The 72,089-nt window shown below is 46.9% G+C and overlaps 1 protein-coding gene across 1 annotated transcript; it reads right to left on the bottom strand.

The window, feature by feature from the left end:
• Positions 1-29,713: 29,713 nt before the first annotated feature.
• LOC122370864 (piggyBac transposable element-derived protein 4-like) lies at positions 29,714-38,612 on the bottom strand. The gene is made up of 2 exons (XM_043346816.1): positions 38,150-38,612; positions 29,714-31,224 (listed from the first exon to the last, which is right to left on the bottom strand). The coding sequence occupies exons 1-2, from the start codon at positions 38,610-38,612 to the stop codon at positions 29,714-29,716; spliced, it is 1,974 nt and encodes a 657-aa protein (XP_043202751.1).
• Positions 38,613-72,089: the final 33,477 nt, after the last annotated feature.

The following is a 72,089-nucleotide window of genomic DNA, read 5'->3' as shown; positions in this document are numbered from 1 at the left end:
CATTTTTTTTTTAGAACCACAATACTTGTTTATTTCTTCATTTATAGATTAGCAAGATTTATTTTGCTTTTATTTTTGGATACTAGAATTAAATTAAATGTCTTCTGAGTTTGATGTTAGGCATTTGGATAGTACAAGCTGCATAGGTGTGTGTTCATATGCTTGCGTACTCCACCCGCATGGTGTGCGTACTCATACACACCCCATGTGGTAAGAGTACGCAATAGCAGCGGTTCAGAAAACGTTAGTTTTAGACCACTTCCATTTACGCTGAAGGATCGTTACCTCATGGGTTGATGACTAATTCAATGGGCTTTAATATTCCATATTTGCGATTTCCTTCTTTCAAATATTAACCCGCGCCCCACTGGGGTCTGCGTATAACACGCCCTACTGGGGGGGGGGCTATTCATAGCCCCCCTCCTAACTCCGAAACTACTGGGCCGATCGTCAAAATTCAAACGGCGTCTGATAGCCCCGGAAAAACTGTCGAGCGAAACCTAATTTCATTGACCTCGAGGTCACCGATGACGTCACAGGTCAGGTCAAATTAAAAATTATTAGCATTTTGGCTTGATCACGTTTTGGTCTCTGGCCGCCGTCTTACAAGTCAGATCAGGCTCATTTTTGGATCACACACTCGGGAACAGATGCTCTAGTTACCCTGAGGGTACCAAACTTGTACTTTGATTTTCAGGTCAAGGTCAGGTCATCACAGGTCACGAAAATATTATATCATGCGTCGGTCACGTGACACATGTTTTATGGTCCATTTAGGTCAGAGATTTCGAATTTGATGTCGTCTGTGTCATTCGAGGTCATTTTGAGTCGAATTTAGCTTATGTTAGGTCACTTTCAGGTCAAAAAAGGTCAAATTTTGAAGTTAGAATTTTTCAACAAAAAAGGTGTCTATTGGATGCAGTTTGAGCTCAGGAACACGATGGTGCTATTTATATTGGCGTACGATGTCAAATATGTGCTGAAAAATTGATTTGAAAAATTAATAATTGTGAATTTTTGCAATAATGCGTAGAACTTGGCCATTTTTGAAGATATTTAGCTAAAATTTGCTAGAGTTAGTCATAATAATGCGTTCTATCACATATATTCCGTTTTTTTTCGAAAAGTCAAACACTTTTTGAAAAAAATGTAAAATTATAAATTTTGGAGATAATTATATCAAATTTTCAAAATTTTCAAAATTTGGAAAATCCGAGATAGCAGTTTGATAGCGCAGTCTATTCTGAGTCCTCTCATGCAAAGAAATTGGATCTAGCTTAAAAACTGAGCTCTTGGGAGCGATTGCCGTGGTTCAATGTTTTGCGTCGAAATCGGCCGAAAATGACGTCACTCTGACGTCATTTCCGGCCGACCTATAGTAGGTACGAAGTTCAAATTTTGACACAAGGTGTCAAATTAATGCAGACTAAGGTACTGAAAGTTTGGCGTCGATACGTCAAGCAGTTTGGAAGTTATTGCAGAAAAACGGGAGGGGGGGGCTATAAATAGCCCCCCCCCCCCAGTGGGGCGCGGGTTAAACAAATGAGAGCAAGAAATTCGCTAAGTGCGTACTCTTATACGACTTCACCCTATGCTCTTTACGCAGCTGCACCACTTCAATGAGCTACCTGAAGAAGGACGACGTCTTGTGGGTGACAAGCCGAGTGGACTGGTCGACTACATAGCTGACAAGTTCCCCCTTCTGCTGATGCATGTGTGGGAGGCAGCAGAAATCCGTCGCTATAAGCCAGACATACAGGATTTCTATACTGGTGAGTTGTTGGTCGTAGCGTAGGCAGCGCGGCCACCGGACCGGGTCCGTTTCCCAATTACGGAACGCCTGGCGGCTTTCGTTATTATGAAGTGCTCCACAACAAGGATGTCTCACAACGGTTTAAAAATATAAGGGGTTGATAGGCGAGAATAAAGCAGGGTTTCTGGTCCCATGCCGCCCATGGGTGCCTTTAACCCTATTCCTGGCGGGCTCCGCCGGGACAAGAAACTGGCGGGGGGGGGGGGGCCGATTCGGCCCCCCCTTCAGATCTCAAAAACTACACATCGCAGCGACAAACGGTAAACGGCATCGGATACGCACGGTCAAGATCTACAATTTTTACAAAGGTCATTTTCAGGTCAGGTCAAAGATGACGTCACAGGGGTCGAAAAAGTCAAAATGGCGGCGCTAGATATTGAGAGAGTTTTTCTAGAATAACTTTCGAATTAGTCAAGATAGGAACAAACTAAGGGCATCATCGTGATCCTCTCGTCAATCCGCATCGAATGATATATATGTTGACCTCGAAAGGTCAAGGTCAAAGGTTGACCTCAGGTCACGTGACCTCGAGGTCATCATGTATATCATTCGATGCGTCTTGACGAGCTGAACACAATGAGACCATCCACGCGTCTGTATCTTGTTCCTGTACGGAGTTATTGGCCAAAAACCTTTGGTGACCTTTGATGACGTCACATGACCTCACAGCTGCCCAACAGCAAAACAGACCTCAAGGTAGTGAAGGTTGATCGTATATGAAGTCATGTATGGTATATGGGGCCATTCCGACCCGTTTTAGTGGTAAAAACAGGGAGTTGATTTTTCCCCCATTGACTTATAATGGGGAGGTCGCGAAACTGACCTGACCTTAGGTCACCGATATCAAGATTCCGAGATATACAAATTGCATATACTGGTACCCTAACTAAAGCCTGAAGAGAAGAAATTGATCGGTCAAAAACTCTAGCTCTGGCGTGATTGCAAACTTTTCTGAGGTAGGGTCACCAAACCGCCTCTGGTGACCTGACCTGAGGTCAGATCAACTCAAAATTTTCAGACATGTTGCGTAAAAGCCTTTTAGGAAAAGTCAGAAAATTTGAGCCTCCTAGCTTAACGCGTTTGGGAGAAATTACCAAAAAACCTCAGGGGGGGGGGCTCCTGAGGCCCCCCCCGCCAGGAATAGGGTTAAAGGGACTATCCCACCCTTAACATGGGGTTTGAGTTGAGATAGCCAAGTTTGCGGCGAGGTTCAGAAACCACTATCTATCTAGGTTGCAACCCCCCCCCCCCGGCCTCTTCGTGTTGAAGAAATTCGTTCCCTTCATTTGAAAATGGGCCTTGTACAAGACCCTATCTTCAACATGGAGCGACCGTTAGTATGACGTCACCTCGTTTAGTCATTCTGATTTAACCCTAGAACGCCTAGGGGGGGGGGTTGTATCAACCCCCCCCCCTGAGGTTTTTTCGAAGTGCACGCTAAACGGCTTGTCGTAGCGGGCTGAAATTTTCAATACCCTCTGGGGCAACCTTTGCGCATCTTTTGCCGAAAAAAATTGATCGGGTCATGTCAGGTCACGGAGTTATGACGTCATAAGAGGTACAGCCTCCGGCCGACAGTTACCAAACGTGTGCGCCGAATCCCTAGGTTTTCTGCCGGTGATACCCACATTGTTTGATGGATCATGATGAAACTTCCAATGCATGCTGGGGCAAGCATTGGCTATCGTGTGGTGCAAGAAAATTGACCGGGTCAGGTCAGGTCACGGAGCTATGACGTCACAAGAGGAACAGCGTCCGGTACTATTTTTGAAAAGCGCCCGAACCACTATTTTGCTAATTCTTGTCACCTCAATGGGAATATGCAGCAATATTAGCTTCTATAGGGAGCAAATGGACCTCCCAAATCCAAAAATACAATCAGATTTCAAAAATTTAAATTTTGATTTTTCGAATTTCTGCCGCCGACTGTGACCTTGCCGACTTCCGGCGCTCCCAACGCGCCATTTTTAGAGCTAGGGAAACGAAATACATACCAAACGATAGAGAATTGATCAAGGAACACGATAGTGAAGGTTTCAAGTCGATATCTCCCACCGTTTTGCCGCAATCGCCGCGGAAAGTTAAAAAAGGTCTATTTTTCCGAAAATTTGACCTTTGACCGGTCAAAAGTAGGTCAAATGTTGACCTAGGACCAAAAAATATACCACCAATCGCGAGATCTCGTTGAGAGCAATCCGTTGGTTTTTTCCGCTAAGCTCTACGACCTTCCGTTTCGAAACGCCAGGGGGGGGTCGTAACAACCCCCCCCCCTGGTCGTTCGTGTTATGAGAAATGGCCTGGTCGTGCGAGGGTTAAATGGGTTTGTTCGTTGAAAAATCGCTTAAAACTTGGTCTGAACTTTGTTGTGGTGCCTACAGAGTAAAAAGAATCAGCTTTATGATAGTAATGTGGCCTGGGGAAGGAGGTAATTTTGGGCTGTGACGTCACATATTTGAAAGTTTGTGTTTGGAATATGGGAAGCCTAAGATGTTTAATGAAAAATAAATGCCAGAACCGTGATCATCCTGCCAGAACCTGGTCATCCAATCTATAAACTCGGGCACAATTTAACTGGTTTTAACAACATTTTAGAAGGTGGGATAGTCCCTTTAAGACCAGTCTAAGCTCGAACCCGGCAGAGAGAAACATTTAAAAAGTTTTCTGTGGGCACAATTTTAACCAGAGTCCTTTCTAAATCACCCATTGTAAGACATATCTTTATTAACCCCCCAGGTACCAAGATTGCATTATTAACCCGCGAGTTGCTGGGGGGGCGTTAAACGCCCCCACTCTTTTCGCCGGGCCATAGCATAAAAACGGCGCGCCGCAGGCGCGCCAAATTTTGGGTACCTGTAGGGAATTGATCGAAGTTTATTGTGATAAAGGTTCAAAAAAATCGGTCGGAAAATTTTTGAGATATCGAGGTTTTAGTGACGTCATGATTTCTGAGTTTTCGACCAAAAACGGCATATGTTCAAAAAATCATATAAAATCACAGAATAGACATACAGACATGCCGTAAACGCCATTAGACTGCCAATACTATGATCAATCAAATGGCTATCTTCGATTATTGATTATCGCTCCGCATTTTCCATAATCTTGAACTAAATCTTGGCAATTTTTCGTGACTACTTCACGACCATGATACATGCATTTCTTAAATTGAACTTTTTGAGCCAAACGCGTACACATATGATAAAATGAATGTCACCATCGTGTTTTACGCCCCAAATTACCTATAAAACATGTGTCACAGGCTGCGAATATCAGTATTGATTTTCGGGGATATGTGCCTACCCGGTTGACCTGACCTTCACCCTGACCTATGCTTGACTGACCCCTACATGGAGCTGACACTCTTGTAGGCCTTATATGATGGATTGTGCACCGTTTGGACAGAGTTTATGACGAGAGGCGCCCATTGCGAAGTCCTGAAGTCCATGCTACTGAAAGCCCGATTTCAGGTGTTTGACCTGACCTTGACCCGACCTGTGACCTCAAAATTCAACTTTAAAGTACTCATCTGAAGCGTCTCGTCGCGCTCTTTCGTTTGCCGCCTCGTGCGTTTCGCTGCGCCTATTGGTTCTCGAGTTATCGGCTGGGGGCGTTTAACGCCCCCCCCCCCCAGCAAACGGTGGGTGGCGAAATACCCCAGCAACGGCCGGGTTAACCCGCGCCCTGCTGGGGGGGGTGTGTTTGAACACCCCCCCCTTGTGGTTTTTCGCGAATATCTCAAAAACGGCGGCGCGGAGCGCCGCCGTTTTTGGTACACCTTATTATGCATCAATTCTACACATGTTGTGAAAATTTCAGACCTAGGTCATTCAAGGTCAGGTCACCAGGTCACTTGAAGTGACCTCACCTCATAAAAAGTTTCAATGTCTGTCATAGCTACACCGAGTGACCGATCGCTTTTAAACTTTCAGCGATTGCTAAGAGCAATAGCATCTACAAAATTTATATCTCAGAATTTTGATAACGATGACCTAAGGTCAGGTCAATTTTGCGACCTCCCCATTATAAGTCAATGGGAGAAAATTGAAATGCGTCTCTTTTGGACGAAAGACATTATAAACACTCCCAAACACTGAATTACAAGTGGTTTAGACACACTGAACATGAAAATGGTGTCCGTGACCCCTGTTTATGCCCTGAGGTCATCTTAGGTCACGAATGGTATCTAACAGTTTTTCGCAAATAACTTTTGATAGAGGCATGCTAGAGCGATGAAAACACCTTAGATGTGTTCAGCTCGACGATACGGATCGACTGATATGCAACATGACCCTTTCCGGTCAGGTCATGACCTTGACCTGAGGTCAAATTTTCAAGTTGACCTTTCAAGGTCAAGTTATAGTTCATTCGATGCGTCTTGACGAGAGGAACACTATGCCGGTAAAAGTAAGCTCGTACAAGGCTTGGGTCAAAAGTTATTGCAGAAAAACTGTTTCCGAAAAAATCGGCTATTTTTGCAGTTTTTGCCCCCTGCAGGCAAAACCGTTGACGTTAGGTCAAATCTGAGAGAATTAGTCAGAAAGGGCGTTAATAGGGCTATCGAATGCGCTTTTCCGCGGCGCTGTAGCTCTATTGGTTCCCGAGTTATGCGTTGGCTTCTTGGAAATTTTCGACATTCGACCTGGAAATCGGCGAAATTTTGCCTTCAATGACCTCTGGTGACCTAACCTTTGACCTGACCAAAAAATTGACCGAAGTGATTTCGTCATTATTTTTGACGCTCTTTCGAACGCCGCCTTCTGCGTATCGCTACGTGGCCCAGGAGCCGAGTTAGAAGGGGGGGGGGGTGTTCAAACACCCCCCCCCCAGCAGGGCGTGGAAATCCAGGACCCCCAGCCGGGCGCGGGTTAATAAGGTTAGTTCACCTAAAGGTTTTTTGTAGCCCAGATGACGTCACACAATAGGGTAACGATATGGTAGCCCTTCGTGAAGACATAAATGACTTGCGTGAGACATAGCTATTTTTATGCCAAGTGTAAGGAGGACGCTTGAGCCTCGCCGCTACGCGCCCTAACCCAACAACAACAACAACGACATATAATAAGGTAAATACCTGCCACACCCTCGTATTTGGCCTTAACCCTTAACCGCACATGGGGGGATTGCCCCCCCCCCCAGGTAGTCCTTCTGCTCTGCACTCAACATTCTTAGAGCTAGAAGGCTGATTTTTAGTATAGCTGCTCCTCTATCTCTTATCAACGGCCACTGAAACTTTCAAGTTTCTGTGGTTTTTGGTTTCGGAGATATGACCTTGTTTTCAGGTCATGTCATGACCCAAATGGCCAATTCTCAACATCTTGCGTTGGCTATGGGCCTTGTGAGCTTTTGACACCTTGATTTCGGCCTTCTTTGCCAGTCTTTCCTCCCACTTATCATGGAACATGTTGTTCGACGATGTACAGATGTCAAGGTCAGGGTCAAGGTCAACCTAGGTCATCTAAGATAATTGCGTTTTAGGCAAGCTGAATTTACTTTTTGTGAAGTTTTTTACTGCATTTTTGGTAAAAGCTTCTCAGATCATGATTTCATGTAATATGGACACATAAACAATCGGTGCACACATCAGTATACACACACAAACACACACACACATACAAACACATATCATTGACCTTGACCTAACTTGACCTGAAATGACCTCAGCAGCAAAAACCTGGTCGGGTAGTGTGACAAAGAGGTTCTAGCTGGCTTGGCACCAGAAAACGGCATCGTCATCGGAATATGATAAGCAGCGCACTTGATATCCAACGGTGACCCGAAACAGCAACATGTTTTAGTTTGACCTGACCTGGAATGTCAATGACTTACCTGAGAAGGTAAAACTGGGTATCATTGGATTTGTCTCTTCCCAAAAAATCTTTTTGGTCCTTACCGCTAAGCTCTATCTCCAACAGGAACGAAATGGCATGGGGGAGGGTACCGGCTGAGCGACTCTATGAAGCTATTCGTAGGCCTATCTGGCAGGGACCCATGGACTGCTTGCCCCTCAGTTCTAACATTTTTTTTCATTTTTTAAAATTTATTTGGGCCCCCTCCAAAAAAATAGTCGATTAAATCCGATGACTTTTTGGATTTTGAGGGGGTTTACCTTGGGCCCCTGTAAGTTTGTCCCCCCCCCCCCTGGAGGAAATCCTGGCTACGCCCCTGGAAGGGACAGGTGACACAATCAGTCAATCAAGATTAAGATGCAGGACTAATACATAAATCTGAGGTAAACAATAGCATAAGTACTTCCTTTTGTGAAAAAAAAAACATGACATTAATATGAGTCAAACCAAACTGCCAAGACAAACAACTGGGTATGTTTTCATAGCTATCACAGAGACAACAGTCCAAGTAACATTAGGTATCTAGCTGAAAGTGAACTTTTTCAAGAGAAAACGCCGGGGCAGTTAATGCCAGCTGCTTACTGATAGGACAAGTATACTGTTCAATTGTTCAACATTCAGACATTCATTTTAACCCTCGCCCATGTAGGGGGGGGGGGGGTTGGTGCAACCCCCCCCCCTGAGGTTTTTCTTAGCTACACGCCGAACCGTTTCAGATAGCCTGCTCAAATTTTCAGTACCCTTTAAGGCATCCTTTGCGCAACTTTTGGTAAAAAAAAAATTGTCAAGGTCATGTCAGGTCACGGAGTTATGACGTCATAAAGGGAACAACCTCCGGCCAGATTTACGCTAAATTTGAGATTGCTTCACAATGGTATAAATGCCGACTGACCTGACACACTGATGGATTGTTTTAGAATCATAACTGGCTGATTTGACATTGGCACAATGTCCGTTGACCTTTTCAAGGTTACTAAAGGTCAAGGTCAGGTCAGTGACCTCGGTTGACCTGTAATGACTTCTTGCACTTGTATGCCTTTTCGGGGTATTTTGATGCCCTGAATTCGAATTTGCTATCCATTTCAGGCATCGTCAGTTGTTTCTTGTAGTTCATTTTGGGTCAGGGTCAGGTCAGTGACGTCACACGCCTGACGTGACCCAATGCACAAATGACCTTGCAGACTTCCGATGCTCCCAACGCATCATCTTTAGAGTTATGACATCGAAATACACACCAAACGATAGAGAATTAATCAAGGATCAAGGTTTCAAGTCGATATCTCTTACCGTTTTGACGCAATCGGCGCGGAAATCTGAAAAAGTTAGATTTTTCCGAAAAATTGACCTTTGACCGGTCATAAGTAGGTCAAATGTTGACCTAGGACCAAAAAATATATACCATCAATCGCGAGATCTCGTTGAGAGCAATCCGTTGGTCTTTTCCGCTAAGCTCTACGACGCTCAGTTTTCAAACGCCAGGGGGGTCGCACCAACCCCCCCCCCCCCCTGCATGGGCGAAGGTGGCAAAACACCGTTTACGGGCGAGGGTTAAGTTATCATTAGCATATGAATAATCAACTTGTGCTAACTGGCTGACACATACCTGCGTGAAGCAGCTCTGGGCTGCTTGAGTCCTTGACACTTGACAGCTGGGGCATTCCACGATAGATCGTACCACTTTTTTCCAATTTGACACCCTCATCTCTCGGAATTTGACGAGAATTGGTCTCAGGGGTAATGAGGGGCTCTGAATCCACCTGTAACAATTTCAGGCTTATCAGATAAGTATTTTTTGAGTTATGGTGTATAACATTTTTTGGATCTTGCTTTGCAGCGCGAAGTTTGGCGGGCTGTAACTCTAAGACGGATTATTCAAATGCCAAATGTTATATAACATTGAACTTGCAATGAAACAGAGATTAATATGTATTTTTGAAATTTCGAAAAAGACGCTATTTTTGATATATTACATATCAAGTTTTCTTTCATTTGTATTTTTTGGACTTTGGGACCAAATTTTTATGAATTTTTATTTCTTTAAAAAAATATTTGGCTCATTGTTAAGAAGTATGCAAAAAATTAGGAAGGTGTTCTTTCTATAAATGTATTTATTTTACGTCACGATAACGGTTTCGAATAGTGATTTCGGGAGGGGAGCTTACAAATGGCGTGGTAAAGCTGCCTAGTGACATCACGGGTTACTGAAATTTCAATTGAAGTCTTAGTCATCTGAAAAAATGAAAAGAGGGTTCATCCAACCCTCTTTCCTATAAGCGCGAGAGTGAAAAAGGCTGTTTGGTTCTGACATTGTTTTAGACGCCACTGACCTTAGCTGTCCGAGATGAAAGTTACAGGACGCATACATGGTGGCCTCCAGAGGTCTCACAACTTGTATATCTGGGAATTTTTCAAGGTTACACGAGGTCAGGTCGGTCACGTGACATCACTGCTATAAATCAATGGGGAAATATAAAAACTGTTATTTTGGCGCCGAGAATGATCTAAAACTATCCCACGTACATGGCATCGTGATTTCATGCACTCCTTGCAAAGTCCAATGCTTTACTTTTGCATTGTTAACCTTGCGTGACGTCATTTATGACGTCACTAGGGTCGTACGAGTTTTTCGTCAATAACTCCCGATCAAATGGAGCTAGAGAGTCGGGAAAGCCACCAATGGACTCGGGAAGACCTTCCGAATCGAATGATATGCCATATGATAACCTTTGCCCAGCTTCGTGACCTGAGGGGCTCTGACCTGACCTTGACCCGAGGTCAACTACTTAAGTTGACCTCACCCTAGCAAAAAGTATACCATTCGATGCACCTGAGCTAGGCGAACACAATGATGCCAAAATCGTGGCTCTGCGGCCATTTTTTGCGAAGTTATTTACTAAAAACCGAACCCGTAACTTCAGTCACGTGACCTGACCTCAGACGCTACCGGTTAACCTGAGACCTTGAAATCGGGTACCAACCGCTGCGACTTGTAACGGCACACACGCTCGTTTTTTCCGCGAGGCTCTAGCTCTATTAGAAGCGAAACGGCGTGCTGGGGTCGTATCAACCCCTCCGAAACCCATTTTGTTTGCGGGAAAATGAGGAACTTATAGAAAGAACACCTTTCTAATTTTTTGCATTTCGATTTGCAATGACATGAAGATTATTTTGGAAAAATAAAAATGTGAAAAAAAATTTGGTCCCAAAAATCATTAGACGCAAATGAAAAAAGATTAAGGTTTTTGCTCAACAATGAATTTTTTTCTTTGGAATTTTTAAATCGTAATATTAATTTTTGATTCATCGCAAGCTTAGTGTTGTTTACTTTTTGTTGGTTGCTTAACCCGTTCTTGAGTTATAGGCCATCAAACTCACCGTTACATACCGAAGTTAAAAAAATATAATGCAATATTAACTCAAAAAGTTTTGATCTGAGAAGTCTGATATTTTGCCAGGCGTCTTTGGGGCCTATGACTACCCCTAGGACCGATTTTCATTAAAATCTGACAGATGAGGGTGACGGGCCTGGTACGATCTATCGTGGAATGCCCCAGCTATGCCTGGAATCTAAAAAAGACAGCTTCTTGTTTGGATCTTGTTTACTTTGGCTTCAGTGCTGAAAAAAGAAATGAACATGAATTAATGCACAATTACAACTCATTCCTGAAAAATTCAGGAATTCACTTTCATATATGCTATTATGGGCAGATGCTGGGTAAGAATTGAATGAATAGGTAGGTACTTACATAGATTGCGACATAATTCGGAGAACAGAGAGACAAAATGAAAAAGCACTGCAATATTATTGTTTTAAAGGGAGATAATGACCTTTTTCCACAAAATCTGAGTTATGACCATTTTCTGACAAAACACAACAAGTTATAATGTAAATTAAAACCATTTTGCTCAATTCGGTACCTTGCCGCAAATATCTCAACTTGAAGTCACGTTAGCGGGGAGCGCTGAAAATGACCGTTGAGTAAGTACTTACTTCACTTTTTGGTACTTGCATGTAATTTTGTAAAATGAGCGTATTCCTTACATTTGATCTTCATCACATCTAGTTAGTTAATGGTCGTCTATAGTGCCTTCAAAAGATATTCATGGTTTGGGGGTGGTTTATGTCTAAATTTACGCAACTATTTTTCCTGTTCATCATCTGACGCCATATGCTGCGATTTTAGTAGCAACGACTCAATTTTGAATCGGTCCCGCCGACTGCACAATAAAAGAAGATAGATACAACACTTTTGCGGCATCACTGAAAAACTTTTGCAGTACTGTTATCAAAATTCTCATAACACCGTTCGACAAACCTGAAGTCTTTTTGAAATAAATATGCATGTATTTTTCGCTTCAGGCTCTGACGCCAAAATAATGAATTTCGTAGTCGCAATCGCAAGATTTGGCTGCGTTTCTGGCGCATGCCGTTCATTTGTGGCGCTTGGAAACAAAGAAGAGTAGGCACTATGTACCCCGGAATTAGAATCTTATTAATTCTAAACCGAATTAACTCTAATTCAAATTAGAATCCTTACAACCAAGCAACGACAAGGCGATAACATAAACAAAAACCCAAGCGTCGCTGTTGGAAACAAAAGCGCCATATACTGCGACTTTTTTATAGAGAAGGACAACGCATTTCGGTGGGTGTTACAAGTACTGCAAGTACTGCTTCTTTTTTGCAAAAATAAAAACCTTTTTCACATACGAAAATGTGCTAGGAAATTTTCATATTTTATAGAAACTACAGTAGAAATAGTATAGATGTCGAGTAATTTTTATTTAAGAAAAAAGAAAGCTCATTATCTCCCTTTGACCCTCGCCCGTATAAGGGGGGTAGAACGGACCCTCCCATGGTTTTTCGCAAATAACTCGCGTAAAAAGCGTCCGATTGCAACGAAACTTTCAGTTCCCTCGCGTTCATCAATTTTACACCTACCCTGAAAATTTCATGACCCTGACCCAAATCACCTTTGACCTGTGACCTACTTTTCGAGACCAGTTTGGCCGGAATCGCGATTCGGCGTATGTCGGCTCGCATTAGCCGCGCGTTTGCAGTCTTTTCGTGGTTTCAAGCGTTCAAACATGTGATATGATGTTGCCCCCATGCATTAGGGTGGGTTTCAAGGTCACCTGAAGGTCAGGTCAGGTCATTGACCTTTGATGACCACAGTTCACTTTTTCGAGTTTTACATGTTTCTAGGCCAGTTTTTGGAGCTGAATTCGAATTTAGCAACCATATGAACATTCACGAAGTAGTTTTGGTGCTTTCGTAACATGTTACGAAGCTGTCAGAGGCGGTTGCCACCTACTACGAATACCCTTACTGGTTGACCTGACCTGACCTGACCCGACCTAGCCTAAATGCATGAAGACATCATCTGTGATCAAAACTAACATGGTATTCGTGATCAGCACCCCGAAAAACCCCATAGCAGCCACACTTTACGACGTTCTAACAGGTCCCGATTTTCCCGACTTGTGGGTCATTGACCTGACCTGCAAGGTCAACCAATGACCTAGGACCTTAAAATTGGGTATCATCGGCTTTCTCTCGTCACGGGCTACACGCTCGTTTTTTCCGCGAAGCTCTAGCTTGATCAGGGGCGAAACGGCAAGGGGGTCCAACGGACCCCCCCTTATACGTTCGCGGCTGGAAAAACACCAATACGGGCGAGGGTTATATTGGAGGTATTTCAATTGAAGATATAGAGGGCTAATTTCTGGAATAAATTAACCCTCGCCGGCCGAGGGGGGGGGCGGGTGCCGCCCCCCCCCCCATAGGGTTTTTTCGCGTTAGCTCCGAACACGCTGGCGATAGAGAGCTGAAACTTGGCATACCTGACCTTTGATGCAAGCCGCATCTTTTGACACCAACCGCATTTTTGGGTCAGGTCAGGTCACTGACCTATGACGTCATAAGTGAACCTCTGCACGGTCTCCAGATGTCGCAACTTCGCAACGCCCTCACTGCCAGAGGAGATGTCACAGGGAAATGAAGCTTGCAGGATCTAGTATCCATTATGAGTCCCACAACTTCTTGTATATCTCGGATTTTTCCTAAAGGTCATATGAGGTCAGGTCATTTTCGTGACCTCACCATTATAAGTCAATGGGGAAAAATGAAAACTGCTATTTTGGCGCCGGGAACGATCTCCGACTATCCCAAGCACACAGAATCGTGATTTGATGCACTTCTTGCAAGGTTAGATGCGTCACTTTTGCAATGTTGACCTTGCGTGACGTCATTTATGACGTCATCAAGGTCATATTAGTTTTTCGTCAATAACTCTTGATCAAATTGAGCTAGCGAGTCAGGAAAGCCACCAATGGACTCAGAAAGGCCTGCCGAATCGAATGATATGCGACATGACCTCTTTCGACCAACTTCGTGACCTGGGGGTGCTGACCTGACCTTGACCTGAGGTCAACACCCCAAGTTGACCTGACCCGGACAAAAAGTATATCATTCGACGCGCCTGAGCGAGGCGAGCACGATGCTGCCAAAATCGGCGCTCTACGGCCGTTTTTTGCGAAGTTATTCACCAAAAACTGAACCGTACCTTGGGGCACTTGACCTGATCTCAGAGGTCACCAGTTGACCTAGGACCTTTAAATCGGGTACCAATCTCTGCGTCTCGTAACGGCGCACACGCTCGTTTTTTCCGCGACGCGCTAGCTCCACCAGGGGCGAAACGGCGAGGGGGGGGTCGTACCCGCCCCCCCCCCCCCTCGGCCGGCGCGTATGTAGAAAACCAATAGGTCCGGCGAGGTTTAAGCACAGCTCAACCCGTTGACTTGAGCGCGCAAGCACCAGCTCAGCCGCAACACGAGGGACAGTTGGAAGCACACAACATAGGTAGGTTAAATCACTTAAAAGTAGTTCAACTGAAATATATGGACTCATTTAATTTAATTCACTTGGTATTTGATCAAACTTCCTTACCATAGATGCATACAAGATATCTTGCGCTCGCTCCGCGTCGCTTTGGTAATCAAAATATGGGGGGAAAATTTGGGATCGATTGGTGTTTTTCGGTGACGATCGGACGTCTAGAAGCTTCGATATTCGCGAAAACTTGCTGAACTTGCAAAAGTACACAGTACATGATGCCAATGACATGCCATTCAATAGCAGAACTGCCACAAGTCATGTCCGCGTGGATGTGCTCATATTTAACCTCCCGAATATCATAGAAAACATCCAATCACTTACCCAAAGTGTGTTTCACTGTTTTCTCTGACGAATTTTGTTTGTGGGACTCCACCCGAAAGCTTCCTGCACCCCTTCAATTCCATAACATAGAGCACGAAGCCACCCAACTACACGATTCCGCCATAGGGTCCCATGTAAACAACCACAGTCCTTGACTGTGGTTTAATGGTGGCGCGATTCACGTATGCCGCAGAGGCAGCTGTCCGTTCTAGTCTTTATTTCTATAGCCGCAGCGCTCCTCGAAAAGCGCTGCCCGCCAGTCTAATAAGGAAAGACTCCGCTCGCTTCGCTTGCTCCGTAATAACTCCTGATCGATTTTAACCCGGCGGCCGCTGGGCCTCCGCGCCACCCGCCGGCCGCTGGGGGGGGGGGGCATATAGTTGCCCCCCCTTTACTTCTGCGACGCTATCGTCGCAACGCGAAGCGATAGAGAAGCGAAACTTTGCACACACCTTCCTGAATACCTAGCCGAGGTTGCGTCCAAATTTGGTGTCGATCCCATTTGAAATGACGTCACAGTGACGCCATAAGTGAAATTATAGATTTGCGACTCTCATATTCCTCACGATACATCAGATCTATGGGACCGAATATAAAGGGTCGATTATTGGTCAGAAACTAGATGGAAGTGTAGTTAGATGTTTTAGGATGACAGCAGGTGCTATCTAGTTCATTTACAGTTGAGTTTCATGCTCAGCGTCATCAGAAACGGTCCATATCGGAAAACGACAAAACTTTATGACGTCACTGTGACGTCATCTTAGGTGCTACAACCACCAAACTTTCCTCAAACATTGCCTAGGTATTCATGTGAAGCTATGCCGAGTTTCACGTTCGTAGCTCATCAGGTTTCGGAGATATTTCACAAAACGTAAAGGGGGGGGGGCAACTTTATGCCCCCCCCCCCAGCGGCTCGTGGGTTAAGCAAAAATACAGAAAATACTGTGAACTCATACGAACAATCGCTACTTTTTCAGTCTTTCAAACGGCTATATCTCTAACAGTTTTAGAGACGTTTTGTATATTTTTGGCATATGTAAGACCCGCAAGGGGTTCTATGACAAATGTTCCGTTTATTAAAAAAAAAATAGATTAAAAAAATATTCCAAGAAATCTAGATTTTGAGTTAGAAACTCCCTAGATCTAAGGATTTTAATAGTTTGAAGATTTCGATATAGCCATTTTGTTTGCCATGCCTTTTGATACCCACGGTCCGATTTTTGAGTCTCTAGGTTGAACCCTGATTTTCTGCGATTGTTCTCCGTGAACAACTTCTTTGACGAAAAATCGCCGAACATGACCTCAGTGTGACCTCTATAGCTCGTGACCTGAGATGACCTGGGACCTGATTGTTCGAGGAGTTGTGTAAAATTGATGCCCGGATAGGCAATAACAGTTTTAAGTCGAAATTAGCAGCCGTTTCTGAGTTATCTGCGAGAAACTACACGGCAAAAACCTTTGCCCCCCCCCCCCAAACGGGTCACGGGCTAACCCGCGCCCCGTTGGGGTCTGCCGAGCAACGCGCCCTGCTGGGGGGGGGGGGGGCAATTTGCCCCCCCACGCTCTCGAGAACCACGCAACATAGCGATAAGCAGCAAGCGGTGTTGGATAGCCCCAACACGGAACTACCTTGTGGCCCAATTTCATTGATCTAGGTCAAAGCGATGACGTCACAGGTCAGGTCAAATGTCCAATTTTCACCTTTTACAGGCATTTCAAGAAATGCGTTGTAAAATCGAGTAAAATGCATTTCATTGAAAATCATCGATGGGGTAGTGTTCGTCAAACACATATTTTGCTATATGAGGTCACTGATACCAGGTCAGGTCACAGAGGTCAGGTCACTGAGAGTCACAATATGAAAATATCATGTGATGCATGTTTTATGGCCCATTTTATATGTCAAATGTGATTATGTGGGTCAGGCAGCCTTTGGGGCCAGTTTGAATTATGTTCTGGTGAAGGTCAGGTGAAGGTCAGGTCAAGGTCAGGTCAAGGTCAGGTCAAGGTCAGGTCAAGGTCAGGTCAAATAAGGTCAAATAAGGTCAAATTTCAAAATTGATATTTTTGCATAAAACGGGTATCGATTCGATGCAGCTCGTCACGGGGAGTTCAATGGTGGTCTTTGTTTTGCCCTACGTGCTCTAGAATTGCCAACATTGAGTTAAAAAAATTTGACGTCATCAATTTTGAACAGTTTTTCGCTATAACTTGGCCAAAAAAGAGGTATTGATCTAAAAATTGGTATGTACAAAGAAGAGCGCAGGGACTATTACATATATATATATTTTTTTCGAAATTCAAAAAACTGTTGTTTTTTTCTTATAAAAATCAAATTTTTGAATTTTTTAAATTTTGAAAATCCGAGATGACAGTTTTTAGCGCCGTCTTTTCTCTACAGGACCATGTAAAGAACTTTGAAATTGCTTAGCAACTGTGGCTTTGGTGAGCGTTTCAATATTGCATGTTTTCTGCTCATTTTTGCTCGAACATGACCTCAGTTTGACCTCAATAACTCCTAACCTAAGGTGACCTAAAACGTGAAATTTTGTGTGGAGGTGTCAAATTGATGCCCGGTAAGGTACTGAAAATTTGGCGGCGCTGCGTGCCGCCGTTTTCTTGCTTTTTAGAAAAAAAAAACACAGGGGGGCCAAATTGCCCCCCAGCGCACAGTGGGGATTTTTCCGATTTAGCCTGTCTTTATTCCTGGGTGAAGGGTGCAGGCTTGTGGTACCCTGAATTGTTGTTTAAAAGTAAATGTTATGAAATCTAGCACTTTTTGAATGTTATACAAGCCTAAAATGTATTATTATATAGTCCATGCTAGAGATGTCAATCGGATACCAACTTTTTGGTATACCGTGAAGTGGGGCTATTTGAAACGGTTTTTACAGTTTTTGCCATCTCCCTTTAACCCTCGCCGGACCTATTGGTTTTCTACATACGCGCCGGCCGAGGGGGGGGGGGGGCGGGTACGACCCCCCCCTCGCCGTTTCGCCCCTGGTGGAGCTAGCGCGTCGCGGAAAAAAACGAGCGTGTGCGCCGTTACGAGACGCAGAGATTGGTACCCGATTTTAAGGTCCTAGGTCAACCGGTGACCTCTGAGGTCAGGTCAAGTGCCCCAAGGTACGGTTCAGTTTTTGGTGAATAACTTCGCAAAAAACGGCCGCAGAGCGCCGATTTTGGCAGCATCGTGTTCGTCTCGCTCAGGCGCGTCGAATGGTATACTTTTTGTCCGGGTCAGGTCAACTTGGGGTCTTGACCTCAGGTCAAGGTCAGGTCAGCACCCCCAGGTCACGAAGTTGGTCGAAAGAGGTCATGTCGCATATCATTCGATTCGGCAGGTCTTCCTGAGTCCATTGGTGGCTTTTCCGACTCGCTAGCTCAATTTGATCAAGAGTTATTGACGAAAAACTAATATGACCTTGATGACGTCATAAATGACGTCACGCAAGGTCAACATTGCAAAAGTGACGCATCTAACCTTGCAAGGAGTGCATAAAATCACGATTTTGTGTGCTTGAGATAGTTGGAGATCGTTCCCGGCGCCAGAATAGCAGTTTGAATTTTTCCCCATTGACTTATAATGGTGAGGTCACGAAAATGACCTGACCTCATATGACCTTTAGGAAAAATCCGAGATATACAAGTTGTGGGACTCATAATGGATACTAGATCCTGCAAGTTTCATTTCCCTGTGACATCTCCTCTGGCAGTGAGGGCGTTGCGAAGTTGCGACATCTGAAGACCGTGCAGAGGTTCACTTATGACGTCATAGGTCAGTGACCTGACCTGACCCAAAAATGCGGTTGGTGTCAAAAGATGCGGCTTGGATCAAAGGTCAGGTATGCCAAGTTTCAGCTCTCTATCGCCAGCGTGTTTGGAGCTATCGCGAAAAAACCCTATGGGGGGGGCGGCACCCGCCCCCCCCCCTCGGCCGGCGAGGGTTAAGACGGTTCATATTTCTTATAGCATGTAAATTGCATACATGTAGTTCTCTGTGAGCTCTTTCGTATAGGTGCATTTTAGTTCAGCTAGTAATAATGCTTCAATGGACTGTCCCACCTTTGCATTAGTTCTGAGTTGAGATAGCCAAGTTGGCGGCCAAGTTCAGAAACCACTATATTCCCTGGTCGCAATATCCTCAGTTTCGTGGTGTTAAAGAAATTCGTTCCCTTCATTTGAAAAGTGGGCCTTAGCTAAGGCCCTATCTCTTAACTATTAACGACCATTTGATGGCGTCATTTGCATTTTGAACGCCTGTCACGCATGTGAAGCTTCACTTGATTTACGAATAAGCTAATCAGAGACACTTGTTATTGTATGAGCCGCGTCATATTTGAGAGGAAATACCTATATTTGCTGCCAAATTTCCCCCACATTGACATGAAGTAAATCCTTCATTACGTTACAGATCCGATCTAAATGACGTCACGATAAAATATAAAAGTCGCAATATCTCAAAAAGTATACAATGAAAACGCGTAAAAACTTGCAGAATTCGTCACAATATCATCAGTAACATTTCCGAATCCTAAATGGTACTTTTTTAAGGTGGGATAGTCCCTTTAAGGCTATTTTTATTAAAGCCTGTCTCAAATAGCCCCATAGGTTGGGGCTATTTCGGACAGTTTTAGTTACAAAGAAATTGAAGAAAATTGGTCACGCTAGAGATAATTTTTTAAACGTCATGCGATTGAAAATTAAATTTTGATCATTCTGGCAAAAATTGTCTTTGCAAATACTGATTTATGTCCTTTATATTCCATCTTTTCCTTTTTCGTAGGGTACATCATCTCGGTAGGTTATAAAATTGCATCACTATATGCTAAGGCTATCATAATATGAAGTGACCCTAAACTTTCAAAATGACAGGATGATAATCAAGGACTATTTTAAAGTCAACGACGGTAAAATTTAGAAAGTAAGTTTTTGTATATAGCCCTAGTGGCGTGAAAACAGATACGTAGGGTGAATGAAAAGTTTTGAGCCTAACATAGTTACAGGTGACGCGGATTAATGAAACTTTGGTCACATATTGTGCCACTATTTATATGGGTGGACACCAAATTGTGAGGTCCTAGCACTTTTTTCTCACTTTTTAAGCGCCTTGAATAATATTATTTTGGGCAAGTGCTCCCGGCGTCAATGACGTCATTGTTTTTGTGAAGCGTCATCCAGTCATTTTTTATTTAGGCTTAGAAGGAAAGAGACACCCTAAGGATGTCAATGCTGGTCAAAAGATTAAATTTGGGATAGATTGGAAGGTTCAGTAATTGATTTTTTACATTGCAACCAGTGAAAAATACCCCGAAGCATTGTCCTGGTGAAACATGACCAATCTTATCAGCATTGCCGTTCTGATCTTTCTGATTTTCTAACAAAGGTGCATCAGTGGGTTATCCTAGTAATGTCCAATTACAGTAGACCCTTTGAAAGGAAGTGCGATTGCAAGACATATCATTTATTTCCCCAATTACGGAACACTTTCCTCCTTGTTGTGACTCTGACATTTAATTTTTCAGATTAGAATAGAGACCTGCTTTCACTGATTCCACTGCTCTTCCGATTCTGGAGTGAAGTGAAACACCCACAGTTTATCAACGGTAGCGAAAAGTGACCTTAAATTCTCAGAATCTGCTTCAACTAGCGCCAGATGTCAGTACACATCAATTGCCGTGCTCTGCAATGAAAAGCCAAGAGGCCCAATGAGCAGAGACCTTTCTCATGTCATACCCTTTGGTAAGAATGTCACCAGCCTGCTCCTGGGAGATGTCCATTCTCACCGCTATCTGATGAGGTCACAGTATTGGATCCAGCATCCCCATCCCCCAGAGCAGGGTCAGTGTTTTAGGATTTTGTCACATTCTACGGCGTTTTGACATTTGTTCATCTTGGACACTATTCCGGCCTTGCTTGAAATTAGCAGCTCAAACCTAAACCCGGCAGGCGGTGGGCCTACAAGCCACCTTCCGCGCGGTGGGGGGGGGGGGCACTTTTTTGCCCCCCCCGTATCTCCGAAACTACTGGACGGATCCGGAAAATTCAAACGGCGTTCGATAGCCCTGTCAAATTTGTCGAGGGAAACCAAATTTCATTGACCTCGGGGTCACCGATGACGTCACAGGTCAGGTCAAAGATAAAATGTTTCACCGTTCACGGGGCTTCTAGGGAAAGCACTATAACACCGAGTAAAGCGCATTTTGTCGAAAATCAGCGATAAGGCGCCAGTTGTCTAGTACATATGTTGCTATTAGAGGTCACTGGTCATACCAGGTCAGGTCACAGGTCAGGTCACCAAAGGTCACCAAGGGTCACCACATGAGCCCAACTTTACTAAGGTTATGCGATGCATGTTTTATGGCCAGTTTTTCATTTCCAACTCAATGGTGTTGGTTATAAGACCATCAGGTACGGTTTAGGTCACTTTCTGGTGGAGGTCAGGTCAAGGTCAGGTCAAAAAAGGTCAAATTTCAAAGTTGATATTTTTGCATAAAATGGGTATCGATTCGATGCAACTCGTAACGGGGAGTCTAATGGTGGTCTTTGTATTGCGCTACGAGGTCTAGAATTGCTAAAAATTGAGTTTGAAAATTTGACGTCATCAATTTTGAACAGTTTTTTCGCTATAACTTGGTCAAAAAAAGAGGTATCGATCTCAAAGTTGGTATGTAGATAGAAGGCGGTAGGGGCTATCACATATATTCCGGTTTTTTCGAAATTCAAAAAACTTTTTGGATTTTTTGGCTATTATATTCAAAAAATCTATTTTTTTATTTTTGGGGGTCAAAATCCAAAAAATTCGAAAAACCGAAATAGCAGTTTTGTAGCTCTCTTAATTCCACACCTTTTATGTCAAAAACATTTTTCTGTATCTCTAAAGCTGTAGGCCTGACAGCTCTTCCCGCGAAACCTTTTTTTGGGTCGAAAATGGCAAAAATGACGTCACTCTGACGTCATTAGCGGCCAACCTATCGTAGCCTTTGAAAAAAATTTTGGTCACCATGTGCGCTAGCTGCTCCCGGGAGGGTACTGAAAGTTTGGTGACGATCGGCGCAGCGGTTCTCGAGATATATCGAAAAAACTAAAGGGGGGGGGGGGGCAAAAAATTGCCCCCCCCCCACCGCCTGGAAGGTTAACCCGCGCCCGGCTGGGGGTCCTGGATTTCCACGCCCTGCTGGGGGGGGGTGTTTGAACACCCCCCTTCTAACTCGGCTCCTGGGCCACGTAGCGATACGCGGAAGGCGGCGTTCGAAAGAGCGTCAAAAATAATGAGGAAATCATTTCGGTCAATTTTTTGTTCAGGTCAAAGGTCAGGTCACCAGAGGTCATTGAAGGCAAAATTTTGCCGATTTACAGGTCGAGTGTCGACAATTTCCAAGAAGCCAACGCATAACTCAGGAACCAATAGAGCTACAGCGCCGCGGAAAAGCGCATTCGATAGCCCTATTAACGCTCTTTCTGAGTAATTTTCTCAGATTTGACCTAACGTCAACGGTTTTGCCTGCACGGGGCAAAAACTGCAAAAATAGCCGATTTTTTCAGAAACAGTTTTTCTGCAATAACTTTTGACCCAAGCCGTGTACGAGCTTACTTTTACCGGCATCGTGTTCCCCTCGTCAAGACGCATCGAATGAACTATAACTTGACCTTGAAAGGTCAACTTGAAAATTTGACCTCAGGTCAAGGTCATGACCTGACCGGAAAGGGTCATGTTGCATATCAGTCGATCCGTATCGTCGAGTTGAACACATCTAAGGTGTTTTCATCGCTCTAGCATGCCTCTATCAAAAGTTATTTGCGAAAAACTGTTAGATACTATTCGTGACCTAAGATGACCTCAGGGCATAAACAGGGGTCACGGACACCATTTTCATGTTCAGTATGTCTAAACCACTTGTAATTCAGTGTTTGGGAGTGTTTATAATGTCTTTCGTCCAAAAGAGGCGCATTTCAATTTTCTCCCATTGACTTACAATGGGGAGGTCGCAAAATTGACCTGACCTTAGGTCATCGATATCAAAATTCTGAGATATACATTTTGTACATGCTATTGCTCTTAGTAATCGCTGAAAGTTTCAAAGCGATCGGTCTCTCGGTGTAGCTATGACAGACATTGAAACTTTTCATGAGGTGAGGTCACTTCAAGTGACCTGGTGACCTGACCTTGAATGATCTTGGTCTGAAATTTTTATAACATGTGTAGAATTGATGTATAATAAGTTGTACCAAAAACGGCGGCGCTCCGCGCCGCCGTTTTTGAGATATTCGCGAAAAACCACAAGGGGGTGTTCAAACACCCCCCAGCACGGCGCGGGTTAACAGTGCCATATGATGGGCCTCAACCAATAAGTTTAATTTCATATTCTTTTTAATTTCGGATGAAGGCATGCGTTTCAAATCGTGATACTTTGTCAAAGTTCGGTTCTCGATTTTCTCCCTTTTCACCGAACGCGGGATCTTCTTCACTTTAACGCGCCCTAAAAACAAAACAAAAAGGACTAGGACTTTAAAACTTGGTGTACACACATAAGAATAGTGGCAAAATATTTGACCAAATTTTCATTAACCTGCGTCTCCTGTAACTGTCTTAGGCTCAAAACTTTTCATTCACCCCACGTATACCGAAAGTCGGTCGCGCTATTTGAGACAGTCTTGCTACCTTATGATGCACGCCCTAATGAATCAAACAAGGCAAAAGGTTTCCCAAAACATGTAAGTGAATGGTCTGCATGATTGCCTATTCCATTGCACATCTTCATGCGAAGAAATAACAGAAAAATGTTAAACGGTTTTGATTTTATGCCGATTTCCCTCGATCGCTTCATGCTGTATCATTTGGCCGGTTACCCTACCACATCAAGCACTTGCATAGGCTCACCTAACAGCACGTTCATGTGTTAACCCTCGCCGGACCTATTGGTTTTCTACGTACGCGCCGGCCGAGGGGGGGGGGGGCGGGTACGACCCCCCTCGCCGTTTCGCCCCTGGTGGAGCTAGCGCGTCGCGGAAAAAAAACGAGCGTGTGCGCCGTTTCAAGACGCAGAGATTGATACCCGATTTTAAGGTCCTAGGTCAACCGGTGACCTCTGAGGTCAGGTCAAGTAACCCAAGGTACGGTTCGGTTTTTGGTCAATAACTTCGCAAAAAAGCGGCCGCAGAGCAGCGATTTTGGCAGCATCGTGTTTGCCTTGCTCAGGCGCGTCGAATGATATACTTTTTGTTTGGGTGAAGTCAAGTTAGGGTGTTGACCTCAGGTCACGGTCAGGTCAGCGCCCCCAGGTCACGGAGTTGGACGAAGGAGGTTATATCGCATATCATTCGATTTGGCAGGTCTTCCTGAGTCCATTGGTGGCTTTCCTGACTCGCTAGCTCAATTTGATCGGAAGTTATTGACGAAAAACTAATATGACCCTAATGACGTCATAAATGACGTCACGCAAGGTCAACATTGCAAAAGTGACGCATTGGACCTTGCAAGGAGTGCATGAAATCACGATTATGTGTGCTTGAGATAGTTGGAGATCGTTCCCGGCGCCAGAATAGCAGCTTTCGTTTTTCCCCATTGACTTATAATGGTGAGGTCACGAAAATGACCTGACCTCGTATGACTTTTAGGAAAAATCCGAGATATACAAGTTGTGGGACTCCTCATGGATACTAGTTCCTGCAAGTTTCATTTTCCCTGTGAAGGCTCCTCTGGCAGTGAGGGCGTTGCGAAGTTGCAACATCTGGAGACCGTGCAGAGGTTCACTTATTACGTCATAGGTCAGTGACCTGACCTGACCCGAAGATGCGGTTGGTTTCAAAAGATACGGCTTGCATCAAAGGTCAGGTATGCCAAGTTTCAGCTCTCTATCGCCGACGTGTTCGGAGCTATCGCGAAAAAACCCTATGGGTGCCGCCCCCCCCCCCTCGGCCGGCGAGGGTTAAGTAACCTTCAATGGTGTTTGTTGGTCAACCAAGGTAGACATGTGTTGATTATCGACTAAGTCAGTGACTAATGAAGCACATTTTAAGCGCATATTCATCAGAATAACGAGTTTGGTCACCAGCTTAAGGGTCATTATGTTATACCGAACATGTGAATATTGCTTGCTGCTAAAAGCACCTACCGTGAACCCACTGCACGTTTATGACCACGACCGATTCATCGGTGTTGCTCATGTCGAACGTTCGATGCAATTTAACCCTCGCATGTGTGCGGCGTTTGCCAGCTTCTAATGTGTAGGGGGGGGGGGTCGGTTGGACCCCCCCCTTGCCGTTTGGCCCCTGATCGAGTTAGAGCTTCGCGGAAAAAACGAGCGTGTTGCCCGTGACGAGAGGAAGCCGATGATACCCAATTTTAAGGTCCTAGGTCATTGGTTGACCTTCCAGGTCAGGTCAATGACCCAAAGTCGGGAAAATCGGGACCTGTTAGAAAGTCGTAAAGTGTGGCTGCTAAGGGGTTTTTCGGGGTGCTGATCACGAATATCGTGTTAGTTTTGATCACAGATGATGTCTTGAAGCATTTAGACCAGGTCGGGTCAGGTCAGGTCAGGTCAACCAGTAGGCGTCGTGACGGGTATTCGTAGTACGTGTCAACCGCCTCTGACAGCTTCGCAACATGTAACGAAGTCACCAAAACTACTTCGTAAATGTTCAAATGGTTGCTAAATTCGAATTCAGCTCCAAAAACTAGACTAGAAACATGTAAAACTCGAAAAAGTGACCCGAGGTCACCCGAGGTCACCAAAGGTCAATGACCTGACCTGACCTTCAGGTGACCTTGACACACACGGGAGTAACATCAAATCACATGTTTGAACGTTTGAAACCACGAAAAGCTTGCAAACACGCGGCTAGTGCGAGCCGACATACGCGAAATCGCGATTCCGGCCAAACATGGTCTCGGAAAAGAGGTCACAGGTCAAAGGTCATTTGGTTCAGGGTCATGAAATTTTCAGGGTAGGTGTAAAATTAATCAATGTGAGGGTACTGAAAGTTTCGTCGCGATCGGACGCTTTATACGCGAGTTATTCGCGAAAAACCATGGGGGGGGGTCCATCCGACCCCCCCTACACATGCGAGGGTTTTAACCCTCGCCCTGGCAGGGGGGGTCGATGCGACCCCCCTACCTAAGGTTTTTCGAAGAAACCGTAAAAACGGCGGCGCGCAGCGCCGCCAAATTTGGCACAGCCTATGGGGCAACCTTTTTACATATGACCTAAAAATTTCAGGTCCGGGTGACCTTGGGTCAGGTCACCAGGTCAGAAAAACCGGTACAAGGTCATGGTCAAATTTCAATTTTCTTTTTGCACCTGTCCAGCTCACAGTTTTGGACTGATTTCCTTCAAACTTTCAGGGTGTGCTATGTTCACCGAGTTGTATAACATATAGTTCGGGTTTTTTGAGGTCACTGACCTGAGGTCAGTTAGAGGTCATTACGTCGTAATGTTAAGCCTATGGGAAAATACTAAATTCGGAAAATACTGGAGACATCCGCTTCGTTCTATCACTTTTGTGCTTTGAAACCACAGTACTTAACAGCAGGTCACTTGGTTCTTCTTTGTTTGCTGTATTTATCCATGGGTCAGGTCAAATGAGGTCAACTGAGGTCAAATGACGTTTTTGCCAATAACTTGGCACATAATGGCGCTAGAGCTTAAAAAAATGGTGTCATTGTGTTCCTGATGATCAGCCGAATCGAATGATATGCGATATGTTGCTATTTGGTTAACTTGAACTTAATTGATTAATTAACCCGCGCGGGGCTGGGGTCTCCAGCCGAACGCGCGGGGCTGGGGGGGGGGGTAAATTTTACCCCCCCCCCCTGTTATCTCCCGAACTAATGGTCCGATTTGGAAAATTCAAACGCCAATCGAAAGCTCTCATCACGAACTACTAAAAACATGTACTTAATTTAAAGTTTGAGGTCAAGGTCAAGGTCAGGTCAAGGGTACAAATTGCAAGTTTCTACAGTATCGGCCTTGCACCGTAGTTGCCGAAGAATGGAGTCATGGACTGAGACTGATCGCCCAAAGCGTGTTCTTAGGCTACCAAGACAATATTCGTTGCATACATTATCATTCAGAGGTCAAGGTTAAGGTCAGGTCAGGTCAGGTCAGGTCACCAAAAAACAAAATATAGAAAAGGGCATGTGCGACACATGTTTTATGGGTCATTTTACTCATAGAATTCAATAGGCACACTCAATAAGTGATATGGACCCCCTCTGGATGAATTTCAGGTCGAGGTCAGGTCAAGGTCAGGTCAAGTGAGGTCAAATTTTGAAGTTGGTTGTTAAGGCCTAAAAAGGTGTCTATCTGATGCAGTTTTTCACGGCGAATCGAATGGTGCTATTTTTGTTTCCGTACGAGGTCTAGAACTTCCAAAAAAGTCATTTTTCAAAAAAATTGTGTGTCGTGACCTCATAAAATTTCGAATAACTCCCACATTTTTTAACCGATTCTTCTAAAATTTGGTATGTAGGTGCACATAGACCACTTCTCTGACATATATGCCGGTTTTTTTTATAGACTCAAAATTTTGGATTTTATAATGATTTTTTCAAAAAAGTCAGTTTTTTGAAAAAAAAAATTAGGCCAAAATCCAAAATTTTCAAAAAACCGAGATGGCCATTTGATAGACAAAGTAAAATTACGTATAACCTTTTTTGTTACGTCTTGATTCCTTTAAAAATGAAGATGTTAGCGGCGTTTGAACTTTTGCCGTTTTTGAGGCGAAAATGGCGAACATGACGTCACTTAAACGTCAATTTCTCAAAAAATTTCCGACGGATTTCGCTCAAATTTTCAGGGAACGTGTCAAATTGATGTAAGAAAAGGTACTGAAAGTTTAGCGGCGCTGCGCGCCGCCGTTTTTGAGATATCGCAAAAATTCGCGAGGGTGGGTAAAATTTACCCCCCCCCAGCCCCGCGCGGGTTAAAGTTTACTTAAAAAATAAGAAAAACTTTAAGTACACTTAAGCAAGCTAAAAAGTATATCATTCGACGCGCCTTGACGTGCTGAGTTCACTGGTGCTTTTCTTTTTGCTCTATCTTAACCCTCGCCCCGTTGGGGGGGGCCATTTTGGCCCCCCCCCTGTGGTTTTTCCTGAATAGCAAGAAAACGGCGGCGCGCAGCGCCGCCAAATTTGCAGTACCTTCCCGGGCATCAATTTGACACCTTCACACCAAATTGCAAGTCTTAGGTCACCTTAGGTCAGGAGTTATTGAGGTCAAACTGAGGTCATGTTCGAGCAAAAATGAGCAAAAAACATGCAATCTTGAAACGATCACCAAATCTACAGTTATCAAGCAATTTCAAAGTTCTTTATATGGTCTAGTAGACAAAAAGCGGCGCTACAAAACTGCTATCTCGGATTTTCAAAGTTTTTGGTTTTTGACCAAAAAATATTAAAAAAAATTGATTTTTTTAGAAAAACTTTGAAAAAGTCCAAATTTTTTCCGAATTTCGAAAAACTGGAATATATGTGATAGTCCCAGCGCTCTTCTATATACATACCAAATTTCAGATCGATATCTCGTTTTTTGGCCAAGTTATAGCGAAAAAACTGTTCAAAAATGATGACGTCAAATTTTTGAACTCAATTTTTAGCAATTCTAGACCACGTACGGCAAAACAAAGACCACCATTGAACTCCCCGTGACGAGCTGCATCGATTCGATACCCATTTTATGCAAAAATATTAACTTTGAAATTTGACCTAATTTGACCTGACCTTGACCTGACCTTGACCTGAACTTGACCAAAACGTGATCTTAGCTGGTCCCAAAGGCTGCCTGACCCATATAATCGCATTTGTCATGTAAAATGGACCATAAAACATGTATCACACGACACTTTCATATTGTGACCCCCCCGTGACCTGACCTCTGTGACCTGACCTGGTATCAGTGACCTCAAATAGCAAAATATGTGTTTGAAGAACATTTCCCTATCGATGATTTTCAATTAAATGCATTTTACTCGATTTAACAACGCATTTCTTGAAGTGCCTGTAAACGGTGAAAATTGGACCTTTGACCTGACCTGTGACGTCATCGGTTTGACCTAGGTCAATAAAATTGGGTCACAAGGTAGTTCCCCGTTGGGGCTATCCAACGCCGTTTACCGCTTGTCGCTATGTTGCGTGGTTCTCGAGATCTTAGGGGGGGGCCAAAATGGCCCCCCCAACCGGGCGCGTTGCTCGGCAGAGCCCAACGGGGCGCGGGTTAACCCTCGCACGACCAGGCCATTTCTCATAACACGAACGACCAGGGGGGGGGGGGTTGTTACGACCCCCCCCCCCCTGGTGTTTCGAAACGGAAGGTCGTAGAGCTTAGCGGAAAAAACCAACGGATTGCTCTCAACGAGATCTCGCGATTGGTGGTATATGTTTTGGTCCTAGGTCAACATTTGACCTACTTATGACCGGTCAAAAGTCAAATTTTCCGAAAAAAATCAAACTTTTTCAACTTTGCGCAACGATTGCGGCAAAACGGTGAGAGATATTAACTTCAAACCTTCAACAACGTATTCCCCACTCAATTCTGCATCATATATGGTGTTTTTGGTGTATTTACCCTATAAAAGTAAGAGGCCTTTTGCTGATGAGTGATATGGTGTCACATCACCCTCCGGTGTTTGTCCCGATTCGTCGGCTGTTGACCACTGCTCCGCTATAAATACTGTAGGTAACGACTCAGAAAAGTGTATTTCCAACTTCCAACAATCAATTCACAGCAAACGATGTATCACATATCATCACATATGAAAGACACATCATGAAAGACACATCATCACAAGTGACCTCACAACACGTGTGACTCGTCACCTGCCAGCCACTGCCGCTCACTCCACGCCGGACGGGCCAGCGTCACAGCTGTTGCAGAGAGGAAGGCTCCGCTTGCTGTGCTTGCGGCACACCGGCATGGTGCACTTGCAGCACCGCGACTTCACCTTGTTCACGTTGGTGTGCCGACTGCGCTTGTAGCCGGCACCCTGCTGGTCTGCCACGCAGGTGGCACACCTGGCGCGTGCGGTGGTGGGCTCTCGGCGTGGCTGCGGCTGGGCCGGTAGACGGCTGCCCAGGACGTTCTCGATGGCTGCTCTTGTCTTCATGGTGAGCCCTTCAGCAGGTCGAAGCAGGATCAGCGGCTTCACCAGGGAGAGGCCGAGCTCCCTCAGGAACAGCTTCCTGTCGCCGTGCTTGGTGTCCGAGAAGGACCCGGATGCCGCGCAGATGACCAAGCCGTTGAGAGCCGCCACGTCCAGCATCAGCAGGAAGACAGCCAAGGGCCAGCGCCGCGTCGCCACCCGGCAGGTGTAGGTGCCGATCATCTGGTCGACCGTGTCGACTCCGCCCTTGGTCTCGTTGTAGAACAACATAACCTCGGGCTTCTTCTTGCCGTCAGCGGCGACCAGCGGCTCGGCGTGCTGGGTCGACAGCAGCAGCACGTTCTTGTTGGTCTTCTTGTTGTAGGACGTCACCATGATGTTCTCGGACCAGTAGAACTTCGATGAGTTAACTTCTCTCCCTTCGGTCTTCTTTGCGTCCTCCGGCAGGTGTCGACGGTTTGCCATGACCGTGCCGACGTAGGTGAGGCCCTCTGCGAGAAGCTCCTCACAGAGGTCCACCGAGCTGTAGAAGCGGTCGGCGGTCACGTTCCGGCCGGTGCGATAGAACGGCCGGACCAGATGATGGACCACGTTGGACGCCCCGGTGATGTGGAGCTCAGGGTCAGGATCTTCAGCCTTGCCGGCGTACGGCATGGTGTTCAGCATGTAGCGTGATCGGGCGTCTGCTACGTCCCGGAACAGCAGGCCGTACTTGTACGGCTTGTTCGGCATGTAGATCACGAAGCCGCACCGACCACGGTAGGCTCGCAGCGTCTCGTCGACGGTGATACAGTCTGACGGCGTGTAGAACTTGGCCAGACGGCTGTTGAAATCCGAGAAGACATCTCGGATTGCCGCAAACTTGTCCCTCTTGCGCCGTTCTTCTCGGTCGGCTCGATTATCGAACCGGAGGATCCGCTTTATGTAGACAAAGCGGTTCTTCGTCATCGTCGCCCTGTAGAATGGCCTTGAGAAAGGCCCGTAGAACAGGTCGTCGATTTTGCAGCGGCGGTCGCCCTCACAACCCCGCAGGAGAACGAGACCAATGAAGGCCCGTAGCTCCATCAGCGTCACGGGGATGTGGGTGCGGTTGCTTGCTGCTGCGAGTCGCTCTCCTTCTTCATTCGACCGTTCCAGAATCTGCGTTAGCAGGCTATCTGGAAGGAAGAGGCCGAACGCGTCCTTCGGTATGTTGACGTCCTTCGCCGCTCCCTTTGGGCCCGGGCTGCCGCGCATGATGTTGCCTGGGCGGGCACGGACACGGTGATTGGGCGGCACCGTGGTCCACACCCGCCCTGTTCTTGACAGCTCTTGGCCACCAGCCTGCTCCACCCGGGTGAAGTTGGCCGCCGGGCGGTCAGCAGCTTCGTCTTCCGATGCCTCGCTGTCTGAGCTGGGAGCCACGGCATGGCCATCGCCGCTGGGACGGGGAGTCCCTGCAGCAGCAGCGGCAGCTTGATGCGGCTCGCCGTCCACTTCTGTGAAGTCGGTGACAGCTTCCGGCTCTTAATCCCAGTCACTGTCATCGTCCGATTCTGACCGGACCTCAGGATCGCTGTCGTCTTCCTGCAGCAAGAGCTGGATCTCTTCTGCTGTCAGAGGCTGGCCTGGACGGCGGCGTGACCCACTAGTGCTAGGCTCAGCCGCCCGCTTCCTGCCTCTTGAGCGTGGCATCTTGAGCTGCCCGCGCAGGAACCCTTGAAATCTTGAACTGATTGCATTTGCCGAGCGCACCCCTTTTATACTACATTGCAAAATTTATCTACTTACATCTAGATCAATCATGCAATATCTACAAAAAATACGATCGCTGCTAGCCGTCAGCCAGTCAGCGCCCGAGGGTGCCGCCCACCCGCGGGGCGCAGCCAATCACCGCCCGCCGGCATGATTTTCCCGAATGTTCCCGAATGTTCCATGTTCCCAAATGTTCTGGAATGCCCAAGACTGCCGCCCACTCGCGGGAAGCAGCCAATCACCGCCCGGCGGCATGACCTTCTCGAATGTTCCCGAATATTCCCGAATGTTCTGGAAACCTCTGTCCTGATTTTTTTTTTTGCGAATCGTGTCTTCTCAAGATAAAAACTCGTCACCGTTCTCGATTCGTCATCGAGCTACTAGATGTTTCGAGAATGTTCCAATCACAAAGTGCCGGCCAAAGTTAGGTCAACCCAGGTCATTGACCTTCGATGGCCTCTGAAAGTTCGAGCCACAATACAAAAGCTCAAAGTAATAATGACTAGCGCTAGCCATGGATAAATATACCGACATTGCTCATATAATCGTTGTAAAACAAATAATTTACGGCTGCACATAACCGTACGGGATGTTGGACCACTCATGACGTCATACCTCTCTAATCTGACATGACCCGGCCATTTTGTTTATTTCAAAAGTTAGTCAATAGATGTCCCAACATGTCTGGAAAGTTCTATTAGCATACATGCACTACTCCACATGCAATCGTAAAAAAGCTGGGGGCGCATTTATCAGACACTCACTTCTCAGAAATGGCGGCGTACGCTGTACCACATATGACGTCATAACTCCGTGACCTGACCTGACCCGGTCAAGTTTCTTGCACCACACGATGGCCAATACTTGCCCCAACATGCATGGGAAGTTTCATGACGATCCATCAAACAATGTGGATAGCATCAGCAGAAAACCTCGGGACTCGGTACACACTTCGTGAAAATCCGGCCGGAGGCTGTACCTCTTATGACGTCATAACTCCGTGACCTGACCTGACCCGGTCAATTTTCTTGCACCACACGATAGCCAATGCTTGCCCCAACATGCATGGGAAGTTTCATCATGATCCATCAAACAATGTGGGTATCACCGGCAGAAAACCTAGGGATTCGGCGCACACGTTTGGTAACTGTCGGCCGGAGGCTGTACCTCTTATGACGTCATAACTCCATGACCTGACATGACCCGATCAATTTTTTTTCGGCAAAAGATGCGCAAAGGTTGCCCCAGAGGGTATTGAAAATTTCAGCCCGCTACGACAAGCCGTTTAGCGTGCACTTCGAAAAAAAACTCAGGGGGGGTTGATACACCCCCCCCCCCCTAAGCGTTCTAGGGTTAATTAGATCAAAAGCTATAAGCGAAAAACTTTTGACCTGTTTTTAGCGATTTTTTTTCATTTATACCCCCAAAACCCCCCTAAATATTGACCTAGAGCAACCAAATTTGCACAGGGGCGAGAACTCCGGGGGGCCCACCTACCTACCAAATTTGGTGTTTCTAGGTGCCATAGGAGCCAATCGCGAGGGGGGGGCGCATCGACCCCCCCCCCCCCCTGCCAGGCCGTGTTATGAAAAATGCCCTGCCAGGGCGAGGGTTAAGGTAGATGGTGGTTAGTGTTCTCGGGTGCATCGCATCACCATTATCAGCAGCTATTTGACATATCCGTTGAGGTTTGACCAGGCGGGCATCATCGAGATGCTCAGACAATGGGATACGCAATCGGCAGTAGCGTTAACAATATATATTATTTTCATGAAAAATTTGCTTAGCCTTTAGGTAAAACGGTAGTAACGATAGACCCAGTGGCGAAGCTGTTAAAATTTCAACTATGCTAAGCTGCAGGTAGGGGTCCTTTTGGAGCAACTTAAATTATGCGTTTTTCTATGTTTTGTATTTTATGCCAAATTTCTTTCAAAACTTTTCGAAACTGTCAAAAAGGTTATTCAGGGCATTTACTGTTCAATTCCACATCGGCCTAAGCAAATATGACGAAAAAATATCAATCGGTTTTCATTTTACAGCGATTTTACTAAACCACTACCATAGTGTCTCAAATAGCCCCACTTTAGGGTACCGATACCAAACCGATACCAACTTGGTATTTGGTATTTTAATCGTAATGTGTTTGGTATTTTGTTGGTATCATAAACCATTACTAATGTAGGTATACGAGGCTAAGAAATCGGTAAAAAGTTGGTATTTCCCATATCTTCCCAAGTTGGTTTGGTTTCGGTATTTTCCCCTGGTTTTAGTTGGTATTTGGTTTGGTATCGGTATTCCGATTTTCCGTAATTGACATCACTAGTCCATGCTAACATCACAAGTGGTCTCTTTCTACCGCTGTTAAGATGAGCACATCCTCAGAGAGTGTACTGAATACCTACCTGGAAGTATTTACTTGGTTTTTAATCCAGTTCATTTAAAGGGACCCTCCCTTCTTCAAAAAGTTAATGAATTGGCATAAAAGTGATGTCGCTCTGTTCAGAAAGAGCAAAACGAATACCTGCTAAATTTCACCGAAAAATATTCACTAGTTTTTGAGATATTAGACTTTCTTTTTTCGGGGTGGGGACCTCCACTGCTCCTATGATGTCATTTGGAAGCAATAATTTAGCATCCTAAAAGTGCGGCAGATGTTGCGCGCAAAGCAGTGTTTACCACTACGTTCTACCAAAGGTTTTAGTATAAGATTTAAAAATCTGTAGATCTGCGCTGACGTTACAAAGTCTAAGGGGACATTAAAATGCATTAGCCCTAGAGTCCTGCACGGCTGCAGTTTTCCACAGCCTAGCCGCCCCGCAGCCGTGGCTCCACAGCCACAGCCACCCACAGCCGTGGCAAACTGTGGGGCCGTGGGCAGCCAGCCGTCAGCCGGCCGTGGATACTTTAAATGAAATGCAACCAAATAGTATATAATAAGTTGTGCTTAGTTAAAACATATAGCCAAAAGCGCATTGCAATGGGCTATAGATTCTCACGCTCATGAAGCATCATAGGTTAAAGGGACTGTCCCACCTTTGCATTAGTTCTGAGTTGAGATAGCCAAGTTGGCGGCCAGGTTCAGAAACCACTATATATCCTGGTCGTAATATCCTCAGCTTCGTGGTGTTAAAGAAATTCGTTCCCTTTATTTGAAAGGTGGGCCTTAGCTAAGGCCCTATCTCTTAACCATTAACGGCGCTTTGATGACGTCATCAGCCGTTTGAACGCCAGAACCTGTTTTACGAATAAGTTGGCGCTGTTGAAATCGGCGCCTCGGCGATATACACAAATATTATTGACGACAATGTGCAGGAAGTCCAACAAACTTACATTGACTAGGTATCATCAAGGTATCATATTGCCAACTGCAAAATGCCTAATCAGAGACACTTTTGTTATTGTATGAGCCGCGTCATATTTGAAAGCAAATATATTTGCTGCCAAATTTCCCCCCTCATTGGCATGAAGTAAATCCTTCATTACGTCACAGATCCGATCTAAATGACGTCACGATGAAATATAAAAGTCGCAATATCTCAAAACGTATAGTATGAAAACGCGTAATAACTTGCAGAATTCGTCACAATACCCTGAGTAACATTTCCGAATCCTCAACGGGACTTTTTTTGAAGGTGGGATAGTCCCTTTAAGTGGTTGTGTTGAAGCCTGATGCGCAACGCATGCCTACACAAGCCCTTGCGAGGGGTTAAGAAAGATGGGTAGGTAGGTACGTACCTACATCAACAGAAAACATAAACAACGAACCAGAATAGAAGCACTAGCAGTGTAGACATCTAATGCAAAATCCTGAAGCATGGTTGTGGGTTAGAACAACAGACCCTGATGCTTTTCATTATCAATGTTATGGAAAATGAAACTGAAGTTGATGGACTGTCAAACAGTGATTGTCTAGTCAAAACTCTTGCTTCTTTCTTACCTTGCATTTTTTCTGGGGTGTGATATGCCAGGCTTGAAGCAGCCTTCTGAGCAAGTCTCAAACTAATTTGATATGCAAGGCATCAAAACACTAGTGAGCATCCAAGAAAGGAAAACATTCATGTATTTTGATTTTTCCAATTTGATTTTCATTTTTCTTCAATCTTCGCTCAAATCACCAAGGACGTGTGTAGGATATATACAGTCGTGAGGTTCGATCCAAAGTGTATTATCCATCGTTGTCTCACGTATTCATAAATAAATAATACGCGCGTGCGCATTTTCCTTCTGACTCCTTCATCTCCCTTTCATCCCCCTTCATGTTGGCAATCACTCGGCTCCGGTGTGCGAGTCGTTCAGAGCGTCTGAGAGCGGCGGGGGCGGCGGCGGTGTGAGCGGCGTCTGTCTGAGACACCGGACGCTGCCGTCCGTCGCTGAGTCCCCGGGTCGTGTCGTTGACCCAACTGATGGGTCGCAGGAATCTCCTGTTCCTCAACACCAGCCGGCCAGACCCATCTAATCGCACGGTGTACTGACGGATGGGACGGATGATCCTAGTGACTACCCCTGTCCGTCCCAGCGTTTCGTGCCAGCATCCTGGACACGGACGCGCTGTCCCAATGTCAGCTTCGGTAGATGCATAGCTGCTCCAGCCTTTTCCTGCAGTCTTTCAGCTTTCTCAGCCATCATCTTCTCTCGCTGGTCCAGGTCTTCTTTCCAGCATTGCCTGACCAGGAGGTGATTTGTGGCTACTGGCACTCCACCTCTGAGCTGTCGGCCAAGCAACAGCTGCGCAGGGGACTTGTCCCCCTCTCTCAGGGGTGTGTTGTGATACTGGAGAAGAGCCGACGTTATACGCTCCATGGCTAAGCTTGCGGCCGGTCCAGTATTGTCACGCATTATCATTTTGGCGGTTCTGACAGCAGCCTCCGCCCTACCATTCGATTGAGGGTAATGCGCTGATGACTGACGGATGCGTACTGCCCAGCGCTGGAAGAAACTCCGCATCTCAGCGCTGACGAGACTGGTTCCACCATCTACGGAGATCTGCTCCGGAACCCCATACTGCGCGAAGTGCCGCTGGAATATGGGCATGAGCTTGTCGGTCGTGAATGACCGGAGGTGGTCAAGTTTTATCCATCCCGTTAGTCTGTCGGCGTATACCAGGTATCTGTGTCCGGATACCTCGAAGAGGTCAGCCACCACTTGTTGGAATGGATACTCCGGATGCGGCGTCATGATCAGCGGTTCCGCTGGTTGTGATGGAGCATGATAATCACACTCCGAGCACTGGCGCCGGATCATTTCTACGTCGCCTTCCATCCCGGGCCAGTAAACAGCTTCTCTTGCTCGTCGCATCATGCTGTCCACACCTTGGTGTGCTGCATGCAGATTCCGCACGACGCTTTTCCTGAGGTCTGCCGGGATCACCAGCCTCAGTGGACCACCTTCGTATGCGTAACAAACCATGTCATCTACCATACACAGGCGGTCTCGTATCTTGAAATACGCCTTCAGTTGACCAATTTCTTGCGAACAGCTCTCCGGCCAGCTGTCTTCCTTAATCCGCTGTTTCATGCACTGATATGTGTCATCAGTGTCGGCGGCCTGACGTACTGTGCTCTGGGCCCTGTTCATGAACCCTGCGGCCGCTGCGGCCGGCCGCAGGCTCTAAGCTCCGCCCGTTTTTGAAACGTCATCACCCACTCGACCGCAGCAGCGTTCCATGAACACGTCTGCTGCCGAAATAGTTTCCGATAATTGCGCGCTTGAGACGATTACTAATCAATAGTTTCCACGCGCTTCTTTTATCTGTGTATTCCATTCCTGTGATGAAAAGGGCGTTTCTCAAAGCCGTCTGGTGTTTTTTTTTTGTAAGTGGGTCACATGAATGATTTGGTATTGTTTTCATTAAATCGTAGCACAAATAACTTAAGTCTAAAATTAAATCTCATATTAAAGCATTAATCTAATTTTTAGGTATCATGGCATGCAACACCGGACGGAATGAATTTGTTTATAACATCGTCTCCATGGCAACACAGCCTACACTTTGACTTCAGTGCGCCAAGTTCAGTGCAATTACTTTCTTGCGGCTCGGCGGTCGCTGGATTGCGGCCGCAGAGATCGCAGCGGCCGCAGCAAGGTGACGTCATACATTCGTCATACTACATGAGCCCCGCCCCTTTTTGTGACGTAACAACCCGGCTGGCCGCAGCGACCGCAGCGGCCGCAGCGACCGCCGGGGTTCATGAACAGGGCCCTGGTCAATGGTTGCAATATCATTGCATCTTTCGATGGCGGCCAAAGCTGCCACACTCAGCTCTTCTTCAAGGCTCAAGTCAGCCCTTGACGGGCTCAGTCTTTCCACTGGGTAACGCGACAGGGTGTCCTCTATGACGTTTTTCTTGCCAGGTTGGAACCTGATAACGTATCTGTACGGCAGTGTTTTCTCTTTCAGCCGAAATAACCGTGGGTTTGTGATGTCCTTAAGCTCACGATCAGAGAAGAGTTTCAGGAGTGGTCTGTGGTCCGTGATGATCTCCAGGTTCTGGCAGCCGAGAAGAAACAGCCGTGCCTTTTGCAGCGCCCAGACAACTGCTAGCGCCTCGCCTTCTACGGCTGCGTACCGCTGTTCAGCTGACGTTAGGTACCTGCTGCCACACAAGGCAAGTTTCCAGCCTTCCTTGCAGCAGAACGGTCTCTCCGTTCCCGAACACTGGCAGTGCTGTTGCAGGACAACAAACCCGACTCCTGTCCTGCTCCAGTCGGTAAGGAGAGCCGTGGGCTTGTCTTTGTCGTAGTACTGAAGTCCACTGGCTACCAGCTGACAGACACGCGACTTCACCTCCTCGAACCGCTTCCTGAGCTGCTCATCCCAGTAGACGTGTTTGTTGTGCGTATCTTTTAGCAGCGCCCTGAACGGTTCCATGATGGGCGCTGTGGCCATGAACGGGGCCATCTGGTTCACTAACCCAGCAAATGACCGGATGTCGGTTATGGTAGGCTTTTCTGGCATAGGGAAGTGTGTGATGGCTGCGAGTTTACTAGCCGCCGGCGCATAGCTGTTCCATCCTAGGTTGAAACCGACAAATTCAACCTCCCTCCTGCAGAATCGGAACTTTTCCGGCGACAGCGTCACACCCGCCTTACCACACGTTTCCAGAAAGTCCCATCAGTGCCAGAACGCCTGTTCTACACTGGAGTCGTACAGCAGCACGTCGTCGACACATTTGAACTTACGTTCTATGTCGATTACTGCGTAATCGTATCGCCTTGTGTACGCGTCAGACGCCGATACGTGACCCATCGGCGTTCGCAGATACCGATACCGACCCCATGGTGTGATAAATGTTGTCAGAGCTCTACTCTCCACCGCAAGGGGCACTTGATGAAAGCCCCAAAAGGCGTCTAGAGTTGTCTTATACGTGTGCTGCGGGACCGATGATACCATGTCAAATGGTACCCGGGTATGATGAGTCTCACGGATGCAGTACTTGTTGAGTTCTTGGTAGTCGACAGTCCGCCGTGGTTTGCCGTTAGCTTTTGGGACGACGACCATTTGTGCGCACCATACCGAGGGTTCGCCAGTGGGTACTTTTTCAATAACACCAATCCTTTCATCTTCATCAAGCTGTGCCTTCACCTCCGCCTCCCAGTGTTTGCTGATTGGAATAGGGGAGTGACGAGCGTGAGGTGTGAGGCGTCCGCTGTCAGGTGGATGGTGTGAGGCGGTCCGTCCATTTCAGGTAGAGGCGCACCTTCCCTGTTGAAAGTTGAGCTGGCAAACTTTTGCCTCAGAAACTCCTCTAGCTTAGGAATGTTTTCTTCGGTGGGTGAGACCGGTAACCGATCAGGGCGCTCCGGTACTCTGTCCGAGGGTTTGCTCGTGGCCTGCGGACTCCGGATGCTATTCAACGTTTCCTCGCGACCCGGGCTCACTGTGTGGTGCGGAAAATTCTTGTGCACAAGACCGAGTGCCTTGCATGCACCAACGGACAAGAACAGCCGTTCCACGCCTTGAATGAAAAAGACCCGTTGCACCGTCTTCACATCTGCCAGCTGAAGAGTACACAGCTTAGAACCTAGAATTATCAAGGCACCTCCCCCTGCATGCCGTATCTTGCCGTCTGTTCTGTCAAGATCTGCCCGTCTGAGTCCCATGGTATCCATCTGCAGCTGCCCTGCAACGCAGCACTCAACACCTGTGTCCGCCAACGCAGGACACCTCCGTGGTGAGCTGCATTTTGCATGTTTCACGAACAGATTGACCTCTTCCAGTTTACTTCTGGGCTCATGCACGCTGTACAACTGGAACTCTTCTGTCGTGACGGGGCTTACGACCTGAGACTGTCCTAGTTCGCCTTCTGTGTCACCATGGTTGTTGGCGAACGTCTGGGGTACGCTGGGGCACCGTGCTTTTTTGTGACCGATCCCACCGCAGTTGGAGCACTTGATGCCTTTCAGACGGTCCTTGTTGCGTGTGCCATTGTTACGAGGGTCTGAAGTCTCTGTCCTCTGTCTGAAGTTAGCCGGTCCGTGTCTTTGTGTGGCCCTGGACTTTTTGTACGTGGACTTCAGAGCCGCTAGCAGTGTGTCGTCTCCTGCCGCTGTCTCAACCGCATCACTGGACTCCAGCCCAGCAGTGATCGCAACACTGCCAACATCAGGAGAGCATCCGGAACGGGCAGACTCAAACATCTCTATCTTGGTCATGGGACTGCCCAGGGACGGGTATTTGTCTATATTCTGATATAGATCAAGTTTCACTGCGTCACTACTGAGACCAGCCAACACGCGATCCCGGACGCACCACTCGCTGATATCCCTGGCACAGTGATGGCATGCGAGGTCGCACTCGAGTGCCTGTTGTTCGCATCTGTGAACGAATGCTTTGCCGGACTCTCCTGGCACTTGCTGTAGACGGTGAAATAGTTCTCTTTCCCTAGCTGGGTTCGACGTTTTCTTTATGATGTCTTCAAGTGCCGTCATTGCATCATCGACTGACATGTTTTCCCAGCCATCACCGTACTCTGCCTCGATCACTCTCTTCATTTTATCATCGCACTGCATCCGTAGGCCGATCACCGTGACGCAATCGTCCCAGCCCGCTATCTTCGCATACTGCTCCATTGTCACGTCGCCAAATTCGCCATTGTTGCATTGACATAGAGTATGCCGCTTTCTCTGGCAGAGATGATGCTGGGAGTTTTGCTGGCATGTTCGAGGCCCTATTGCCAGCTTCGCTTGTCTGTGATGGCACACTGCTTGCCTGACTGTGCTGCTGCGCCAGCAGCTGCGCGTTCTGCGCCTGCATCATTCGCTGCTGCTCTTGCATCATAGTTAGAAGTGCAGCTTGTTGCTGCTGCATCATTGCGAGCAGCTGGCTGACATCGACCGAACTACCAGACGTCGCATTATTGTCGAGCAGCACACCGTCTGTGGAATCAGAAGCCTCGTCTCCGTCCGGCGACTGATATTCTCTCGTAGAGTCGGAGCCTCATACCAGATTCACTGCTCGCCATTTGCGCTTTCGTTCAATGCGCCGCCGGATATCACGAGAACAAACCTAACTATAAAATTATGCTTAGGTTTACATATTCGTTACTACGGGTCCTACCGACCGCGCCATGTAGGATATATACAGTCGTGAGGTTCGATCCAAAGTGTATTATCCATCGTTGTCTCACGTATTCATATATAAATAATACGCGCGTGCGCATTCTCCTTCTGACTCCTTCAACGTGCGAGCCACAATTGCCTCTTTCAATCAAAAATTTTATTTGAGTTTTAAGTGACGTCAATAGCAAAGAAGTGGCAATAAATTGTTTTGTGTCTCTATAAACAGCCATAAAAATTATAAATAATAAATAATAACCCTCGCCGGCACAGGGGGGGTTGATGCAACCCCCCCTAAGGTTTTTCGCAAATAACTCGCGTAAAAAGCGGCCGATCGCGACGAAACTTTCAGTACCCTCGCATTAACCCTCGCCCTGGCAGGGGGGGGGGGTCGATGCGACCCCCCCTAAGGTTTTTCGAAGATAGCGTAAAAACGGCGGCGCGCAGCGCCGCCAAATTTGGCACAGCCTATGGGGCAACCTTTTTACATATGACCTGAAAATTTCAGGTCCGGGTGACCTTGGGTCAGGTCACCAGGTCAGAAAAACCGGTACAAGGTCATGGTCAAATTTCAACTTTCTTTTTGCACCTGTACAACTCACAGTTTTCGACTGATTTCCTTCAAACTTTCAGGATGTGCTAAGTTCACCGAGTTGTATAACATATAGTTCGGGTTTTTTGAGGTCACTGACCTGAGGTCAGTTAGAGGTCATTGCGTCATAATGGTAAGCCTATGGGAAAATACTAAATTCGGAAAATACTGGAGATATCCGCTTCGTTCTATCACTTTTGTGCTTTGAAACCACAGTACTTAACAGCAGGTCACTTGGTGCTTCTTTGTTTGGTGTACTTATCCATGGGTCAGGTCAAATGAGGTCAACTGAGGTCAAATCACATTTTTTCCAATAACTTGGCACATAATGACGCTAGAGCTTAAAAAATGGTGTCATTGTGTTCCTGGTGATCAGCCGAATCGAATGATATGCGATATGATGCAATTTGGTTAATTTGAACTTAATTAGTTAATTAAAGTTTACTTAAAAATTAAGAAAAACTTTAAGTACACTTAAGCAAGCTAAAAAGTATATCATTCGACGCGCCTTGACGTGCTGAGTTCACTGGTGTTTTTCTTTTTGCTCTATCTTAATTAGATCAAAAGTTATAAGCGAAAAACTTTTGACCTGTTTTTAGCGAAATTTTTACATTTATACCCCCCAAAACCCCCCTAAATATTGACCTAGAACAACCAAATTTGTACAGGGGCGAGAACTCCATGGGGCCCACCTACCTACCAAATTTGGTGTTTCTAGGTGCCATAGGAGCCAATCGCGAGGGGGGGGGTCGCATCGACCCCCCCCCCCTGCCAGGCCGTGTTATGAAAAAGGCCCTGCCAGGGCGAGGGTTAATCAATTTTACACCTACCCTGAAAATTTCATGACCCTGACCCCAATGACCTTTGACCTGTGACCTCTTTTCTGTGACCATGTTTGGCCGAAATCGCGGTTCGGCGCATGTCGGCTCGCATTAGCCGCGCGTTTGCAAGCTTTTCGTGGTTTCAAACGTTCAAACATGTGATTTGATGTTGCTCCCATGCATTAGGGTGGGTGTCAAGGTCACCTGAAGATCAGGTCAGGTCATTGACCTTTGGTGACCTCGGGTGACCTCGGTTCACTTTTTCGAGTTTTACATGTTTCTAGGCTAGTTTTTGGAGCTGAATTCGAATTTAGCAACCATTTGAACATTTACGAAGTAGTTTTGGTGCCTTCGTAACATGTTACGAAGCTGTCCGAGGCGGTTGACACGTATTACGAATACCCGTCACAACCCCTACCGGTTGAACTGACCTGACCTGACCCGACCTGGTCTAAATGCTTAAAGACATCATCTCTGATGAAAACTAACACGATATTCGTGATCAGCACCCCGGAAAACCACATAGCAGCCGCACTTTACGACTTTCTAACAGGTCCCGATTTTCCCGGTTTTCGGGTCATTGACCTGACCTGGAAGGTCACCCGATGACCTAGGACCTTACAATTGGGTATCATCGGCTTCCTCTCGTGACGGGCAACACGCTCGTTTTTTCCGCGAAGCTCTAGCTCGATCAGGGGCCAAACGCGAGGGGGGGGGGGTCGTACCCCCCCCCCCCCTTGTGCCGTCGAAGGACTCAAAATGGCCTGTGCCGGCGAGGGATAAGAGTATACACAGAGGTGAAAAAGTTCGTGAACATGCGATCGACCGTACGCGACAGAGAATGCCCTTTTTCTGACCCAGTGCGACAGAATTCACAACAGTTTCCCATGGTTTTTTTCTTTTTTCTGCGAAGAATAAAAAAGCTAAGCAAGCCTGATGTTTTCATTCCTGGGATGTATTCTTTTTTGCGTGCACAATCCTGCTTTATTTTGCTGCACTATTATTTTGCAGTATTTTAGTCACGAAATATACGCAGCAAAAAATGGTGAACGCGCGAACGAAATACACTATTTTCCCTATTGGGAGTGTCTAAAAAGCAGACGAGATTATCAGACGAGCCCATGCTCAGTAACTACTGGACCGATTTGAATAATTATTTCACTATTCAATAGCAGGGAACTTATATAGGTGCCGTTTTTCGTTTTTTTGGCGATTGGTTCACTCTGACTGGACCAATCGGACCAAAATGGTCCAGAACCATACACCCCCTTAAAAGCAGACGAGCCCATGCTCCAAAACTACTGGACTGATTTCGATGAAACCTTCACCATTAGACGCGCCGTGGTCAGAAACGGTGCCGTTTTTGATAATTTTTCGATTGGTCCACCCTAAGTGGTCCAAATCGGTCCAAAACCCCTAAAATCTGTTGCAGACGAGCCCATGCTCCGAAACTACCGGACCGATTTCGGTGAAACCTTCACCATTAGACGCGCCGTGGTCTGAAACGGTGCCTTTTTTTGATAATTTTTCGATTGGTCCACCCTAAGTGGTCCAAATCGGTCCAAAACTCCTAAAATCTGTTGCAGACGAGCCCATGCTCCGAAACTACTGGGCTGATTTCGATAAAACCTTCACCATTAGACGCGCCGTGGTCTGAAACGGTGCCGTGTTTTGGTCCACCCTAAGTGGTCCAAATCGGTCCAAAACCCCTAAAATCTGTTGCAGACGAGCCCATGCTCCGAAACTACTGGACCGATTTCGATGAAACCTTCACCATTAGACGCGCCGTGGTCTGAAACGGTGCCGTTTTTGATATTTTTAATTGGTCCACCCTAAGTGGTCCAAATCGGTCCAAAACCCCTAAAATCTGTTGCAGACGAGCCCATGCTCCGAAACTACAGGACCGATTTCGATGAAACCTTCACCATTAGACGCGCCGTGGTCTGAAACGGTGCCGTGTTTTGGTCCACCCTAAGTGGTCCAAATCGGTCCAAAACCCCTAAAATCTGTTGCAGACGAGCCCATGCTCCGAAACTACTGGACCGATTTCGATGAAACCTTCACCATTAGACGCGCCGTGGTCTGAAACGGTGCCGTTTTTGATATTTTTAATTGGTCCACCCTAAGTGGTCCAAATCGGTCCAAAACCCCTAAAATCTGTTGCAGACGAGCCCATGCTCCGAAACTACAGGACCGATTTCGATGAAACCTTCACCATTAGACGCGCCGTGGTCTGAAACGGTGCCGTTTTTGATAATTTTGTTATTGGTCTACCCTAAGTGGTCCAAATCGGTCCAAAACCCCTAAAATCTGTTGCAGACGAGCCCATGCTCCGAAACTACCGGACCGATTTCGATGAAACCTTCACCATTAGACGTGCTGTGGTCTGAAACGGTGCCGTTTTTGATAATCTTTTGATTGGTTCACCCTAAGTGGTCCAAATCGGTCCAAAACCCCTAAAATCTGTTGCAGACGAGCCCATGCTCCGAAACTACTGGACCGATTTCTATGAAACCTTCACCATTAGACGCGCCATGGTCTGAAACGGTGCCGTTTTTGACAATTTTTTTGATTGGTCCACCTTAAGTGGTCCAAATCGGTCCAAAGCTCCTAAAATATGTTGCAGACGAGCCCATGCTCCGAAACTACTGGGCCGATTTCGATGAAACCTTCACCATTAGACGCGCCGTGGTCTCAAACGGTGCCGCTTTTGATAATTTTTTGATTGGTCCACCCTAAGTGGTCCAAATCGGTCCAAAACCCCTAAAGACTGTTGCAGACGAGCCCATGCTCCGAAACTACTGGACCGATTTGGATGAAACCTTCACCATTCGACGCGCTGTGGTCTGTAACGGTGCCGTGTTGGATAATTTTTTGATTGGTCCACCCTAAGTGGTTCAAATCGGTTCAAGTGCAGCCCAAAAATACGTTTTCACGTAGTCACCGATGAGCTGGTTTCCGCAGCGCGGAGGTGCCCCAGGCCACCCCAGGCCCAATTAGCATGCATTTTTGCTCTAGTTTGGAAAGCAAAATGCATGACAATGGGTTTGGGGCACCTCTGTGCTGCAGAAATCTATCCGGACTCTGACAAAGTACAAACGGGTTTGGGGCATTTTGGACCGATTTGGACCACTTAGGGTGGACCAATCAAAAAATTGTCAAAAACGGCACCGTTTCAGACCATGGCGCGTCTAATGGTGAAGGTTTCATCGAAATCGGTCCAGTAGTTTCGGAGCATGGGCTCGTCTGCAACAGATTTTAGGGGTTTTGGACCGATTTGGACCACTTAGGGTGGACCAATCAAAAAATTATCAAAAACGGCACCGTTTCAGACCACGGCGCGTCTAATGGTGAAGGTTTCATCGAAATCAGCCCAGTAGTTTCGGAGCATGGGCTCGTCTGCAACAGATTTTAGGAGTTTTGGACCGATTTGGACCACTTAGGGTGGACCAAAAAAAAATTTCGAAAACGGCACCGTTTCTGACCATGGCGCGTCTAATGGTGAAGGTTCCATCGCAATCGGTCCAGTAGTCTCGGAGCATGGGCTCGTCTGCAACAGATTTTAGGGGTTTTGGACCGATTTGGACCACTTAGGGTGAACCAATCAAAAAATTATCAAAAACGGCACCATTTCAGACCACGGCGCGTCTAATGGTGAAGGTTTCATCGAAATCGGTCCAGTAGTTTCGGAGCATGGGCTCGTCTGCAACAGATTTTAGGGGTTTTGGACCGATTTGGACCACTTAGGGTGGACCAATCAAACAATTATCAAAAACGGCACCGTTTCAGACCACGGCGCGTCTAATGGTGAAGGTTTCATCCAAATCGGTCCATTACCCTCGGAGCATGGGCTCGTCTGCAACAGATTTTAGGGGTTTTGGACCGATTTGGACCACTTAGGGTGGACCAATCAAAAAATTATCAAAAACGGCACCGTTTCAGACCACGGCGCGTCTAATGGTGAAGGTTTCATCGAAATCGGTCCAGTAGTTTCGGAGCATGGGCTCGTCTGCAACAGATTTTAGGGGTTTTGGACCGATTTGGACCACTTAGGGTGGACCAATCAAACAATTATCTAAAACGGCACCGTTTCAGACCACGGCGCGTCTAATGGTGAAGGTTTCATCGAAATCGGTACAGTACTTTCGGAGCATGGGCTCGTCTGCAACAGATTTTAGGGGTTTTGGACCGATTTGGACCACTTAGGGTAGACCAATCAAAAAATTATCAAAAACGGCACCGTTTCAGACCACGGCGCGTCTAATGGTGAAGGTTTCATCGAAATCGGTCCTGTAGTTTCGGAGCATGGGCTCGTCTGCAACAGATTTTAGGGGTTTTGGACCGATTTGGACCACTTAGGGTGGACCAATAAAAAAATATCAAAAACGGCACCGTTTCAGACCACGGCGCGTCTAATGGTGAAGGTTTCATCGAAATCGGTCCAGTAGTTTCGGAGCATGGGCTCGTCTGCAACAGATTTTAGGGGTTTTGGACCGATTTGGACCACTTAGGTTGGACCAAAAAACGGCACCGTTTCAGACCACGGCGCGTCTAATGGTGAAGGTTTTATCGAAATCAGCCAAGTAGTTTCGGAGCATGGGCTCGTCTGCAACAGATTTTAGGAGTTTTGGACCGATTTGGACCACTTAGGGTGGACCAATAAAAAAATTGTCGAAAACGGCACCGTTTAAGACCACGGTGCGTCTAATGGTGAAGGTTTCATCGAAATCAGCCCAGTAGTTTCGGAGCATGGGCTCGTCTGCAACAGATTTTAGGAGTTTTGGACCGATTTGGACCACTTAGGGTGGACCAATAAAAAATCGTCGAAAACGGCACCGTTTCTGACCACGGCGCGTCTAATGGTGAAGGTTTCATCGCAATCGGTCCAGCAGTCTCGGAGCATGGGCTCGTCTGCAACAGATTTTAGGGGTTTTGGACCGATTTGGACCACTTAGGGTGGACCAATCAAAAAATTATCAAAAACAGCACCGTTTCAGACCACGGCGCGTCTAATGGTGAAGGTTTCATCGAAATCGGTTCGGTAGTTTCGGAGCATGGGCTCGTCTGCTTTTAAGGGGGTGTATGGTTCTGGACCATTTTGGTCCGATTGGTCCAGTCAGAGTGAACCAATCGCCAAAAAACAAAAAACGGCACCTATATAAGTTCCCTGCTATTGAATGGTGAAAGAATTATCAAAATCGGTCCAGTAGTTACTGAGCATGTGCTCGTCTGCTAATCTCGTCTGCTTTTTAGACACTCCCTCCCTATTCGCCGATCGCTGTCGCGCTGGCGTATATTCGGATCCAGTATGAGTAGAGCATGGGTCCCGAAAAATTCTTCAGAAACTAGAGAAATTCTCGCACCATGACCAATAAAGGACATTCAGGGGAACATTATCGCGCTGGCCAGTAAAAGGGCTAACTTTGCATGGTTCTTTAATGCATTATTTCACGTGGCGTAATTAAGGCATGCTGTGCCTAAATGCACCTTTTGCAGGGGCTAGGAAAACCGTAATTTGTTCCAATAAAATGTACTTAAATTATAAGAATGGAGGTAGATTTATACAAAAATGTTCATCGATCGTTATCAAGCAGAGACCGCATTCACCAGACAATTGCTTAAACACAGCCTCACAGGTTAAGTTTCTGCTTAAGCGGGCGCATAATGGTAACTCTCCCCTACCTATTAATTTGAGGACTCGTTTTAGGGCCTTGGGCGGGCGGCCGGGCGGATGGGAAGACAGATAGACGGACGGACGGATGGAGAAACGGACGGACGGACGGACGGACGGACGGACAAAGAGATGGACAGACGGACGGATAGAGGGGGAGAGAGAGAGAGAGAGAGAGAGAGAGAGAGAGAGAGAGAGAGAGAGAGAGAGAGAGAGAGAGAGAGAGAGAGAGAGAGAGAGAGAGAGAGAGAGAGAGAGAGAGAGAGAGAGAGAGAGAGAGAGAGAGAGAGAGAGAGAGAGAGAGAGAGAGAGAGAGAGAGAGAGAGAGAGAGAGAGAGAGAGAGAGAGAGAGAGAGAGAGAGAGAGAGAGAGAGAGAGAGAGAGAGAGAGAGAGAGAGAGAGAGAGAGAGAGAGAGAGAGAGAGAGAGAGAGAGAGAGAGAGAGAGAGAGAGAGAGAGAGAGAGAGAGAAGGATAAGATGAAGGAAAAGACTTCGAGATATGGATATTACAATTGTCAGAGACTCGGGGAGGACGCATAGACCCGGGAACAGGGGGGGGGGGTGAAGAAGGGGTGCTTGCCCCCCCCAACTTGAGAGCCGAGGGGGCGGCGCCCCCTCAACATTGAGGCAGCGTGAAAGGATATTTCCTCCCTTTTCCGGACTTATTTCCTTCTTGTTTCCTTTAGGTATACATCTAAACATCAACACACGGCCTTTTCCTAGCCATCTGAATGGTTTCTGCTTATACAGTATCGATTTGACAACATCTGCTATTGTCATCCCGCTTTGGTTTGGGCCTGGCCTTGGCCATAAGTTAAGCATGCTAAATTTTATACTGGACCATTTCGAGTCAACTTTGAGAAATACATAACGCGGTGGTAAAATCGTTGCTATAGGTATAACACAGTTTACTCGCTCCGGGTGTGAGGGAGGGATGTGGGACAATGAGCGCACTGACGTAGCGCCCTCGGAAGGCCGGTATGGGATTAAAGCTCAGCGACGCTTGTGTGGTACCCTCGGTTATCGATAACACCCTCAGCATCACCGGCGTAGGGCCCTCTGAGCCGCCGGTAAGGGACCTTTAGAGGCACTGGTGTGGGGCCGCCATGCAGGTGCCGGTGTGGGCGCTCAGAGGTGCTAGTGTGATTCTCTCAGAGGCGCCGGTGAGGTTCCTTACAGGCGTTGCTGTGGGCCCTCATAGACGCTGGTGTGGAGCCGTTACAGACGGGTGTGGGGTCTTTTGAGCTGCTGACGCGAACCCTCTACAAGCCGGCAGGGGGTTCTCAGTGACCGGCAAGGGGCCCTTAGGCCGGCAGAAGAAATCTTGTGGGGTCCTTAGAGACCGGCATGGTACTGTCAGACGCCGGTGGGGCCCTCAGGGCTCAGAGTCACCGGTGTGGGGCCCTCAAATGTCACCAGTGGGTGGCCTTTAGATGCGCAGGTGTTGACTGTTGGGTCCTCAGAGCCGCCGATATAGGGCTTTAATAGGCACTGGTGTAGACACTCAGAGTTGGGGGTGTGAAACGCTCAGAGGCACCGGTGTGGGCCCTCATAGGCGCCGATGAGGGCCCCCACAGTTGCCGTTATGGGGCCCTCAGAAAAATAAGTGTGTTACCATCACAGGCGGGAAATGCCCCTAGAACTGGCCCCTCATAGGCCGGTAAGAACTCTCAGAGGCCAGTAACGGGCCTTTGGAGACCACCGTGGGGCCCTTAAAGTCTGCAAAAGGCCCTCAGAAGCCGGTGTGGGCCCTTATGGAGATCTTAGTGTGGTTATTTAGGGCCCATGAGGTGCTCTAACGAGCCCCATGGGGCCCTTCTGAGTCGAAATATGGCCATCGTTAACCCTCAGCGGTCAAATGGCGCCGCAGGGCCTCTCGGACCCGAGGGTCCCTTTGAGCCCGATGGGGGGGGGGGGTACGTGTCCCCTTGGGCCCCTAGCTACGCCACTGCTTCATATGCATCATGTCAGGCATTTTAGGCTCCCCCCCCCCCCAACTTGAAAATCGATCCCGGGCCCCTGGGAGGACGGGAAGGAGACTGATACCTACAGAGAGGAAAGATGAGTGAGCAAGGGGTATGAGAGATAGGTAAGGAGACAGGGGAAAATGAGATTTTATTGCTACGGTCCTAATAATATTTCCCAAAATAAAATATGATTGGCCGTAATTATCGAATAAGAATCGGAAATTGTCAATTGAACGTCTGATCCGCCCTATACCATGTTTGACATGTTTGCACCAAAGCCAACTTGCAGGCTATACATCGAGCCAGTGGTATATACTATACATCTCTCCCGGTGGTATACCTGCATAGAGCCGAGGAGACCTCCGGCCGTATTTTCCCACGATCAGCCGGATTGCAAAGCCGAGTATTTACTATTTTTCGGGGAATATTTGTTTCTGGTCCCTAAAAAGCTGTTTCTGGCACCTAATTGCTGATCAGCCCCAAAATGCTTATTCGACCCTAATATCTGAATCTGGCACCTAATTGCTTCCACACAGCCTAAAGTTGCCAGATCGTCTAGTTGAACTCCGTATTTGCTGTTTGCTGATTCAGCACCAAAACCAAAACATCCAGCACCTATTTTATTCCACGTTTGCCTACCTAATTCGCGTAATCTTCCTGATTTTATGTATCCTAACAAACATGAACGTTGCATTCGGTGATGTCAAGTGCCATTTTCGCCAGTGGAGATAATGATTAATGCCATTTCTAGCCAAAAGAGAATCACTAGCCAGCTATGGTGCAGCATAGCAAGACGCTCCTATACCAGCCCGCTATGTAGAGATTATTGCACCCTCAGCCATTTTAACGTGAAAAGTTTGGATCCGTCACTTCCAGCCAGGCTCTCCGGTCATAAACTGGAGTAAAGCAAAATGTCAACTCTGAACAGACATGCCACGCAACCGGCCCTCTTTTCAATATTATTAGCTTTCTGCAATCATCGTCTGACTCCATCTCGATCAAACGCAGCATCCGGTTTCTACAGGGGCATTTGACTGACCGGCCACACAATAACCAAAAACAAAATCAAAGCTTCATGCGCAGTGCGCACATAAGTAAGAAACGGATGAAAAAGGCACAACCACGGCACAACTCTGCGCGGCGAACAACGGACAATGTCCCACGCAAGATCCCGCGTTTCTTCAGCGGCCTTGAACGGAATGAAAACATTACATTTCTTTTTTGGAGCTATTTAATGACGTCAAAAAAAACAATACCCGTTTTAATGGTCAAAATTGAGACAATTACTCACAAAAATGTTTCCCTTTAAGCATTACAAATAAATACTTTTAAATATTTAAATGGCATTGCTTTTTCAAACAAATCAATATTATTTGCTTACTTAAACGTCATATACAATGCTGAGATCACTACGGGGCTGTCTTAGAGTGTAGCTGCACTGGCAACCTTTAGGCTAGACTCCAGGGGTCATTATACCAGAACAACATGATTCTACCAGCCAGTAGTTCATTTTTCTACTAGATTGGTGCTACGCTCAGCATTTAGGTGCCAGATTCACAAAAAAAGAGTAAGGCGTACCGATGAATAGGTGCCAGAAACAGCTAATTAAGGTCATTTTCCATGATTGGTGCTGGTATCCACCAAATAGGTGCTGAGGACCAATTTTGGGGCGAGTCAGCTTTTAGGTGCCAGAAATAGCTTTTCTGGGACGCAATTAAATGGCGTCCCTATTTTTCGTCCGTGGCAGGCGATCGGCGCAATCTCTGTGAAAGAAGCGCCCCAGTAACAAAAGCACGAGCAGATCGCCTAAATGCCGGCGGCCGCGATAATTTCTCTAGTTTCTGAAGAATTTTTCGGGACCCATGCTCTACTCATACTGGATGCGAATATACGCGTCGCGCTGTCGCATGTGACAGGCGACAGCCGTATTTCCTGGGCCTTGATTTCAAGCTTCGAGCAGTTTATCAAATCTGCACGTGCGGTTTTTGGCGAGGGCACTTCCCGAAATTCTGGTGCCAGCGGTCTCGTGACGCCTATAGATAATACATGGGACCTTTTATTTTCAGAGCTCTCGTGTCTAAACGAAGCCATTTAGTGCAAGGATACGACTGGTTATAGATTTATTCGTCTTTTGGCTATACGTCGGCATAATAAATGTATTTTTATGGACAAAATTCCCTAAGTACCAGCCATGGGTGTCGATTTGTATACCTTTGGGGGTGCTGCAGCACCCCCAATGCTCAAATGAGCACCCCCAATGGTTTTCCGGGCACCCCCAATGGTTTTGTCCCTCAATAACTCCCACTAACTCTGCTTGAGGAAAATAATTATTCTGCAGTAGTTCACTACTAAAAATAAAACAATTACGCAAATTACAAGGCATGAAATAAAGATGTAAAGAAAAGAAAAGTTAGATTTAAGAAGAAGGGCGAAAAAAGACGTTAAGTTGCAAAGATGGTGTGGGTCCGTCGTACACGGGTGTCGGACCCTTAGAGCTGCTGGCGCGTACCCTTTACAAGCCGGCAGGGGGCTCCAGAGACCGGCGACGGGCCCTCAGAGGCCGGCAAAGGGTCATCAGAGGCCGGTGGTACCTTCAGAAACCCTGTGGGGTCATCTTTAGAGACCGGAACGGGCTCAGGCGCTGATGGGGCCCTCAGAGTCGCCGGTGTGGGGCCTTCAAATGTCACCGGCGGCAGGGTGGCCGTCACATGCGCACTTGTGGGGCCTTCAGAAGCTACGATGTTGGGCCCTCAGAGCCGCCGATATAGGGCCTTTAGAGGCACTAGTGTGGGGCCCTCAGATATGGCAATGTGGGGCCCTCGGACTGGAGGCGCCGGTGTGGGGGCTCTCAGAGACACTGGTTTAGGGCCATCACAGGCGCGCGTTGGGCCCTCAGAACTGCTGTTACGGAACGGATCCTTCATAGGCCGACAAGAAGATATCAAGAGGTCACCGGTGCCTTCAGGAGCCTTGTGGGGTTCTCAGAGACTGGCATGGTGCGCTCAGACGCCGCTGGGACCCTCCGTGTCACCTGTGTGGGGCCGTCAGGGTCGCTGGTAACTGTCAAGGGCCCTCAGAACCGCCCATGTAGGGTTTTTAAAGGCATTGGTATAGGGCCTCAGAGTTAGGGGTGTGGGGCCCTCAGAGACGCCGGTGTGGCGCTCAGGGGCGCCGGTGAGGGCCCTCACAGTCGCCGTTATAGGGGCCCTCAGAGAAATGGGTGTGGGGCCATTACAGGCGGGTGTGCAGCTCCTAGAGCTGGCCCCCTAGAGGCCGGTTAAGACCCCCAGAGGCCGGCAAGTGGCCCTCAGAGGCTGGCTTGGGGCCCTTATGGAGATCTTAATGTTAGTACTTGTGGGCCCATGAGGTGTTCTTACGAGCCCTGTGGGGCCCTTCTGAGTCCAAATATAGCCAACGTGGACCCTCAGTGGCCAATTGGCGCCGCAGTGCCCCTCAGGCCCGAATAATCCGATGGGCCCCTGAACCTGATGGGGCGGGGGGGGGGGGGCTCACGGGCCCACCTGGCTACGCCACTGAGGAAAATCGTAAACCCATAAATATCGAAATGCAATCACCTGTTATTTTTTTCAGCGATTATTGTGATCGTCTGATAAACGCCAGAGCCTCGTAGCTATACCGTTGCCTCCCGCGCAATGTCCGCCCCTGCCGACCGCAGGGGCTGCTGCACCGGTGCTAATCGCGGTCATCGGTTTCTGTCACCTTATTACAGAGGTGCCGGGGCTGCTGCCGAGCTGCCGGCAAATGTACGCGTTTTTTTCGGAAAGATGTTTATGTAATGAGGTAGCCAAGTACTAGGACGAGCAGAATGATTTTGAAGAACGTTCAACCTTTGGGAAATATTAGTGGAAATCCCGGGATTATCAGTACTTTATGGGGATACACAACCATGCCTTGTAGATACGGTTGTGCCCCATGGCAAAGCTACAATCTTTCACCCGGTGCAGGGGTTGAGCACCCCCAACCATTTTGAAAAATCGACACCCCTGGTACCAGCTAGTCTTCCGACACCCTGCACGCCTCCTACCCCTCGGCGGCCGACCGGAGGATCAGTGACGCTCCACTCAAGACTTTTGGCGATATAGCTCAAAACACCTTACAGCTAGAGGGCTGCTATTTGGCACACCTTATCTTTGCTTCCAGACGCGTCTTCAGAAACCAATTGCATTTCCGTCTCAGGTCAGATCACTGACTTATAACGTCACACGTGAACCTCTGCATAGTCCAAAAATGCTGCAACTTCGCAATGCCCTCAGTGCAAGAGGAGCTGTCATATCGAGATGATACTTATAGGACCTAGTATCCTCTAGTAGTCTCAAAACTTGTATATCTCAGATTGTATCCCAATTTGTATCTCTCAGGTTTCGAGTTTCGAAATGCGACAGCATTTGCCTTTGGAAAATTTCGTTTGCGACAGCTTGAACACTTTTTTCACCTCTGAGTATACAGTTAACCTTCGCCCCAGTGCACGGTAGGCGATCGGGCCGGTCTAGCCTCGCGAAACCTCAAAGACACTTTTTTCCGAAAATTGGAAAACAACGCATACTAGTCGACAGAAAATTCATCAAAGATTACGATTAGTGCATTTGCATGGCTCAGAAGACATTTTTTCGTAGACAAAAGTATCGTTAAAGACAGCGTTCCGTAACACTTCATAAGGGGGATAATCACAGCCGATTTTTAAGCTCTTTGAATATTTTGCAGAACGATGAAATTGCTAGGTGTTGAGCATCCATTTTGCATGGAAAGTGAAATTTAGATGTTTAGACGATTCCGCCATAGGAAGCAAGAAGACAAAATCAGTTCAAAATGTCTTATAATTAGGTTAACTTTTTATATTTTTTTCTACCACTGAACATTACGTTTACTGAATTAACCAAGCCCAGCAAAAAAAGTTTTACGAGGATGAACTGAAAATAATGCTGTATCGCATGCACTAAGACACTATCTATTAGGGGAGCCAGTGAAAATTTGCAGCCACTTGCAGCCCTGGCATCCAGACACTTTTTTCTACTAAGGGTTGACCGTGGCTTGGTGCACTTGAGCACAAGTGGTAAATGCCCCAAAGGGTGTTTCCGCGATAGCTCAAAAAACCCAGGCAATAGAGAGCTGCAACCTGGCATACCTGACCTTTGATGCACGCTGGATCTTGTGACACCAATCGCACTTTCAAGTCAGGTCAGGTCACTGACCTATGACGTCATACATGAACCTCTGCACGATCCTCAGATGTCGCAACCTTGCAACGCTCTCAGTGCCAGAGTAACTTTCACAGGGAGGTGAGACTTGCAGGACTTGTTGTCCTTCAGAGGTCTTACAACTTGTATATCTCAGATTTTTCCTAAATGTCACATAAAGTCAGGTTGGTCACGTGACCTCACCTATAAGTCAATGGGGAAATATTAAAACTGTTATTTTGGCGCCAGGAATGATATTCAATTGTCTCAAGTACATGGAATCGTTACTTCATGCACTCCTTGCAAGATCTGATGCTGCATTTTTGCATTGTTGACCTTACATGACGTCATTTATGACGTCACTAGGGTCATACGAGTTTTTCGTCAATAACTCCCGATCAAATTGAGCTAGAGAGTCGACAAGGTCACCAATGGACTCCGGAAGACCTGCCGAATCGAATGATATGCGATATGACCTCCTTCGACCAACTTCGTGATTTGAAGACCTCTGACCTGACCTTGACTCGAGGTCAAGGTCAGGTTGACCTTACGGTGGCCTCACCTAAACAAAAGTATACCATTCGACGCGCCTGAGCAAGGCGAACACGACGATGTCAAAATCGTGGTTCTGCGGCCATTTTTTGCGAAGTTATTTGCCAAAAACCAAACCCGCTGCTTGGGTCACGTTATGAAATGGGGCCTTGCCGGGCGAGATTTACGCTGTTTCATGATATGTATAAATTGGTAGGGCATAACCGTTTGAATAAAAAATTGTTTTGGAAGCAATTTTCTACGGAGGTACACACCATTTCAATGTCCTACCCAGCTCATACCGTCATAAATTTCGACCTACCCTCAAAAGTATTCATGCGTTATTGGAGCAGCAATTAGGCAAATTGCAAGCTCGCCACAGAGCACAAATCCTATAAGAGATAGTCCTTATTCAAAACATATGCTCATTGGATATTCAAGAAAGTTGCTCCTAAATATTGTGGTTCTAGCTTCAAAAACATGGATGTTATGAATGCCGATAGGTTTCGCGAGGCTACACCGGCCGGATCGCCCACTGTGCAGTGGGGGGGGGGGCATATGTTACCACCCTGTCGCGTTTTTTGCGTGTGAATAAAAAACCGCGGCGCGTTGCGCCGCGCCGCTTGGGGTAGCTTTTGGTACATCAATTTCGGACATTGTGTGAAATTTTTGACCCTAGGTCATGTCAGGTCAGGTCACCAGGTCAAGTTAACTGACCAAGCCTAAAAAAGTTTGCAATCATGTCCAGCCTGCAGTGTTTGTCAGAAAGGTTTTAAACTTGGTGAATTGCATGCTGTTATAGGCGCCTACAATTTGTATATCTCGGATTTCTTATATCCGTGACCTAAGGTCAGGTCAGTGGCGTGACCTTTCCATTACAAGTCAATGGAGAAAAATGAAAATGCCTCTAGATCCGTGTGTACGCATAGGAACAGTCCAAATATTTCAGAATCACAATGATTTAGGCCACTCGTGATGACCAAGGTGTCATTTTTGCTGATAGCCTCTAGAAAGGTCATCCGAGGTCATTTGAGTCTACAAACAGTTTTTTGCCAATAACTCGCGATTGGAAAGAGATAGAACGCTGGGGATGGTCTCATTGTGTTTGTCTTGTTGAGACGCATCGACTGATATGCAACATGACCTTTTCCGGTCAGGTCATGACCTTGACCTGTGGTCAAATTTTCAAGTTGACCTTTCAATGTCAAATTATAGTTCATTCGACGCGTCTCGGCGAGAGGAACACGATTCTGGCAATAGAAATGTCGTGGCCTTTTGTAGTCGAAAGTTATTGTCGAAAAACACTTTTCGTAAAAACAGCTATTTTTGGAGTTTTTGCCCTCTGGAGGCTAAACCGTTGACCTGAGGTCAATATTGATAATTACCTTTTCAAAAGAAGAGTTCAAAAGCTACCGATTGCACTCCCATGCGTTTTTCTAGCTACCATAGTTCCTGAGATAGCGGAATGTTTCCACATGCGGAACTTTATATACCGTGGCGGTTGTAGCTACAACCCCAATTTTTAAAAGCACAACCCCAATGGCAAAACTACAACCCCAACATTGGAAAATTAAGAATTAGCCTGAAACACATGAAAATGAACAAAATATGTATCCCTACAGAAGCAGATAATTGAGATATATCAAGAAAGTGAAGATATCAATAAATTAGGACATCTTTTTGAATTCCAGATGCTAAAAACATTGAAAGTGCTCTGTTAAGAACATATTATTCCGCTGAGACAGTGAGCAGAGCATGATATGAAAGTCAATCACTTCACACTTCTTAAGCATACTAAGTGAATCATATTGAAAGTGTTCCAAAAATCTTAACATGTAACATGAAAGTGTGAAGCAAAAAAAAAAATCATAACATTCATCATACTTTTGCAGTGGCGAATCCAGCTCAGAGTTGGGGGGGGGGCAAACCATAACAATCTATCGATTCTTTCCATGCCTCGTCCATAGGCGTAATATTAAAATTATGCCGTTTGGGAGGGGCAACTGCCCATTTTGCCCCCCCCCCTGGATCCTGATCCGCCACTGTACTTTTGGGTTTTCTCACTAAATATTTCATACCTGTGGGCTGTGCTTATCAAAGAGATAAGCATAGATGAAAAGTTTGACACAAAACAGTAAGCTTCAGAAATAAATTAACCTAACCTAAGCGTCCACCCTATGTAGCATTCAATCACCATAATCATAATATCAAATACATTTCTTAAGTGAAATATCACTCTGTTCGCAATTTTGTCAGTTGGCAAAATACCACCAATCAGCACGAATATTTGGCTAAAATGACGACACTTGAAATCAACGTTGACGACCATAAAAAGTAAAAACCAATCCTGTGCGATAATTAGTGCTGATAATCTTACTGACAGGTTCGCAAACAGAATGCAAACGATGCAAACTAAGTCACATGTAAGCCAGCATGACGCATTTGATACAAATGCAAGGTTTTGGCGACGTCTGTCAAATCAGCAGCAACGAATATCAGCCTCACAGCAGCATATTTCGGGGTCTTTCGATTTGGCTGAAAATCGGTATCCAGGGCCTCCTCGATGCGCTGATTCCGAAAATATGCCTCTTTGGGGTGGTATTTTGCACCGTTAACGAGTTAATGACCAATTAACATTTTAACGGGAAACGGCGGGGTCTTTCGATTTAGCTGAAAATCGGTGTACAGGGCCTCCTCGATGCGCTGATTCCGAAAATGTGCCTTTTTGGGGTGGTATTTTGCACCGTAACCGAGTTAACGACCAATTAACATTTTAATGGGAAACGGCGGGTTCTTTCGATTTAGCTGAAAATCGGTATACAGGGCCTCCTTGATGCGCTGATTCCGAAAATGTACCTCTTTGGGGCAGTATTTTGCACCGTTAACGAGTTAACGGCTAATTAACAATTTAACCGGAAACGGCGGGATCTTTCGATTTAGCTGAGAATTGGTATACAGGGCCCGTTTGATGCGCTGATTCCGAAAATATACTTCTTTGAGGTAGTATTTTGCACCGTTAACGAGTTAACGACCAATTAACATTTTAACGGGAAACGGCGGCGTCTTTCGATTTGGCTGAAAATCGGTATACAGGGCCTCCTCGATGCGCTGATTCCGAAAATGTACCTCTTTGTGGTGGTATTTTGCACCGTTAACGAGTAAACGGCCAATCAACATTTTAACGGGAAACGGCGGGGTCTTTCGATTTGGCTGAAAATCGGTGTACAGGGCCTCCTCGATGCGCTTATTCCGAAAATGTACCTCTTTGGGGTGGTATTTTGCACCGTTAACGAATTAACGGCCAACTAATATTTTAACGGTAAACGGTGGGGTCTTTCGATTTAGCTGAAAATCGGTGTACCTTCAGTGTCTCAGGGGCAGACAAACAAGCCGCTATGTGTTCCTAGCCATCGTGGCTGTGAAGAGTATGCGTTTTGTTTACGATTCGCCAAACAGTGCATAGTACATTTGCTCGTTGAAAAAAAGAAGATCATCTAGTTAATTGAAGTATTCGGTGATATGAAAAGGCTGTGGCATTTATTATTTAGTTTCCTCAGGTTGAGATAATTTAGATCCAGTGTTATGTTCCTTTGCGGCATTGTGTTCGGTATGTTGTCCTCGTTTGCAAAATATCTCATGTCTGATCAGTCACTATTCCGGTTTATACTACCCGTTTCCGTAATAGACGTATTCCAGACGACAGTGGCATTAATATACAAAGATGGACTCGTTTTAAGTTTTTTAGTCTAAAAATAACGTATTCCTGTTTAGGTCTTCGTTGTCAATTGCCACGAGTGGCTTAAATTGTTACTCGTAAGGAAAGAGCCCTGCTCCAATACTGAGTAATGCTAATGTTTGTGTCAAATGTGGAAAGAAACAAGTATTCATAGGGACTGTGATTTTGGGCGTTTACCTACCGTTTCCGAATCGCCACGACCAGTACCTAGCGGCGGAACACCCTCAATTAAGGGGGGCACTGTCGACTTTTGATCCCATTCTTTCCATGCAACGCCCATAGCCCTATGGGCGTGGGCGATACCCGAGTGCCTACAACACTCGGGTTGTAGGCACTCAACAACATTAGCCCTGGCTAATGTTAAAATGCCAAAATCAAAGGGGGCACGGTTCCCCGGTGCCCTCCCCGTTCCGCCGCCTATGGCCACGACCATGGTGGCGACTGGCGATACCCGAGTGCCTACAACCAGGCACATAGCCAATGGAGGGACGACAGGGTCATCCGTCTCTCCCTGGAGATGGACCACTTTTATTTTTTTTTTATTTTTTTTTTTTGTAAATGAAAATGTGGGCCCCTCCCGAAAAATAGTGGGCCGAATCCGGGGACTTTTCGGGTTTCGGTGGGGGTATACCCTGGGCTCCGGCAAACTACAACCCCAATGAAAAACAAAAAGTTCCACCTCTGAATGTTTCCTGAAAAATATAATGACAATTGGCAAATTTTGACCTTTGATGACCTCTGGTGACCCCAATATTGCTCAAAGGTGAAAAATGACCCAAATACTTTCAAACGTACGTATTGAGAGCTATCGACTGCTTTTTACCGCGTCTTTCTAGCCCTCTTAGTTTTTGAGTTAGAGGTGGGTGGTAACATATCCCCCCCCCCCCCCCCACTAGGGCGAAGTTGACTGAGACTGCCACTGGGGCGCGGGTTAAAAACTAGCTCTCAAACAAAGATTTAGTATCAAATTTATTACATTTTTAGAAAAAGACGTCATTTTATTAGTAAAGTCAACAGCTCGCGTAAGAAATATCGTGTTCAGGGTTTTCACCGTCATGTGAATTACGTGTTCAGGGTTTTCACCGCCATGTGAATTAACCGTAAGTAAGGTTTATGCTCCCTTATAATCTAATTCCATTGGCTTCGTTGATCAGCATTTTCTGTTAGCGGTCACTCACACACCAGTTAGAACATGAAGCGCCAGTTTTATATTATGTAATTGGACTTGCCGAAAATCCAGAAATACATCTAAGAGTTATTTTAGATAATATTTTATGAAGTCGTTACCTGCCTTTACCTAGGCGTTATTTCTTTTTCTATTACCTGAAAGAATTATTGAACGCTTGTCTTCAATAGCTGTAAGGTGCTCTTCTAATGACCAGGTGAGATTGATTTGAGAGGGATGTGACAATGCAACATGTTGCATTTTCTAAACTGTCAAGCTCTTGATGATAAAGGAACAATTGGTACCTATAATTACGTATTCTGTACCAGAGTGCAAACTCCCCTACAGCAAATGATAAAACCATTACAGGTTTTCAAAGGCTTCACCACTTTCAATGTTGCTGGGCATCCTTTGCATGATTTTTATAGGCTAGACTGCTTATCAGAATGTAAGATTAAGGATTTAAAATTTTATATTTGAGTAATTAACCCTCGCCGGCACGGGGGGTGATGCTACCCCCTAAAGTTTTTCGCAAATAACTCCCGTAAAAAGCGGCCGATCGCGACGAAACTTTCAATACCCTCGCATTGATCAAATTTACACCTACCCTGAAAATTTCATGACCCTAACCTAAATGACTTTTGACCTGTGACCTCTTTTCCGAGACCATGTTTGGCCGGAATCGCGATTCGGCGTATGTCGGCTCGCATTAGCCGCGCGTTTGCAAGCTTTTCGTGGTTTTAAACGTTCAAACATGTGATTTGATGTTGCTCCCATACATTAGGGTGGGTTTCAAGGTCACCTGAAGGTCAGGTCAGGTCATTGACCTTTGGTGACCTGGGGTGACCTCGGTTCACTTTTTCGAGTTTTACATGTTTCTAGGCTAGTTTTTTGGAGCTGAATTCGAATTGAGCAACCATTTGAACATTAACGAGTAGTTTTGGTGCCTTCGTAACATGTAACGAAGCTGTCAGAGGCGGTTGACACGTATTACGAATCAACCCGACACAACCCCTACCGGTTGACCTGACCTGACCTGACCCGACCTAGTCTAAATGCTTAAAGACATCATCTCTGATTAAAACTAACACGATATTCGTCATCAGCACCCCGGAAAACCACATAGCAGCCACACTTTACGACTTTCTAACAGGTCTCGATTTTCCCCGTTTTTGGGTCATTGACCTGACCTGGAAGGTCACCCGATGACCTAGAACCTCAAAATTGGGTAACATCGGCTTCCTCCCGTGACGGGCAGCACGCTCGTTTTTTCCGCGAAGCTATAGCTCGATCAGGGGCCAAACGCGAGGGGGGTCGTACCCCCCCCCCCCTTGTGCCGTCGAAGGACGCAAAATGGCCTGTGCCGGCGAGGGTTAAAAATAGAAGCCTGACTTTTCGTATAGCTGCTCCTCTATCCTTTCTCAGCGTCCCCTGAAAATTTCAAGTTTCTGTGGTTTCTGTTTTCTGAGATATGACCTTATTTTTCAGGTCACGTCGTGACCCAAATGACCAATACTCAACATTTTGCGTTGGCTATGGGTCTTGTGAGCTTTTGACACCTTGATTTCAATATGTTTTTGCTAGTCTTACCTCCTACCTATCAGGGAACATGTTATTCTACGATGTGTAGATGTCATTGTCAGGGTCAAGGTCAAGCTAGGTCATGTAAAAATATTGCATTTTAGGCTTGCTAAACTTAGGCAGGGTGTTTGAATTTATACCTCTGTTGTTAGAAAACTTGTGGACCGATTTACTTAATTCTTGCATGACAAGATCCGCCATTCAATTCGTAGCAGGTACCGAAAATTTGACGTCAATTGCACGATCCGACGCCCATATTGCGGTACTGCCATCTATTAACAAGACTGGAGAACTAAAACCCGTGCGGCTATTTCCACTTCTGACAAACCATGAAATGAACTAGACAGCACCTGCTGTCATCCTAAAACAGCTAAGTACAGCTAGGTCGTTACTTTAATAATTCAATATATGTACATACTAATAAATATGCTCAGCAATAGCATCTCCATTCTAAAATATGACGAGCCATCTTCTAGCCGACGAGGAGTTCTAATAAAACTTTTGAAGAACTCAGAAAAGCAAGCCAAAAATGATGAGAAGATCAAGTTCCTGACGAAGTGCCGACAAGCCAAGGTGACCCCAAAGTTCATCGATAACTGTCTTCAGGCATCTAGATATGCTCTAAAAAATGAACGAGGTATGCGCCAGGTTCATGATGACTATCTACGTCGGACATTGAACGAAACGATTCGATCTGCACATGAACACAGATCTTTTTTGATCAGGGAGCAAAAAAGGCTCATGAATGAGGCTGAAACATTCAGACTATTCCCTTGGACGATGAAGAAAGGCACCGAAATCTATCATGATCAAAGAGCCTCCACACATAACAAACTTGCCAAGAAGTTTGCCCAGCTTACTTCACAAAACAACGCACAAGACGGACATGAGACATACTCATCCCAAACTGATTCAGAGGAAGGAATCCTAGATAGGGCCAGTAACACAGAAGAACAGCTTGTAGGACATACCAGAAGAGGCAGAAGAGGCGAAAACGATATTGGTACTGAACAAGAGATAGACGGAGACACCGGAAGTGGGAACACCACTATAGACAGTAGCATTGGATACTGGTGGGACGCCGATGATGCGCACGGTGACATTGAAATCTGGTATGACGCTGGTGATGTGCACAGTGACACTGAAAACTGGTATGACGCCGATGATGCACCGAGTGACATTGGAAACTGGCATGACGCTGGTGATGCGCGCAGTGACACTGACTGCAGGCATCACGCAGGGGATCTGCATGAATGCTGGTATGACGCTGGTGATGGTCGTAGTGCGTGGGGTGGGTTGGAGGTGCTTCTTGTTAGCACTGACATCGAGTGTTGGTTTGACGCTAGTGACAACGCCGATGAGATAGGTATCGTTGAGGATTTCTGGTACGATGCGGTTGAATCTGAGTACACCATTGCACAGGGGGTGTCCATTATGGGAACGAACCAGTCGACAGTTCTGAAGCCGAGCACCAACTCAGTAATGATGTACGATTTCCCCCGTTACATGGCAACCAAGAACCCCAGAAATTCACAAATCTTTCCGGCCATCCAGTAAACCCCACACTTAAAAGTCTTCTTGAAAAGGGACCAAACTTCGCTCTATCACGTACTATTACTGGTAAAACCATGAAGGACGTAGAGGTGGGGCTGGAGAGGGGGGCTTTTGTCATTCGCTGGAAGGAGGAGATCGAGGAAAAAAAAAGAAAAAAGTGAGTGGCGATGCACGCCACTCACTGTGCAGGACCTGCGACGCATGGCCCGAGAGGACTCGGAGTGGACTTGCGGTGGCTGCGCGACTGATCCTCCGTCGCCGCCGTCGCAGCCCGCCGGATCCCTGCCACGAGTGCCGCCGCTCACGCAGTCACCGACCTCCCAGAATGCAACTCAACCGACAAACCAGACCGTGACTCCTCGACGCTCTACTCCGGGCCCCCTGGCCTACCCGTGTGGCATCTGCGGGACGAATGTGGGGCGCAGTTCTGTGCAGTGCAGATACTGCGACAAGTGGCACCATCGGAGGTGCACGGAACTGACCACACACGATCTTCGCTGGATGGCGAGGCGCGGATCGGCCTGGTGCTGCCCAGGATGCACCGCAAACGGCCGCGAGGCCACTGCTCGAGACGAGCAGCCTCAGCGGGACTCCAGCCCCACCGCGCCGGACCACGCGCGAGCGAGCGGGGACGCCCGGCCGGAGCGCGGAACCACATCACAACCCGCGAGAGGAACCGCTCAAGAACCACAAGACCAAAACTCAAACCACCGGACAAGAGCGCCATCGCAACCAGGACGCCGCGGTAACAGTAACGACCGACCCAATGTCCCACCACAAGACCGCCGAGAGACTGTCCCCTTCAGCATAATGCAATTCAACTGCAATGGCATTATGTCGAGGCTCACCGAACTGCGCAAGCGGATCGCTGACGAGAAGCCCCATGTGGTTCTTCTCCAAGAAACTCTTCTGAAACCGACCTCACCCAACCCAACCGTACCGGGCTACAATGTCGCCGCGAGGCAGGACTTCAAGCCGGATCAAGCACCGGACGCTAATGATGGCCCGCAGACCCAGCAGCAGAGCCACCAACGCACGCCAGCGACTGGTCAGAATGCAACGGCGACCTGGACCTGTCGAAGAAGGCACAAGGACGCGCGTGATCAGTGGTGCGACAGCTGCAAGGCGAAGAGAGCGTGCCAACGGAGAGCGCGCTGCGGGAAGCCGGCCGAGCGACTGCTGGACCAGATGTCCCAGCCCCGGACGGAACTCGAGACGGCCCACCAAATCCTCAGTCACGGACTACATCATCGAAACAAGGCGGTGTCCTCACACTCGTGAGAGAAGACACGCCCTTCTCAGCTTTAACCGACCCGTACCAGCCAGTGACACCCGATGACAACAGCTACTGCGTGGGCACCATCGTCCACCCTCCCAAGTCTCCTCCAATCTCCATCATCAACGTGTATGCCCCTCCGGCAAGATGGACAGCGGGTCAAGGCACCCAGAGGCAGACGATCCAGCTCTCCGGCATAGCCATCGGCACACGGCATGTAGTGGCTGGAGACTTCAATGCACACGGCGGATCCTGGGACCAGTTCCAACCTGAGGACGAGCTCGGAAGAGAGCTCGAAGACTGGACCACCCAATCCGGCCTTGTCGTTATGAACGACTCCAGCTACACCCGAGTGAATCCGAGCACGGGAGGGAGGTCGGCACCGGATGTCACCCTAATCTCGGGAGACTTGGCTAGCGCCGCCACCTGGTCTACTAGACCCAGCATGGGGTCCGATCACCTGCCGATCTGGACTACCATCGAGGTGAACCCACCACAGCACATCCCCAAGAGAGGACGCTTCAACTTCAAGAAGGCCGATTGGACGGGGTTCAGGTCCACGCTGGACAAGGCTATGAAGCTCTGGAGCACCGAAGATGACCTCAGCACACACAAATTGGACACCCGATTCACCCAGACAGTGATGAAAGCGGCAAAAGCAAACATCCCCTTCGGACAAGGAAACAGAAAGGCACACGCCTTCTGGAACGACAGATGTCAAGACGCAGCGAGAGACAGGGACGAAGCCCTGAAGAAGGCTACCGCTCCAGGCCACTCTAGGGAGGACGTAGAGAGGTACAAGCTGAAGAGAGCAGAAGCGGACCGCATCTTCGAGGAGGAGAGACGCAGCTACGCAAGAGAAGAGATCGCGAACATGGGCCCAAACGGCGACATGTGGGGCTTCCTCAAGAGGCTAGACGGGAGGCGAGCCCCCTCCAAACCTGCAGCTACTATCAAGAGGACAGCAGCCCCAGGACGTCTCGCCCCTCAACGCCCGGCTACGACTGACCGCGAAAAAGCAAACCTCTTCGTCCAGACCTACCAGGCCGTCTCTAAAATCCCAAAAGACAAAACAGAAGACCGACACATCAAGATCGAAGCCCGTAGAGCCACAAATAACTGCACCTGCGACAACCAGAGGAGTGAGCTGCGCAGCCCATTTTCTGAAGGCGAACTATCGGCAGCGCTCGCAAAACTCAAGAAAGGGCCAACCGTCGATTGTTACAGGTGTGTTTCCTGATAGCTGGAAAATAGCTTGTGTGGTCCCTATTCATAAGGCTGGTGACCGTGGTGTAGCTGGTAATTACCGGCCTATCTCTTTACTGCCTGTCATGTCTAAAATCGCTGAGCGTGTAGTGTGTACCAGTTGAGTGATTATTTGTATGACAACCGTCTACTGAGCGCATGTCAATACGCTTACCGCCGTGGCCACTCCACGGAGGACGCCGTACTCGACGCAGTATCGTGGGCCGTTGATAAGATCGACAACGGTGAGCTCACGTCGATAACGACGATCGACCTCAGTAAGGCCTTCGACAGTGTTGACCACGGCGTCCTCTTGAAGAAAATGGCATGGATGGGTGTGCCTTCACATTGGTTCGACAGTTACCTAAGCGGACGGGGGCAAATGGTACGAGGTGGGTCCAAGATCTGTCCTGTGAACTTCGGCGTTCCTCAGGGATCTATTGTGGGACCTATTTTGTTCAGCATATTTGTGGCAGATCTTCCGGGACATCTTCCCTACGGCCGTTTGGTTTGCTATGCGGACGACACGCAGCTCCTCGACAGCTCGCCGCCAGACAGTGAGAGTTTGTCACAGCTCAGAAAGCGCATAGAAAAGTCAATGGCTTCCGTTCAAAACTGGTTTAGAAGTAATTCTCTAAAAATGAATGCATCAAAAACAGATTTCATCCTCCTTGGCTCCAGAAACTCGCTTCAAAAAGCATCTGGTTTCGCTTTCACGTTCTCAAACAGAACCTTTCATTCTTCAAAAGCGATCAAACTTCTTGGTGTAACTGTTGACCAGACGTTAACATGGAATCAACACATCTCATCAGTTGTGCGCCGTTGCTACAGCATATTGATTTCGCTTTACAGATTCAGGCGTAGCTCCACTACCGAGGCCCTGCTTACTATTATCAAAGCTCATATCTTCCCTCAAATTATCTACTGCTTACCAGTTTGGGGCGGAGCTGCCGACAAAGAACTTAAGCGACTGCAAAAAATGATTAACTTTGCGGCTCGTTTGGTGACCGCTTCGAAGCGCCGTGATCAGGCGCGGATACAAGGGGGGGGGCCATGGGGGCCATGGCCCCCCTTGGCCGATTTTTTTCAAACATAAAATAAAAAGTTAAAAAGTTAAAAAGCTGAAAAGGGGGCCTCCTGAAAATAAAGTGGCCGAAATCCGATGAGTTTTTTTTTTAACCTACCCACTTAGTTATTTCTTAGAAGACTAGCTGAGAAGACTTCTTTGTTAGAAGATTGGTAAAGCTTTTCATAACTTGGAGGTCTCTTATACTCACAGAGATGACCACTTTTACAGGGCCTCCTAACCTGCACAGAGGGCCTCCAAGCCTGCACAGATGTTGAGATGTTGCCTGAACAGCTAGATAAGCTCAATAGACGCAGTTTTTTTTTGGGGGGGCCCAACAAGTGGGAAGATGGGGCCTCCAACAGGTGGGATTATGGGGGGGGCCTCCTGGTTTCTAATGGCCCCTCCCTTGGAGATTTTCTGGATCCGCCCCTGGCCGTGATCACATCACACCAGTTCTTAAGTCGCTCCACTGGTCACGGATTGGCGAGCTGGTGGAGGAGCGTGATCGACTGAAGGTGCACCGCGCAATCTGCGATCCCCATGCACCAATCGTGGTACAAAACATGTTCAAACGTCGATGTGATGTGGCGACTCGTGACACGCGCCTGACAGATACAGAGCAGGTGCACCTACCGAAAGTGCGGCTTATTGCCACTCAAAAACACTTCATGTACAGGGCTGGCTCGGCATGGAACCGGCTGCCCCGAGAGATCCAAGGCATGTCCAGCATATTTGCTTTTAAGCGGGCGATCAGGCCACCACGAAATGTATAGTTTGATGCTGAAGTGGTCTAAGGTGTTGCCTTGGTCCTGTTTTTTTCTTTTTCTCCTCTTTAGTGAACTCGAACGCGGCTCGAGGAAAGAGCATGTGCATTGTGCATAGCGGTTCCCTGATCATGTGCCATCCTGAAATAACTATGCCTGCATGGAAGGATGTGCAACAAATAAATAAAAAAATAATAAAAAAATAGTCACCATCGCCCAACAGAGCAGAGCAACCACACTAAAGACGACTTATTAGCTCTCAAAGACCTACAGCATGACGATAGCGTGATCGTGAAGCGTTCAGATAAGTGCAAGGGGCTAGTGCTTACTGCTTATGGACAGAAACGAGTACGTAGAGAAAACGCAGGTCATAGTTCAGGATTACCAAAAAGTCACAAAAAAACACCAAAAAACTTGATGAAGAAACCACTGAGATTATAAAAACCACGTTAGAAGGGAAAATTCCGGACAAAACTATGCATGCCATTAGACCAAATGAATCGCGCACAGCTAAGTTATACGGACTACCAAAAACGCACAAACCGAACAACCCGATGCGACCCATAGTGTCTGTTTGTGGGGATCCCATTGACAAGCTCTCTTGGCTGCTAGAAAGAATCATCGCTCAACTTCTAGTGTTCGTCCCAGCCCATTTGACAAACACCACGACTTTCTCAGCCAGATTAGAAGTCGTTTCCCGAACGGCTTTCCCAAAGGCGCCATCGCTTTTACAGTAGATGTCAACAACCTCTATGGCAACATTCCTACTGCTGAAGCGATTGAGTCAACCATAGCCATGATCCGCACCCACTCAACAAAAGTAGACCTATTTGGACTTACTATATACCTGACGTCCGCCAGCTACTTCAGCATTGCTTAACCCTCGCCGGCCGAGGGGGGCGGGTGCCGCCCCCCCCCCATAGGGTTTTTTTTCGCGATAGCTCCGAACACGCTGGTGATAGAGAGCTGAAACTTGGCATACCTGACCTTTGATCCAAGCCGGATCTTTTGACACCAACCGCATTTTTAGGTCAGGTCAGGTCACTGACCTATGACGTCATAAGTGAACCTCTGCACGGTCTTCAGATGTCGCGAATTCGCAACGCCCTCACTGCCAGAGGAGATGTCACAGGGAAATGAAACTTGCAGGATCTAGTATCCATTATGATTCCCACAACTTGTATATCTCGGATTTTTCCTAAAGGTCATATGAGGTCAGGTCATTTTCGTGACCTCACCATTATAACTCAATGGGGAAAAATGAAAACTGCTATTCTGGCGCCGGGAACGATCTCCAACTATCTCAAGCACACAGAATCGTGATTTGATGCACTCCTTGCAAGGTTAGATGCGTCACTTTTGCAATGTTGACCTTCCGTGACGTCATTTATGACGTCATCAAGGTCATATTAGTTTTTCGTCAATAACTCTTGATCAAATTGAGCTAGCGAGTCGGGAAAGCCACCAATGGACTCAGGAAGGCCTGCCGAATCGAATGATATGCGACATGACCTCTTTCGACCAGCTTCGTGACCTGGGGATGCTGACCTGACCTTGACCTGAGGTCAACACCCCAAGTTGACTTGACCCGGACAAAAAGTATATCATTCGACGCGCCTGAGCGAGACGAACACGATGCTGCCAAAATCGGCGCTCTGCGGCCGTTTTTTGCGAAGTTATTCACCAAAACCTGAACCGTACCTTGGGGCACTTGACCTGACCTCAGAGGTCACCGGTTGACCTAGGACCTTAAAATCGGGTACCAATATCTGCGTCTCGTAACGGCGCACACGCTCGTTTTTTCCGCGACGCGCTAGCTCCACCAGGGGCGAAACGGCGAGGGGGGGTCGTACCCCCCCCCCCCTCGGCCGGCGCGTATGTAGAAAACCAATAGGTCCGGCGAGGGTTAAACAACAATTATGTGAGGTTTGGCAAAAATATTTATAAACAAACAAAAGGCATAGCAATGGGTAGTCGTATAGCTCCTCCTCTGGCCATTCTTTTTATGAATGCAGTCGAAACACTCATGCTAGCAGCAGATACACATCAACCCTTGATATACCTCAGATATATAGATGATATTTTTGGCATTTGGACACACGGCTCTGAGTCTTTGGACAACTATTACGAGTTCCTAAATAGTTTTCATCCTTCTCTAAAGTTCAGCATAGAAAGGACTGACAACTCCCCTCAAAAACAAATTCCCTTCCTAGATACATTACTCACGGTGGAACCAACAGGTAAATATACTACCGAACTTTACATCAAACCTACAACAGCTCCCATTATTCTTCATTTTCAATCTTGCCATCCTATGCAAACTAAACGGTCTATCATACACTCCCAAGCTCTACGAGCTATACGGATAGGGTCTGACAAGGCAGCAAAAGACAGAGGTCTTAGAAAACTCGCCCAGCTATTCTTGGATAACGGGTACCCGCGTAAAATGATTAAAAACGTCCAAAACGCAGCAATGCATAAGCCTAGTCGCCAGGGTATCAAGACTGGTCAAACTCGCACCTACGTATCACTACCCTATATTGACGAATCCTTAACCCGCGCCGTGCTGGGGGGGGCGTTTTTACGCCCCCCCCCCCCTCAGGTTTTTCGCGAATATCTCAAAAACGGCGGCGCGCAGCGCCGCCGTTTTTGGTACACGTGTTCCTACATCATTTCCGCACATGTTGTGAAAATTTCAGACCTAGGCCGTTCAAGGTCAGGTCACCAGGTCACGTCAAGTGACCTTACCTCAGAAAAAGTTCAAAGGCTCGCTATAGCTACACCGACTGAACGATCACTTTGAAACTTTCAGCGATTGATATGAGTAACAGTATGTATAAAATGTATATCTCGGATTTTTGATATCTGTGACCTAAGGTCAGGTCAATTTTGCGACCTCTCCATTATAAGTCAATGGGAGAAAATTGAAATGCGCCTCTTTTGGACGAATATCGTTCAAAACGCTCTCAAACATCGGTTCATAGGTAAACATGACACACTGAATAGGAAAAATGCACCTGTGACCCCTCTGTGTGCCCCCGAGGTCATCTCAGGTCATGAACGGTCGCCAGCAGTTTTTTGGCTATAACTTTTGATAGAGACGTGCTAGAGCGGTGAAAACACGTCAGATGTGTTCAGCTCGACGATACGGATCGACTGATATGCAACATGACCCTTTTCGGTCAGGTCATGACCTTGACCTGAGGTCAAATTTTCAAAATGACCTTTCAAGGTCAACAAATAGTTCATTCGACGCGTCTCGACGAGAGGAACACGATGCTGGCAAAAGTAATGTCATGGCGCTTATGAGTCAAAAGTTATTGACGAAAAAACGTTTTTCGTAAAAACGGCTATTTTTGGAGTTTTTGCCCTCTAGAGGCTAAACCGTTGACCTGAGGTCAAATCTGAGGACATTACTCAGAAAGGTCTGTAAAAGGGCTATCGAATGCGCTTTTCCGCGGCGCTGTAGCTCTATCGGTTCCCGAGATAGCCGTTGGCAGTTTCCAAAATGTTGAAATAGTCAACATTTTACCTTTGGTGACCTCTGGTGACCTGACCTTTGACCTGACCCAAAAAATGACCGAAGTGTTTTCGTCCTTATTTTTGACGCTCTTTCGATTCCCGCTTACCGCGTGTCGCTACGTGGCCCAGGA

Source organism: Amphibalanus amphitrite, unplaced genomic scaffold (assembly GCF_019059575.1).
Source record: "Amphibalanus amphitrite isolate SeventyFive unplaced genomic scaffold, NRLGWU_Aamphi_draft 001176F_arrow, whole genome shotgun sequence".
In the NCBI taxonomy this organism is placed as follows: Eukaryota; Metazoa; Arthropoda; class Thecostraca; order Balanomorpha; family Balanidae; genus Amphibalanus; species Amphibalanus amphitrite.
The sequence above is the reverse complement of the archived record's forward strand: the minus strand, read 5'-3'. Positions and strand labels throughout refer to the sequence as shown.

What these genes read in the sequence shown, in the direction of transcription:
- LOC122370864 (XM_043346816.1), bottom strand. Translation starts at nt 38,612, where the DNA reads ATGGCCCCGTTCATGGCCACAGCGCCCATCATGGAACCGTTCAGGGCG. An exon ending in CCTGAAACTCTTCTCTGATC is followed by an intron (nt 31,225 to 38,149) that starts GTGAGCTTAAGG and finishes GTGCCCGCCCAG; the next exon opens with GCAACATCATGCGCGGCAGC.